Below are 72,089 nucleotides of genomic sequence, written 5' to 3' on the forward strand. Positions count from 1 at the left end.
ACGCCAACAACCTGACAGAGGTGGAACCCATGCAATGAAAGAGCGTTTGCTCAAGACCTCATTTCCAAAGGAGGCTGAGAGAGGAGCACTGCCTGCTCCAGTACACACGCACTGGTTTCTAGGGACCCGGTGGGCTCCGAGTCACTGCTCCCTCGTGCTGCCTGGGGAGTCCCGGAGGAGATGTGATTGCCAAGGACTGAAACTCTTGAGACACGGAACGAATGCAAGACAGGAGGCGCTCCATGGAAACGGGAAGCACCACGCCCCACGGATAGGAACAACAAAACCCACAAGTCTGCCTTGGACAAGGAGCTTTTCCATCCACCTTCCTCGCCAGAGTGCGAAGAAGACGTTCCCACCCAACATGTCCCAAAAGGATGACTTTGGACGCCATCCACAACACCCAGTTCTCTTCAGCACGCATCTCCAAGGAGGAAAGAGTCTGCACCACCCTCTAAAACACAGAAGCGCCACTTATTCCTGCCTCCCTGGCTCCGAGTTCATTGCTGGAATGCACACGGCCTTCAGAAACGAAGAGCTCAACAGGGAGTTGCACTTGCCCTAATCCAGACTCCTACCCCCTAGTCCCATTGACTCCCACGATGATAGAGGACCCCCCTTTCACCACAAGCGGGGTGAGATCTCCCCCTCCCCATCAGAGGGTGCAACTCTGCCACCAGGGGCAGGGCAGGGCGGGGCGCGGTGAGGCTTCGCAGGGCAGGAGAGCAGGTGTGGAGGGGGGAGGCAGGAGGCCTGTGTTCACCTGCTGCTTCCACTCTCAATCCCTTCAACACCATCCCCTGCTGGCCTCCAGCAACTCAGGCCCACCACCCTGACTCTCCCTGGAATGTTTCTCTGGAATCTCAGGTCCCTTGTACTTCATTTTCCCAGGCAGGAATGATTCCTCCTGGTCATGGCTGCCACTTCCCTGGCCCTGCCTTGACACTTTCCCACAACCGCAGGTCCACGCTTTCCTTCCTTCCTTCATTAGTTCGTTCTTTCCTTCGTAGGATCCCACCTCTACCCGCCAACCACCAACCCAGTCAGACCTCCATGGGCACTCAGGGTGCCCCCCTTCTCGACCTGAGACACTCCCCACCGCCTGGGCCTAATCCCCTACTCGATCTGGGGCCCTCCTCCTCCAGGGAACCGGGGTCCAACCCAGAAAGCCCACTCCTGAGGCCTCCAGACCGCAGCCGCAAAAGAGCCCAAGAAGAAACCCGGAGCACCAGGGAGGTGGGGGGGTGCTCATGGAAGGGGAAGACAGAGAGGGGCAGGGGGGAAGGCCACGTGCGACCTCGTCACTAGGGTCCCTACCTTGGCAGCACCGCGACTGAGGCAGGTCCTGGAGGGAGGCTGTGGGTCTCAGCTGCTCCACCTTTAGGCTTCTCCCAGATGGTCTTTCCGGGGCGCCGGGGGGGCATCGCATCGTGCTCTGCTCCAGCCAGTGCTGGCACTCCACCAGCGCGGCCAAAGACAGAGGCGCCTGGGAAGCGCGTCCCGCGCCCTGATCTCTGGCTCCAGGAGCAGCAGGAGCAGCAGGGCCGCCACCCTCCGAGGCTGGAGGCTTATGGCTCCCAGTCTTCTCCACGCGGGCTCCGCCCACGCTCCCGCGAGCGCCCCGTGAGCACTACCGCTACCCCTACCGCCAATGCCATGGCTACCGAGTCGCAGGCGCCAGGCAGCAGCATGTCCCCGGTCGGGGGCTGAGGTGGGCGTCAGTCCCTGGCTGGCCCAGACACTTGGGGGCTTGGGGCGGCAGGCGGTCTGGGAGCCAACTCACAGCACCGCCGCAGCCTCAGCTGTGTCCCTCACCGGGCTCTGGCCCTGGCCCACGCGCATGCGCGCACTCGTGCGCGCGCTCCCGCACATCTGCTTGGGCCCAGGATCCAGGCCGCCCCATCCCCCCACCCCCACCCCCACCCCCACCCCCCCGCAGGGGGCACAGCTCCTGGGCGCCAAGGTCTGCACCACCGCACCTCCCTGTGCCCACCAGATGCTCTGACCGACTGCCCGCCAGCCTGACAGCCGGGAGCCAGGCAGAGGGCTCCAGAGACCAGGCCAGTGGGACAGGGACTGGCAGGTGTCTCCTCCCAAGGTGGACACCTCCCTGTCACCCCTCAAGAGACCCAGGAAGCTTTTGCAAAGCTGGTTTCCCAGGGAGGTGGCTGTACATGAACCCAGTGCTCCTCAAATAATAATACTCAAATACTCAATAATGCTAAAGTAACACCGTCAAGTTAATTACAAAGCGAATGAATGGCTGTGACCGGGGCCAGCACCTGCCCTGGGGAACGTTCTGTTAATATTTGTTCATGTTTCCTTACTATGGAGAGAGAGGGAGTGAGATGGCAGGAGGGCCACCTGATACATATCTGCACCTTCCCTTTACCCACCTCCTCATTTCCCAACTCAAACCACATTCTTTCCCCTGAGGCTAACATCTATATCCAACTCTGTTTCCATTTTCCCCTCCATCTGCTAAGCTTTTCTGCACCAAGGTCCTCTAGGTTAAGGTCTAAGAGGTTTACACTCCACAAAGAGGCAGTTAAAATACATGAGCTAGGAGGTACTCAAAATGGTTTGCCCAGGTCTGGCACTTAACTCTTACCTGAGGGAACAGTCAGCATCCTGTTCTCAGACATCAATCACCTGAGCCTCTTCATGTATGGTGGGTATTCAAATGGCAAAGGAAGAGAGGAGGGAAACAAGCAGAGATCATGTGGTACTTTCAGGAACCTGCCGCATCCAGGTTAGTCGCTGACTAGACTGCCAAGTCTTCATCCCCTCAGAGCCACTGTGCATCTGTTAAGAAATCAACACGCCAGAGGGCCTGCTTAGAGCCAAGTTCACAATCTGTTGATCCAGCCAACACAAAGAGTTAAGGTTCAAGTGGGGGACTTTCCCATGGCCTCCCACAACACTAAGGCACTTCTCCTTTTACAAGTGAATCAACTGTATTCAATGAGAGCTTCAGTAATTTCCTCAAAGACTCCCAGCCAAGGCACACAAAGTGGAGATTCTACAACACATGGTCATGTCATCATCTGCTAACATCCATATGTTCATTTCCCCTCAAAATCCATATGTTGGAATCCTGATGCCTGATGTGATGGTATTAGCGGGTGGGCCTCTGGAAGTTGATTAGACCATAAGGTCCTCACGAATGGGATTAGTGCTCTTGTAAAAGAGACGCCACAGACACCCCTTGCTCCTTCTACCAAGTGAGGACACAGCCCTAAGGTGTTTGGCTATGAATCAAGAAGATGGCCCTCATAGGACTCAACCATGCTGGGGCCTTGATCTTAGACTTCCTGGCCCTCAGAGCCATAAGAAAGAAATTTCTGTGTTCGATTTTGTTAGAGCAGGCCGAGCGGACTGAGACACCACCCAAACAGATGTTGACAAGTTTAACTAGATGAGATAAAGAATGCTAATGTGAAATAGAATTACAATAAATACATTGACCTCAATTTCAGGGTTTTTTTTTTAACGTTTTATTTTTGAGAGAGACAGACAGATGGACAGAGCACGAACAGGGGAGGGGCAGAGAGAGAGGGAGACACAGAATCTGAAGCATGCTCCAGGCCCAGCACAGTACCCAACTCGGTTGCTCCAACACACAAACCGCAAGATCACCACCTGAGCCAAGGTCAAACACTCAACGGACTGAACCACCTAGGTACCCCATTTACAGTTTGAAAAATATATACATTACATTACACATCTCCACAACTGTTGTGAGGATTTGTGGGTTACCAGGAGCCCTTGTCAAAAGATTTTAATGCCACTGAAAACTCAATGTGACTCTCTTGGCTTATCTTATCTGCATATGACAAGGTCCACAGGAGGGTTCTGATAGAGCCAGTCAGATCACGCCTATAGAACAGAGTGTCCTGAATGTTCAAGTAAGACATAATGGGAAGACATAGGAGGCAAGCCAAAGGCTTCATGACAAAATATACTTACCACTGAACTCATTCTTTCTTAGTAGTGTACCAACAACCCAGCCCACTTAACAGAAAGCAGCTCTAGAATCAATCTTTGGCAACAGGATCATAGGAGAGTACACCACAAATACCACACAAATGGACAGCAAAATGATCTCGCAGATCTCACGAAGATGCACTACCCCATGAAGCCTATGAAAGGGACAAAGATTCTGGCAGTTCAGCCATAATAATGACCCAATCCATGCTGAAAGGAGAATGGTAGCAAGAAAAAAGACCGAGAGAAGCTAAAAGAGGGCAATGAAGCTAGAGGGTTCGTTACTAGAGCAATTAATTATGTAAATATATATACATATACATACGTATATGTATATGTATATATATGGAAAAGTAAGACAGTACCTAGAGGCGCAATCAAGACATAGGCAAATCAGACCCCAGAAGTGCTCTGCTGATGACCATAAAATTGCCCAGATGCTTCTAGTGTCTTCAGAATAGTTGTTTGGCTTTGTTTTCAAGACATGGCTTTGTTCCCTCCAAAGGCTGATTTGGATTGCACAAATCTCATCCAAGGTGCAGTCGTGGAGGAACTCAAGGGAAGAATGAGGTGTGCCTGGAACCCTGTTCACCTCCTGCTGTCAACTCTCAGCTGGGCCTAAAGGGGAAGGTGGGATGGTATCCTTTGGACCTGCCCTTGCCTCAATCCTGGGATCCTTGTGCACCTCCCCCAAGAGGCTACGAGGGGCACCGTGGTCCTGCTCTCGGAACCCACAGCGTAGAAGCAGGAACCCAGATGTTCAGTGCGTGGAGATTTTGCAGGCAGGTGTCATCCTGAATGCCCAGGGCTTCCTGACTTTTGGTCACCCTTCCCCCAACAGTGGCCTAAAGCCTGTCGTGCCCAGGCCTGTGGGGGAAGGGTCGGGGGGCAGGTGGCCATGAATGCTGAGCTCCCCAGGATCTGATCAAACAGGGAGAAAAATGAGTGCTTCTCTTGCTGGTGCAAAGTTTTCCCTCATCTTCCCCTCACGCTGACACAGCCTTTCCTGTGTTGGCCTGTGTGAAAGACAATTTCAAGGTGGAGCCAGGCAAACCTAGATGAGCAGAGTACCTGTGCCTGCCCAAATGGAGCTGGTGGCCATGTGCAGATACACCTGTGCTGGCACAGACTGTCTTCTCCCTCAGGCCGCGGTGCCGTTGGCCTGTGCATGTTCTTCCCACCTGAGTTTTCGTTTGCGAGATTACCTCCACTAAGCACACTCCACCTATCTGCAAAGGGCTCCTTATCCGCTTGGTGAACTCACACTTCTCGGACTTTGAGGTCCTCTTCTGCTGTGCTGGCTTGCCATCTATGTAAGAGCCTCCAGGCCTTCAAATCTAGAGGCTGCACGGAATCCTTGCTTCTATAAATTATTATGATGGTTTTTGACTATTGCTGGAAGTGTCTCATCTGCTGCTCCCACAAAAGGAAGGTTTGGGCCCGCCGAAAAGCGGAGTGGGACAGGGGCTCTCATGCTCAGCTTCTGTTCCTCCCACAGGAACATCCTCTGTAATTCCATACACCACAACATACCCTGATTCTGGGGATTCTTTCCTTTTCAACTGTGTCTCCCCAAGACTAAGCCCAGCTCTCTCCACAGCAGTCAAATACGTGTCTTGTGGTTCTGGAGAGTCAGAAGCACAGAAATTTCCCAAGAGAAAAGGAAGAGCATGCCATGTGGGGTCAAGGAGTCACCCTGCAGAATCTGGACCTAGATTTCCCAGGTCATTCTAGGTTGATATTTGAGGTCAAAGTGGATGACAAGAAAATCCAAGAAGATCTTCGGTCTAGGTCATTCCTACATGTAAGAAATTGTGCTATGAAATCATCAACCATGTGACAAGTCACAGGTCAGTCACACCTGGCTGGCTCCATTGGTAGAGCATGGGAATCTTGATCTTGGGGTCAGTGAGTTCAAGCCCCACACTGGGCATGGAGCTAACTGAAAAAAAGTAAATTCACAGATCATCCTTCACAGGGGGGAAGTGGATTGTGAGTGCCAGTTCCGGAACATAGACAAAACTGAGTTAGATTCTGGAAATGCCCAGGTAGGATAAGCTGCTGAGGCCGATGCCCGAGTGTCACCCGCCTTAATCAGCTTAGGCTACCTTCACAGAATACCACAGAACACCATGTCTGGGTTTACCAGACATCTGTTTGTCACAATTCTGGAGGCTGGAAATCTAACATCAGAATGGGAAGTTCTCACCAATTCAGGTGTCAGTGAGAGCTCTGTTCCCATCCTCACACAGGGCCCTCTTTGCCCTGTGGTGTCACGTGTCCTTTTCTGGGTGCTTGTGCACGGGTGGGAGGTGGGGAGCTCAAGCTCACTGTTTTGGGGACATTAAACCTATTGGATCAAGGGCCCCATGCCCCTAACTTCATTTAACCTTATATCTTCTGTAAAGGCCTTTCTGCAAAGTCAGTCACATTAGAGTTACATTAGGCATTAGAGTTCAATGTGTGACTTTTTTTTTAATTTTTTTTTTTAATGTTTATTTATTTTTGAGACAGAGAGAGCATGAACAGGGGAGGGGCAGAGAGAGAGGGAGACACAGAATCTGAAACGGGCTCCAGGCTCTGAGCTGTCAGCACAGAGCCCGACGCGGGGCTCGAACTCACGGACCATGAGATCATGACCTGAGCCAAAGTCGGCCGCTCAACCGACTGAGCCACCCAGGCGCCCCAATGTGTGACTTTTTAACAGGACACAGTCAATCCACACACACTCCTCCAGCCCTGTCCCCCCATGAAATCTGCTTGCAGCACACAGCTCTTATCCCTGAGAACCTTCAAGGCACTGGATCCTCAGATTCCTCCCACCACAGGGTTCCTCCTTCTCTCTCCCCAATTCAAATGCCTCAACACTGGCACGTGCACGGTCTTTCTTTCCCTTTTCCCTTTCATTCAGTTATGTTCTGGGAAATGTATACATGGCATACTGAAATAGTTTGAAAAATGACAAGCTCTGCTCATAATTTCTGCAGCAGCAAGCACAGAGCTGAATGTATTGCTTCCTTCAGGAAGGGCAAGCCCTGTCAGTCACTCACGGTCTCTCTGAACTGGCCACACTGCTGATCTTATGTAGAATTTTTGGGAAGTGTGGAGTTCTGGAAACGGTGGATGTCGGGGACATACATGAGTTGGTGTCAGCTGCTGACAGGTTGGCTCTCAAAAGCAGTAGACTGACGGGTGGTAATGTGCTGATTTAAGGAATGAGGAGATTGCATTGATTGACATGCTTTAGAGGTGTGTTCACTGATGGGGGTAGTAGCTATGGTAGACTAGAGCTTCCCACAAATGTCCACATGCTCACCCCATGAGTTTGGGAATACGTTACTTTACACGGTGATAGAGACTTTGTAGCTGTGATAAGATGAAGGAATTTGAGCTGGGGAGATTAGCCTGGAGGGGCCAATGTAATCACAAGGGTCCATGTCAGTGAAAGAGGGAGAGTCAGTGTCAAGATCATGTGATGTGAGAGTAACTGATCAGACATGGCCGGCTTTGGCTTTGGAGATGTCACGGGCTCCAAGAGAAAAAGGTGGGCATCCTCTAAAGGCTGGAAGGGACAACAAACAGATTCTTCCATGGAGTCCAGAGAAAGAAATTCAGTCCTGCTGCCATGTTGACTTTAGTGCCGGGAGACTCACTGTGGACTTTTCGTGTCCAGAGCGTAACAATTAGTTGGTGTGGTTTTAAGCAAGTGAGTTTGTGGGAATCTGTTACAATAGTAGGAGGCTCCTAGAGTGGTGATTGACGGATACAGATGATTGAAAACACGCTCTAATGCCTGTTCGGTACCATGGCTTTAGAATAATTGCTCTATTCCGAGAAATGTGAACTTTAAAAGTTTTCAAGTTTCATTGTAAATAATTTAAATAATACTGAAGGTTGAATCAACCATCCACACTAAGGATTCTATGCCCTGACCCTATGCTCTGGGCAGTATCAATGTCTGAGTTGTATTGTGCACGGGTGTGTGTTTGGGAGAGGGTCGGGGAGCGATTGGCACTGGGTTTAGAATGTTCTCCACAAGGAAGTCTATGAAAAATGTAGGTCTCGTCCCAACTGCAGTATTCTGAATTGAATTCACTGAGCGGTGGAGTCAGGCACTGGGTTCCAGGACAGAAAAGAGAGACAAGGTGGCCAGCTCCCAAGATGCACAGGGCGTGTTGTGGCAATGTGTTGGGAACCATATATTTATGTTACAGCTCTCTGGGTCTGGTTGAAAGAAAACATATATCCAAACAAACCTTCTTTATGGACTTGGTGGATTATATCAACCACGAAACATTTCAGAAAATTTGCACACTCTCACTCCATATATCTGCTTACTCTCATCTAAATTCGATCACATCACCCTATATTCCCAGATACTTTTTCACTTACTGGGAGTGCATGATATGCTCTAGAGACACCACAGTGACTCTACAACAGTACTAGTAGACCTTATAAATGATTTCAGTCCTGTTAACATATGTATGCCGTTGTACATAATGTGCTTCATTTCTGTACATGAATCACAAAGTATCAGAGCGAGAAATTAAGAAAATAATTTTAAAATCACTCCAAAAGAAGAAAATTCTTGACAACAAATCACCCTACAGGCACCTGGGTGTCACAGTCAGTGAAGCATCTGACTTTCGCTCAGGTCGTGACCTCATGATTTGTGTTGTGAGACTTCTGTTGGGCTCTGTGCTGACAGCTCAAAGTCTGGAGCCTGCTTCAGATTCTGTGTCTCCCTTTCTCTCAGCTCTTCTCCACTCATACACGTGCTCTCTCTCTCTCTTTCTGTGTGTGTATGTGTGTGTGTTTCCATGTATCTCTCTGTGTCAAGAATAAATAAACATAAAAAACTTAAAAAGAAAAGAATGAATTTAACCAAGAAGATGAAAGATCTCTTTACTGAAAACCAGAAATCAGTGGAGAAAGAATTTGAACAGACAGAAATAAGCAGAAAGACATTCTATGCTAGTGGATCCCAAGAATTAAGATTGTCAAAATGTCCACACTACTTAAAGCCACCTACACATTCCCTAGGTGCAATCCTTTACAAAGTTGAAGCACTTTCCCAAAAATAGAATAATCCTTCAAGGTGGACAGAAGCACAAAAGGCTCTGAATACCAAAGTCATTAAGAGAACGAGGACCACATCTGGAAGCATCATGCTTTCTGATTTGAAACTAGATCTCAAAGCTACAATAACCCAAGTAGTACATTCTTGGGGTAAAAGCAGACACACAGGTCATTGGAACAGAACTGAAGTCCCAGGAAGAAACCCACACATATGTAACCAATTAATTCACAACAAAAGAACCAAGAATATAACCTGAGGCAAAGGCAGTCTTCCTCAATGGTGGTGCCCAGAATCACTGAGCACAGAAAAACAACAGGCGCGGAAAAACAACTTGACACCTATTTAGCATCACACACAGAAACGAAGTTGAAATGTACTACAGACTTGAGACCTGAAACCATAAATACCTGGATAAGAACTTGGACAGAAGGTGTGGGAAATCGCACAACGATCTCCTGAAGTTGGGAGATTATAGGGCACGCTTGGCAGAGCAGATCACTGCTCTCTGGCCTTCCTGCAAACAGCCAGCAGCAGCTCACTTACCTAGTTGGTGTGTATCTGGGGGGCAGGCGAGACTTGGCTGATCTAGTGCGTGTGTATCTAGGGGTTGGGTTCTGCATGGGCTCACCAAGTCCTTGGACCGTGTTGTCACGTGGAATATTTTATCCTGTCTAGATATGGTTCGCACCATGTCTTCAATACGTTCTTTCTAGCATGTGGCCCGCTGGTGTGTTGCACATCGTTTGTAGGCTTAATGACTACGGGAGCCTGAGAGCAGCTCGCAGAGACGTCCCTTAAACTCCCTCTCACCTCTCTTGACTTGCATGGAGTGTGAAGCAATCCTTTCTGCTGTCCTTGGCTTTGCTGGACAGAGCCAAATGCCAAACCCATGAGAATGTTTGGATCACAGTCTTGACTTGAGTTTTGGGATTTGACACCAGAAGCCAAAGCTACAAAGGAAAACTAAACAAGTGGGACTACATGAAACTAAAAACAAAAAACAAGTTCTGCACAGCAACAATATCTTCCACAGAATGGAAAGGCAACATTGTTAATGGGAGAAAATACTTGCAAACTATATACATGGTCAAGGGTTAAAACACAAAAGATATCAAGAACTCCTACAGAGCGACAATGCAAAACCAAAGAGCAATGATAGAACTGGCAGAGTCCTGAAGAGGCATTCTTCCAATGAAGACATACAGATGGCCACCACATACATGAAGAGAAGTTCCATGTCACTCCACATTAGGGAAATGAAAGTCCAAAGCCAAAGAGATATCACCTGAAACCTGTCTGAATGGTCTTATCAAAAAGACAAGAAAACACAAGCATCGGGTACAATGTGGAAGAAAGGGAATCATTGGGCCCTGTTGGTGGCATTGGAACTTGGTGCAGAGGCAGTCGCAAACAATGTAAAGTTTCCTCACACAATTCAGAGGAGAACATCCATATCATCCAGCAACTTCCCTCAATTACCCCCCTAGGTACTACTCTGAACATGAAATCACTAACTCCCGAAAATACCTTCACACCTGTTATTATGCCACAGTGTTTATAATAGCCTGGAGGGCATTTTGCCAAGTGAAAAAATTCACACAGAGAAAAACACATACAGAATGCTTGCACATATATGGGGAATCTGACTCAAAAACTAAGGAAACAAAAAACAAAAATCCTCAAAACAGAATGAAACAAGCCCATCCATACATAAAGATGATTGCAACGGAGGGGGGGGGGTGCAGGAAGGAGGGAAATAGGTAAAGGTCAAGACACATCATCGAATAAAAAAAGACCATGTCAACAGGGAAAGGGAGAGTAAAGGTGACTCAGTATCTCAAATTCTAGCTTCCTCTATTTCAGAGACATTAGTTCAGTCCATTCCATTCACTAGACCTACGTGAATAGTAACCAATTACAAGGACTTGGCAGTTCTTTACCAGGACTTGAGTTCTTTAATTAGGATTTCGTATCCAACAGGACAGAGTGCTTAGATTACTAGGTAACTTAGATTTTCCATTACATTTATGGTTACTTGAAGTACCATGATGTCACTAAAACTCCTTAGATCTAAGTGGACGCTTTCATTACCCTCAACATATGTACATACCACTAAAAGAGTACAATGAAGTTAAGGTGCATTGTCCATCACACAAAAGTGATTGTTTTTTCCTTGTTGTAGCGAGCGTTTGGTGACAAAAAGGTTCCGGGAATCGAGCTCCTTATCAAATTCCATGCGATGGGTTATGCAGAATATAGTAATCATGGTAATCAAGAAAATAATGATCTTCAAGACAATCATAATCTCCAGAATTGCTGACAGAGACAACTCACCCCCCGGGGACAAAACAGATGCTTAGGAGCCTCAGCTGCTCAAAGTGGCCGACACCACACCATCTTACTGAAAATATAAAGTACCAGTCAGCTTGATATGTAAGTTTGGGAAAGCCTCAGTTCTCAGACTTTTGCTTTTGGTGAGGTCACGGTGCTGCCTGCAGGAAGTTTTCATCCGGTGTAACAGCATTGGGACACACTATTGAAATGAGAATTTCCTATGCAACAAAACTGTTTCTTTGGAAAGAACTGGGACCCTGCCGTGGTCCGGACTAAATACAAGACATGGTACCGCAGACAATTACACACATGCACGAACACAAACGCCAACAACCTGACAGAGGTGGAACCCATGCAATGAAAGAGCGTTTGCTCAAGACCTCATTTCCAAAGGAGGCTGAGAGAGGAGCACTGCCTGCTCCAGTACACACGCACTGGTTTCTAGGGACCCGGTGGGCTCCGAGTCACTGCTCCCTCGTGCTGCCTGGGGAGTCCCGGAGGAGATGTGATTGCCAAGGACTGAAACTCTTGAGACACGGAACGAATGCAAGACAGGAGGCGCTCCATGGAAACGGGAAGCACCACGCCCCACGGATAGGAACAACAAAACCCACAAGTCTGCCTTGGACAAGGAGCTTTTCCATCCACCTTCCTCGCCAGAGTGCGAAGAAGACGTTCCCACCCAACATGTCCCAAAAGGATGACTTTGGACGCCATCCACAACACCCAGTTCTCTTCAGCACGCATCTCCAAGGAGGAAAGAGTCTGCACCACCCTCTAAAACACAGAAGCGCCACTTATTCCTGCCTCCCTGGCTCCGAGTTCATTGCTGGAATGCACACGGCCTTCAGAAACGAAGAGCTCAACAGGGAGTTGCACTTGCCCTAATCCAGACTCCTACCCCCTAGTCCCATTGACTCCCACGATGATAGAGGACCCCCCTTTCACCACAAGCGGGGTGAGATCTCCCCCTCCCCATCAGAGGGTGCAACTCTGCCACCAGGGGCAGGGCAGGGCGGGGCGCGGTGAGGCTTCGCAGGGCAGGAGAGCAGGTGTGGAGGGGGGAGGCAGGAGGCCTGTGTTCACCTGCTGCTTCCACTCTCAATCCCTTCAACACCATCCCCTGCTGGCCTCCAGCAACTCAGGCCCACCACCCTGACTCTCCCTGGAATGTTTCTCTGGAATCTCAGGTCCCTTGTACTTCATTTTCCCAGGCAGGAATGATTCCTCCTGGTCATGGCTGCCACTTCCCTGGCCCTGCCTTGACACTTTCCCACAACCGCAGGTCCACGCTTTCCTTCCTTCCTTCATTAGTTCGTTCTTTCCTTCGTAGGATCCCACCTCTACCCGCCAACCACCAACCCAGTCAGACCTCCATGGGCACTCAGGGTGCCCCCCTTCTCGACCTGAGACACTCCCCACCGCCTGGGCCTAATCCCCTACTCGATCTGGGGCCCTCCTCCTCCAGGGAACCGGGGTCCAACCCAGAAAGCCCACTCCTGAGGCCTCCAGACCGCAGCCGCAAAAGAGCCCAAGAAGAAACCCGGAGCACCAGGGAGGTGGGGGGGTGCTCATGGAAGGGGAAGACAGAGAGGGGCAGGGGGGAAGGCCACGTGCGACCTCGTCACTAGGGTCCCTACCTTGGCAGCACCGCGACTGAGGCAGGTCCTGGAGGGAGGCTGTGGGTCTCAGCTGCTCCACCTTTAGGCTTCTCCCAGATGGTCTTTCCGGGGCGCCGGGGGGGCATCGCATCGTGCTCTGCTCCAGCCAGTGCTGGCACTCCACCAGCGCGGCCAAAGACAGAGGCGCCTGGGAAGCGCGTCCCGCGCCCTGATCTCTGGCTCCAGGAGCAGCAGGAGCAGCAGGGCCGCCACCCTCCGAGGCTGGAGGCTTATGGCTCCCAGTCTTCTCCACGCGGGCTCCGCCCACGCTCCCGCGAGCGCCCCGTGAGCACTACCGCTACCCCTACCGCCAATGCCATGGCTACCGAGTCGCAGGCGCCAGGCAGCAGCATGTCCCCGGTCGGGGGCTGAGGTGGGCGTCAGTCCCTGGCTGGCCCAGACACTTGGGGGCTTGGGGCGGCAGGCGGTCTGGGAGCCAACTCACAGCACCGCCGCAGCCTCAGCTGTGTCCCTCACCGGGCTCTGGCCCTGGCCCACGCGCATGCGCGCACTCGTGCGCGCGCTCCCGCACATCTGCTTGGGCCCAGGATCCAGGCCGCCCCATCCCCCCACCCCCACCCCCACCCCCACCCCCCCGCAGGGGGCACAGCTCCTGGGCGCCAAGGTCTGCACCACCGCACCTCCCTGTGCCCACCAGATGCTCTGACCGACTGCCCGCCAGCCTGACAGCCGGGAGCCAGGCAGAGGGCTCCAGAGACCAGGCCAGTGGGACAGGGACTGGCAGGTGTCTCCTCCCAAGGTGGACACCTCCCTGTCACCCCTCAAGAGACCCAGGAAGCTTTTGCAAAGCTGGTTTCCCAGGGAGGTGGCTGTACATGAACCCAGTGCTCCTCAAATAATAATACTCAAATACTCAATAATGCTAAAGTAACACCGTCAAGTTAATTACAAAGCGAATGAATGGCTGTGACCGGGGCCAGCACCTGCCCTGGGGAACGTTCTGTTAATATTTGTTCATGTTTCCTTACTATGGAGAGAGAGGGAGTGAGATGGCAGGAGGGCCACCTGATACATATCTGCACCTTCCCTTTACCCACCTCCTCATTTCCCAACTCAAACCACATTCTTTCCCCTGAGGCTAACATCTATATCCAACTCTGTTTCCATTTTCCCCTCCATCTGCTAAGCTTTTCTGCACCAAGGTCCTCTAGGTTAAGGTCTAAGAGGTTTACACTCCACAAAGAGGCAGTTAAAATACATGAGCTAGGAGGTACTCAAAATGGTTTGCCCAGGTCTGGCACTTAACTCTTACCTGAGGGAACAGTCAGCATCCTGTTCTCAGACATCAATCACCTGAGCCTCTTCATGTATGGTGGGTATTCAAATGGCAAAGGAAGAGAGGAGGGAAACAAGCAGAGATCATGTGGTACTTTCAGGAACCTGCCGCATCCAGGTTAGTCGCTGACTAGACTGCCAAGTCTTCATCCCCTCAGAGCCACTGTGCATCTGTTAAGAAATCAACACGCCAGAGGGCCTGCTTAGAGCCAAGTTCACAATCTGTTGATCCAGCCAACACAAAGAGTTAAGGTTCAAGTGGGGGACTTTCCCATGGCCTCCCACAACACTAAGGCACTTCTCCTTTTACAAGTGAATCAACTGTATTCAATGAGAGCTTCAGTAATTTCCTCAAAGACTCCCAGCCAAGGCACACAAAGTGGAGATTCTACAACACATGGTCATGTCATCATCTGCTAACATCCATATGTTCATTTCCCCTCAAAATCCATATGTTGGAATCCTGATGCCTGATGTGATGGTATTAGCGGGTGGGCCTCTGGAAGTTGATTAGACCATAAGGTCCTCACGAATGGGATTAGTGCTCTTGTAAAAGAGACGCCACAGACACCCCTTGCTCCTTCTACCAAGTGAGGACACAGCCCTAAGGTGTTTGGCTATGAATCAAGAAGATGGCCCTCATAGGACTCAACCATGCTGGGGCCTTGATCTTAGACTTCCTGGCCCTCAGAGCCATAAGAAAGAAATTTCTGTGTTCGATTTTGTTAGAGCAGGCCGAGCGGACTGAGACACCACCCAAACAGATGTTGACAAGTTTAACTAGATGAGATAAAGAATGCTAATGTGAAATAGAATTACAATAAATACATTGACCTCAATTTCAGGGTTTTTTTTTTAACGTTTTATTTTTGAGAGAGACAGACAGATGGACAGAGCACGAACAGGGGAGGGGCAGAGAGAGAGGGAGACACAGAATCTGAAGCATGCTCCAGGCCCAGCACAGTACCCAACTCGGTTGCTCCAACACACAAACCGCAAGATCACCACCTGAGCCAAGGTCAAACACTCAACGGACTGAACCACCTAGGTACCCCATTTACAGTTTGAAAAATATATACATTACATTACACATCTCCACAACTGTTGTGAGGATTTGTGGGTTACCAGGAGCCCTTGTCAAAAGATTTTAATGCCACTGAAAACTCAATGTGACTCTCTTGGCTTATCTTATCTGCATATGACAAGGTCCACAGGAGGGTTCTGATAGAGCCAGTCAGATCACGCCTATAGAACAGAGTGTCCTGAATGTTCAAGTAAGACATAATGGGAAGACATAGGAGGCAAGCCAAAGGCTTCATGACAAAATATACTTACCACTGAACTCATTCTTTCTTAGTAGTGTACCAACAACCCAGCCCACTTAACAGAAAGCAGCTCTAGAATCAATCTTTGGCAACAGGATCATAGGAGAGTACACCACAAATACCACACAAATGGACAGCAAAATGATCTCGCAGATCTCACGAAGATGCACTACCCCATGAAGCCTATGAAAGGGACAAAGATTCTGGCAGTTCAGCCATAATAATGACCCAATCCATGCTGAAAGGAGAATGGTAGCAAGAAAAAAGACCGAGAGAAGCTAAAAGAGGGCAATGAAGCTAGAGGGTTCGTTACTAGAGCAATTAATTATGTAAATATATATACATATACATACGTATATGTATATGTATATATATGGAAAAGTAAGACAGTACCTAGAGGCGCAATCAAGACATAGGCAAATCAGACCCCAGAAGTGCTCTGCTGATGACCATAAAATTGCCCAGATGCTTCTAGTGTCTTCAGAATAGTTGTTTGGCTTTGTTTTCAAGACATGGCTTTGTTCCCTCCAAAGGCTGATTTGGATTGCACAAATCTCATCCAAGGTGCAGTCGTGGAGGAACTCAAGGGAAGAATGAGGTGTGCCTGGAACCCTGTTCACCTCCTGCTGTCAACTCTCAGCTGGGCCTAAAGGGGAAGGTGGGATGGTATCCTTTGGACCTGCCCTTGCCTCAATCCTGGGATCCTTGTGCACCTCCCCCAAGAGGCTACGAGGGGCACCGTGGTCCTGCTCTCGGAACCCACAGCGTAGAAGCAGGAACCCAGATGTTCAGTGCGTGGAGATTTTGCAGGCAGGTGTCATCCTGAATGCCCAGGGCTTCCTGACTTTTGGTCACCCTTCCCCCAACAGTGGCCTAAAGCCTGTCGTGCCCAGGCCTGTGGGGGAAGGGTCGGGGGGCAGGTGGCCATGAATGCTGAGCTCCCCAGGATCTGATCAAACAGGGAGAAAAATGAGTGCTTCTCTTGCTGGTGCAAAGTTTTCCCTCATCTTCCCCTCACGCTGACACAGCCTTTCCTGTGTTGGCCTGTGTGAAAGACAATTTCAAGGTGGAGCCAGGCAAACCTAGATGAGCAGAGTACCTGTGCCTGCCCAAATGGAGCTGGTGGCCATGTGCAGATACACCTGTGCTGGCACAGACTGTCTTCTCCCTCAGGCCGCGGTGCCGTTGGCCTGTGCATGTTCTTCCCACCTGAGTTTTCGTTTGCGAGATTACCTCCACTAAGCACACTCCACCTATCTGCAAAGGGCTCCTTATCCGCTTGGTGAACTCACACTTCTCGGACTTTGAGGTCCTCTTCTGCTGTGCTGGCTTGCCATCTATGTAAGAGCCTCCAGGCCTTCAAATCTAGAGGCTGCACGGAATCCTTGCTTCTATAAATTATTATGATGGTTTTTGACTATTGCTGGAAGTGTCTCATCTGCTGCTCCCACAAAAGGAAGGTTTGGGCCCGCCGAAAAGCGGAGTGGGACAGGGGCTCTCATGCTCAGCTTCTGTTCCTCCCACAGGAACATCCTCTGTAATTCCATACACCACAACATACCCTGATTCTGGGGATTCTTTCCTTTTCAACTGTGTCTCCCCAAGACTAAGCCCAGCTCTCTCCACAGCAGTCAAATACGTGTCTTGTGGTTCTGGAGAGTCAGAAGCACAGAAATTTCCCAAGAGAAAAGGAAGAGCATGCCATGTGGGGTCAAGGAGTCACCCTGCAGAATCTGGACCTAGATTTCCCAGGTCATTCTAGGTTGATATTTGAGGTCAAAGTGGATGACAAGAAAATCCAAGAAGATCTTCGGTCTAGGTCATTCCTACATGTAAGAAATTGTGCTATGAAATCATCAACCATGTGACAAGTCACAGGTCAGTCACACCTGGCTGGCTCCATTGGTAGAGCATGGGAATCTTGATCTTGGGGTCAGTGAGTTCAAGCCCCACACTGGGCATGGAGCTAACTGAAAAAAAGTAAATTCACAGATCATCCTTCACAGGGGGGAAGTGGATTGTGAGTGCCAGTTCCGGAACATAGACAAAACTGAGTTAGATTCTGGAAATGCCCAGGTAGGATAAGCTGCTGAGGCCGATGCCCGAGTGTCACCCGCCTTAATCAGCTTAGGCTACCTTCACAGAATACCACAGAACACCATGTCTGGGTTTACCAGACATCTGTTTGTCACAATTCTGGAGGCTGGAAATCTAACATCAGAATGGGAAGTTCTCACCAATTCAGGTGTCAGTGAGAGCTCTGTTCCCATCCTCACACAGGGCCCTCTTTGCCCTGTGGTGTCACGTGTCCTTTTCTGGGTGCTTGTGCACGGGTGGGAGGTGGGGAGCTCAAGCTCACTGTTTTGGGGACATTAAACCTATTGGATCAAGGGCCCCATGCCCCTAACTTCATTTAACCTTATATCTTCTGTAAAGGCCTTTCTGCAAAGTCAGTCACATTAGAGTTACATTAGGCATTAGAGTTCAATGTGTGACTTTTTTTTTAAATTTTTTTTTTTAATGTTTATTTATTTTTGAGACAGAGAGAGCATGAACAGGGGAGGGGCAGAGAGAGAGGGAGACACAGAATCTGAAACGGGCTCCAGGCTCTGAGCTGTCAGCACAGAGCCCGACGCGGGGCTCGAACTCACGGACCATGAGATCATGACCTGAGCCAAAGTCGGCCGCTCAACCGACTGAGCCACCCAGGCGCCCCAATGTGTGACTTTTTAACAGGACACAGTCAATCCACACACACTCCTCCAGCCCTGTCCCCCCATGAAATCTGCTTGCAGCACACAGCTCTTATCCCTGAGAACCTTCAAGGCACTGGATCCTCAGATTCCTCCCACCACAGGGTTCCTCCTTCTCTCTCCCCAATTCAAATGCCTCAACACTGGCACGTGCACGGTCTTTCTTTCCCTTTTCCCTTTCATTCAGTTATGTTCTGGGAAATGTATACATGGCATACTGAAATAGTTTGAAAAATGACAAGCTCTGCTCATAATTTCTGCAGCAGCAAGCACAGAGCTGAATGTATTGCTTCCTTCAGGAAGGGCAAGCCCTGTCAGTCACTCACGGTCTCTCTGAACTGGCCACACTGCTGATCTTATGTAGAATTTTTGGGAAGTGTGGAGTTCTGGAAACGGTGGATGTCGGGGACATACATGAGTTGGTGTCAGCTGCTGACAGGTTGGCTCTCAAAAGCAGTAGACTGACGGGTGGTAATGTGCTGATTTAAGGAATGAGGAGATTGCATTGATTGACATGCTTTAGAGGTGTGTTCACTGATGGGGGTAGTAGCTATGGTAGACTAGAGCTTCCCACAAATGTCCACATGCTCACCCCATGAGTTTGGGAATACGTTACTTTACACGGTGATAGAGACTTTGTAGCTGTGATAAGATGAAGGAATTTGAGCTGGGGAGATTAGCCTGGAGGGGCCAATGTAATCACAAGGGTCCATGTCAGTGAAAGAGGGAGAGTCAGTGTCAAGATCATGTGATGTGAGAGTAACTGATCAGACATGGCCGGCTTTGGCTTTGGAGATGTCACGGGCTCCAAGAGAAAAAGGTGGGCATCCTCTAAAGGCTGGAAGGGACAACAAACAGATTCTTCCATGGAGTCCAGAGAAAGAAATTCAGTCCTGCTGCCATGTTGACTTTAGTGCCGGGAGACTCACTGTGGACTTTTCGTGTCCAGAGCGTAACAATTAGTTGGTGTGGTTTTAAGCAAGTGAGTTTGTGGGAATCTGTTACAATAGTAGGAGGCTCCTAGAGTGGTGATTGACGGATACAGATGATTGAAAACACGCTCTAATGCCTGTTCGGTACCATGGCTTTAGAATAATTGCTCTATTCCGAGAAATGTGAACTTTAAAAGTTTTCAAGTTTCATTGTAAATAATTTAAATAATACTGAAGGTTGAATCAACCATCCACACTAAGGATTCTATGCCCTGACCCTATGCTCTGGGCAGTATCAATGTCTGAGTTGTATTGTGCACGGGTGTGTGTTTGGGAGAGGGTCGGGGAGCGATTGGCACTGGGTTTAGAATGTTCTCCACAAGGAAGTCTATGAAAAATGTAGGTCTCGTCCCAACTGCAGTATTCTGAATTGAATTCACTGAGCGGTGGAGTCAGGCACTGGGTTCCAGGACAGAAAAGAGAGACAAGGTGGCCAGCTCCCAAGATGCACAGGGCGTGTTGTGGCAATGTGTTGGGAACCATATATTTATGTTACAGCTCTCTGGGTCTGGTTGAAAGAAAACATATATCCAAACAAACCTTCTTTATGGACTTGGTGGATTATATCAACCACGAAACATTTCAGAAAATTTGCACACTCTCACTCCATATATCTGCTTACTCTCATCTAAATTCGATCACATCACCCTATATTCCCAGATACTTTTTCACTTACTGGGAGTGCATGATATGCTCTAGAGACACCACAGTGACTCTACAACAGTACTAGTAGACCTTATAAATGATTTCAGTCCTGTTAACATATGTATGCCGTTGTACATAATGTGCTTCATTTCTGTACATGAATCACAAAGTATCAGAGCGAGAAATTAAGAAAATAATTTTAAAATCACTCCAAAAGAAGAAAATTCTTGACAACAAATCACCCTACAGGCACCTGGGTGTCACAGTCAGTGAAGCATCTGACTTTCGCTCAGGTCGTGACCTCATGATTTGTGTTGTGAGACTTCTGTTGGGCTCTGTGCTGACAGCTCAAAGTCTGGAGCCTGCTTCAGATTCTGTGTCTCCCTTTCTCTCAGCTCTTCTCCACTCATACACGTGCTCTCTCTCTCTCTTTCTGTGTGTGTATGTGTGTGTGTTTCCATGTATCTCTCTGTGTCAAGAATAAATAAACATAAAAAACTTAAAAAGAAAAGAATGAATTTAACCAAGAAGATGAAAGATCTCTTTACTGAAAACCAGAAATCAGTGGAGAAAGAATTTGAACAGACAGAAATAAGCAGAAAGACATTCTATGCTAGTGGATCCCAAGAATTAAGATTGTCAAAATGTCCACACTACTTAAAGCCACCTACACATTCCCTAGGTGCAATCCTTTACAAAGTTGAAGCACTTTCCCAAAAATAGAATAATCCTTCAAGGTGGACAGAAGCACAAAAGGCTCTGAATACCAAAGTCATTAAGAGAACGAGGACCACATCTGGAAGCATCATGCTTTCTGATTTGAAACTAGATCTCAAAGCTACAATAACCCAAGTAGTACATTCTTGGGGTAAAAGCAGACACACAGGTCATTGGAACAGAACTGAAGTCCCAGGAAGAAACCCACACATATGTAACCAATTAATTCACAACAAAAGAACCAAGAATATAACCTGAGGCAAAGGCAGTCTTCCTCAATGGTGGTGCCCAGAATCACTGAGCACAGAAAAACAACAGGCGCGGAAAAACAACTTGACACCTATTTAGCATCACACACAGAAACGAAGTTGAAATGTACTACAGACTTGAGACCTGAAACCATAAATACCTGGATAAGAACTTGGACAGAAGGTGTGGGAAATCGCACAACGATCTCCTGAAGTTGGGAGATTATAGGGCACGCTTGGCAGAGCAGATCACTGCTCTCTGGCCTTCCTGCAAACAGCCAGCAGCAGCTCACTTACCTAGTTGGTGTGTATCTGGGGGGCAGGCGAGACTTGGCTGATCTAGTGCGTGTGTATCTAGGGGTTGGGTTCTGCATGGGCTCACCAAGTCCTTGGACCGTGTTGTCACGTGGAATATTTTATCCTGTCTAGATATGGTTCGCACCATGTCTTCAATACGTTCTTTCTAGCATGTGGCCCGCTGGTGTGTTGCACATCGTTTGTAGGCTTAATGACTACGGGAGCCTGAGAGCAGCTCGCAGAGACGTCCCTTAAACTCCCTCTCACCTCTCTTGACTTGCATGGAGTGTGAAGCAATCCTTTCTGCTGTCCTTGGCTTTGCTGGACAGAGCCAAATGCCAAACCCATGAGAATGTTTGGATCACAGTCTTGACTTGAGTTTTGGGATTTGACACCAGAAGCCAAAGCTACAAAGGAAAACTAAACAAGTGGGACTACATGAAACTAAAAACAAAAAACAAGTTCTGCACAGCAACAATATCTTCCACAGAATGGAAAGGCAACATTGTTAATGGGAGAAAATACTTGCAAACTATATACATGGTCAAGGGTTAAAACACAAAAGATATCAAGAACTCCTACAGAGCGACAATGCAAAACCAAAGAGCAATGATAGAACTGGCAGAGTCCTGAAGAGGCATTCTTCCAATGAAGACATACAGATGGCCACCACATACATGAAGAGAAGTTCCATGTCACTCCACATTAGGGAAATGAAAGTCCAAAGCCAAAGAGATATCACCTGAAACCTGTCTGAATGGTCTTATCAAAAAGACAAGAAAACACAAGCATCGGGTACAATGTGGAAGAAAGGGAATCATTGGGCCCTGTTGGTGGCATTGGAACTTGGTGCAGAGGCAGTCGCAAACAATGTAAAGTTTCCTCACACAATTCAGAGGAGAACATCCATATCATCCAGCAACTTCCCTCAATTACCCCCCTAGGTACTACTCTGAACATGAAATCACTAACTCCCGAAAATACCTTCACACCTGTTATTATGCCACAGTGTTTATAATAGCCTGGAGGGCATTTTGCCAAGTGAAAAAATTCACACAGAGAAAAACACATACAGAATGCTTGCACATATATGGGGAATCTGACTCAAAAACTAAGGAAACAAAAAACAAAAATCCTCAAAACAGAATGAAACAAGCCCATCCATACATAAAGATGATTGCAACGGAGGGGGGGGGGTGCAGGAAGGAGGGAAATAGGTAAAGGTCAAGACACATCATCGAATAAAAAAAGACCATGTCAACAGGGAAAGGGAGAGTAAAGGTGACTCAGTATCTCAAATTCTAGCTTCCTCTATTTCAGAGACATTAGTTCAGTCCATTCCATTCACTAGACCTACGTGAATAGTAACCAATTACAAGGACTTGGCAGTTCTTTACCAGGACTTGAGTTCTTTAATTAGGATTTCGTATCCAACAGGACAGAGTGCTTAGATTACTAGGTAACTTAGATTTTCCATTACATTTATGGTTACTTGAAGTACCATGATGTCACTAAAACTCCTTAGATCTAAGTGGACGCTTTCATTACCCTCAACATATGTACATACCACTAAAAGAGTACAATGAAGTTAAGGTGCATTGTCCATCACACAAAAGTGATTGTTTTTTCCTTGTTGTAGCGAGCGTTTGGTGACAAAAAGGTTCCGGGAATCGAGCTCCTTATCAAATTCCATGCGATGGGTTATGCAGAATATAGTAATCATGGTAATCAAGAAAATAATGATCTTCAAGACAATCATAATCTCCAGAATTGCTGACAGAGACAACTCACCCCCCGGGGACAAAACAGATGCTTAGGAGCCTCAGCTGCTCAAAGTGGCCGACACCACACCATCTTACTGAAAATATAAAGTACCAGTCAGCTTGATATGTAAGTTTGGGAAAGCCTCAGTTCTCAGACTTTTGCTTTTGGTGAGGTCACGGTGCTGCCTGCAGGAAGTTTTCATCCGGTGTAACAGCATTGGGACACACTATTGAAATGAGAATTTCCTATGCAACAAAACTGTTTCTTTGGAAAGAACTGGGACCCTGCCGTGGTCCGGACTAAATACAAGACATGGTACCGCAGACAATTACACACATGCACGAACACAAACGCCAACAACCTGACAGAGGTGGAACCCATGCAATGAAAGAGCGTTTGCTCAAGACCTCATTTCCAAAGGAGGCTGAGAGAGGAGCACTGCCTGCTCCAGTACACACGCACTGGTTTCTAGGGACCCGGTGGGCTCCGAGTCACTGCTCCCTCGTGCTGCCTGGGGAGTCCCGGAGGAGATGTGATTGCCAAGGACTGAAACTCTTGAGACACGGAACGAATGCAAGACAGGAGGCGCTCCATGGAAACGGGAAGCACCACGCCCCACGGATAGGAACAACAAAACCCACAAGTCTGCCTTGGACAAGGAGCTTTTCCATCCACCTTCCTCGCCAGAGTGCGAAGAAGACGTTCCCACCCAACATGTCCCAAAAGGATGACTTTGGACGCCATCCACAACACCCAGTTCTCTTCAGCACGCATCTCCAAGGAGGAAAGAGTCTGCACCACCCTCTAAAACACAGAAGCGCCACTTATTCCTGCCTCCCTGGCTCCGAGTTCATTGCTGGAATGCACACGGCCTTCAGAAACGAAGAGCTCAACAGGGAGTTGCACTTGCCCTAATCCAGACTCCTACCCCCTAGTCCCATTGACTCCCACGATGATAGAGGACCCCCCTTTCACCACAAGCGGGGTGAGATCTCCCCCTCCCCATCAGAGGGTGCAACTCTGCCACCAGGGGCAGGGCAGGGCGGGGCGCGGTGAGGCTTCGCAGGGCAGGAGAGCAGGTGTGGAGGGGGGAGGCAGGAGGCCTGTGTTCACCTGCTGCTTCCACTCTCAATCCCTTCAACACCATCCCCTGCTGGCCTCCAGCAACTCAGGCCCACCACCCTGACTCTCCCTGGAATGTTTCTCTGGAATCTCAGGTCCCTTGTACTTCATTTTCCCAGGCAGGAATGATTCCTCCTGGTCATGGCTGCCACTTCCCTGGCCCTGCCTTGACACTTTCCCACAACCGCAGGTCCACGCTTTCCTTCCTTCCTTCATTAGTTCGTTCTTTCCTTCGTAGGATCCCACCTCTACCCGCCAACCACCAACCCAGTCAGACCTCCATGGGCACTCAGGGTGCCCCCCTTCTCGACCTGAGACACTCCCCACCGCCTGGGCCTAATCCCCTACTCGATCTGGGGCCCTCCTCCTCCAGGGAACCGGGGTCCAACCCAGAAAGCCCACTCCTGAGGCCTCCAGACCGCAGCCGCAAAAGAGCCCAAGAAGAAACCCGGAGCACCAGGGAGGTGGGGGGGTGCTCATGGAAGGGGAAGACAGAGAGGGGCAGGGGGGAAGGCCACGTGCGACCTCGTCACTAGGGTCCCTACCTTGGCAGCACCGCGACTGAGGCAGGTCCTGGAGGGAGGCTGTGGGTCTCAGCTGCTCCACCTTTAGGCTTCTCCCAGATGGTCTTTCCGGGGCGCCGGGGGGGCATCGCATCGTGCTCTGCTCCAGCCAGTGCTGGCACTCCACCAGCGCGGCCAAAGACAGAGGCGCCTGGGAAGCGCGTCCCGCGCCCTGATCTCTGGCTCCAGGAGCAGCAGGAGCAGCAGGGCCGCCACCCTCCGAGGCTGGAGGCTTATGGCTCCCAGTCTTCTCCACGCGGGCTCCGCCCACGCTCCCGCGAGCGCCCCGTGAGCACTACCGCTACCCCTACCGCCAATGCCATGGCTACCGAGTCGCAGGCGCCAGGCAGCAGCATGTCCCCGGTCGGGGGCTGAGGTGGGCGTCAGTCCCTGGCTGGCCCAGACACTTGGGGGCTTGGGGCGGCAGGCGGTCTGGGAGCCAACTCACAGCACCGCCGCAGCCTCAGCTGTGTCCCTCACCGGGCTCTGGCCCTGGCCCACGCGCATGCGCGCACTCGTGCGCGCGCTCCCGCACATCTGCTTGGGCCCAGGATCCAGGCCGCCCCATCCCCCCACCCCCACCCCCACCCCCACCCCCCCGCAGGGGGCACAGCTCCTGGGCGCCAAGGTCTGCACCACCGCACCTCCCTGTGCCCACCAGATGCTCTGACCGACTGCCCGCCAGCCTGACAGCCGGGAGCCAGGCAGAGGGCTCCAGAGACCAGGCCAGTGGGACAGGGACTGGCAGGTGTCTCCTCCCAAGGTGGACACCTCCCTGTCACCCCTCAAGAGACCCAGGAAGCTTTTGCAAAGCTGGTTTCCCAGGGAGGTGGCTGTACATGAACCCAGTGCTCCTCAAATAATAATACTCAAATACTCAATAATGCTAAAGTAACACCGTCAAGTTAATTACAAAGCGAATGAATGGCTGTGACCGGGGCCAGCACCTGCCCTGGGGAACGTTCTGTTAATATTTGTTCATGTTTCCTTACTATGGAGAGAGAGGGAGTGAGATGGCAGGAGGGCCACCTGATACATATCTGCACCTTCCCTTTACCCACCTCCTCATTTCCCAACTCAAACCACATTCTTTCCCCTGAGGCTAACATCTATATCCAACTCTGTTTCCATTTTCCCCTCCATCTGCTAAGCTTTTCTGCACCAAGGTCCTCTAGGTTAAGGTCTAAGAGGTTTACACTCCACAAAGAGGCAGTTAAAATACATGAGCTAGGAGGTACTCAAAATGGTTTGCCCAGGTCTGGCACTTAACTCTTACCTGAGGGAACAGTCAGCATCCTGTTCTCAGACATCAATCACCTGAGCCTCTTCATGTATGGTGGGTATTCAAATGGCAAAGGAAGAGAGGAGGGAAACAAGCAGAGATCATGTGGTACTTTCAGGAACCTGCCGCATCCAGGTTAGTCGCTGACTAGACTGCCAAGTCTTCATCCCCTCAGAGCCACTGTGCATCTGTTAAGAAATCAACACGCCAGAGGGCCTGCTTAGAGCCAAGTTCACAATCTGTTGATCCAGCCAACACAAAGAGTTAAGGTTCAAGTGGGGGACTTTCCCATGGCCTCCCACAACACTAAGGCACTTCTCCTTTTACAAGTGAATCAACTGTATTCAATGAGAGCTTCAGTAATTTCCTCAAAGACTCCCAGCCAAGGCACACAAAGTGGAGATTCTACAACACATGGTCATGTCATCATCTGCTAACATCCATATGTTCATTTCCCCTCAAAATCCATATGTTGGAATCCTGATGCCTGATGTGATGGTATTAGCGGGTGGGCCTCTGGAAGTTGATTAGACCATAAGGTCCTCACGAATGGGATTAGTGCTCTTGTAAAAGAGACGCCACAGACACCCCTTGCTCCTTCTACCAAGTGAGGACACAGCCCTAAGGTGTTTGGCTATGAATCAAGAAGATGGCCCTCATAGGACTCAACCATGCTGGGGCCTTGATCTTAGACTTCCTGGCCCTCAGAGCCATAAGAAAGAAATTTCTGTGTTCGATTTTGTTAGAGCAGGCCGAGCGGACTGAGACACCACCCAAACAGATGTTGACAAGTTTAACTAGATGAGATAAAGAATGCTAATGTGAAATAGAATTACAATAAATACATTGACCTCAATTTCAGGGTTTTTTTTTTAACGTTTTATTTTTGAGAGAGACAGACAGATGGACAGAGCACGAACAGGGGAGGGGCAGAGAGAGAGGGAGACACAGAATCTGAAGCATGCTCCAGGCCCAGCACAGTACCCAACTCGGTTGCTCCAACACACAAACCGCAAGATCACCACCTGAGCCAAGGTCAAACACTCAACGGACTGAACCACCTAGGTACCCCATTTACAGTTTGAAAAATATATACATTACATTACACATCTCCACAACTGTTGTGAGGATTTGTGGGTTACCAGGAGCCCTTGTCAAAAGATTTTAATGCCACTGAAAACTCAATGTGACTCTCTTGGCTTATCTTATCTGCATATGACAAGGTCCACAGGAGGGTTCTGATAGAGCCAGTCAGATCACGCCTATAGAACAGAGTGTCCTGAATGTTCAAGTAAGACATAATGGGAAGACATAGGAGGCAAGCCAAAGGCTTCATGACAAAATATACTTACCACTGAACTCATTCTTTCTTAGTAGTGTACCAACAACCCAGCCCACTTAACAGAAAGCAGCTCTAGAATCAATCTTTGGCAACAGGATCATAGGAGAGTACACCACAAATACCACACAAATGGACAGCAAAATGATCTCGCAGATCTCACGAAGATGCACTACCCCATGAAGCCTATGAAAGGGACAAAGATTCTGGCAGTTCAGCCATAATAATGACCCAATCCATGCTGAAAGGAGAATGGTAGCAAGAAAAAAGACCGAGAGAAGCTAAAAGAGGGCAATGAAGCTAGAGGGTTCGTTACTAGAGCAATTAATTATGTAAATATATATACATATACATACGTATATGTATATGTATATATATGGAAAAGTAAGACAGTACCTAGAGGCGCAATCAAGACATAGGCAAATCAGACCCCAGAAGTGCTCTGCTGATGACCATAAAATTGCCCAGATGCTTCTAGTGTCTTCAGAATAGTTGTTTGGCTTTGTTTTCAAGACATGGCTTTGTTCCCTCCAAAGGCTGATTTGGATTGCACAAATCTCATCCAAGGTGCAGTCGTGGAGGAACTCAAGGGAAGAATGAGGTGTGCCTGGAACCCTGTTCACCTCCTGCTGTCAACTCTCAGCTGGGCCTAAAGGGGAAGGTGGGATGGTATCCTTTGGACCTGCCCTTGCCTCAATCCTGGGATCCTTGTGCACCTCCCCCAAGAGGCTACGAGGGGCACCGTGGTCCTGCTCTCGGAACCCACAGCGTAGAAGCAGGAACCCAGATGTTCAGTGCGTGGAGATTTTGCAGGCAGGTGTCATCCTGAATGCCCAGGGCTTCCTGACTTTTGGTCACCCTTCCCCCAACAGTGGCCTAAAGCCTGTCGTGCCCAGGCCTGTGGGGGAAGGGTCGGGGGGCAGGTGGCCATGAATGCTGAGCTCCCCAGGATCTGATCAAACAGGGAGAAAAATGAGTGCTTCTCTTGCTGGTGCAAAGTTTTCCCTCATCTTCCCCTCACGCTGACACAGCCTTTCCTGTGTTGGCCTGTGTGAAAGACAATTTCAAGGTGGAGCCAGGCAAACCTAGATGAGCAGAGTACCTGTGCCTGCCCAAATGGAGCTGGTGGCCATGTGCAGATACACCTGTGCTGGCACAGACTGTCTTCTCCCTCAGGCCGCGGTGCCGTTGGCCTGTGCATGTTCTTCCCACCTGAGTTTTCGTTTGCGAGATTACCTCCACTAAGCACACTCCACCTATCTGCAAAGGGCTCCTTATCCGCTTGGTGAACTCACACTTCTCGGACTTTGAGGTCCTCTTCTGCTGTGCTGGCTTGCCATCTATGTAAGAGCCTCCAGGCCTTCAAATCTAGAGGCTGCACGGAATCCTTGCTTCTATAAATTATTATGATGGTTTTTGACTATTGCTGGAAGTGTCTCATCTGCTGCTCCCACAAAAGGAAGGTTTGGGCCCGCCGAAAAGCGGAGTGGGACAGGGGCTCTCATGCTCAGCTTCTGTTCCTCCCACAGGAACATCCTCTGTAATTCCATACACCACAACATACCCTGATTCTGGGGATTCTTTCCTTTTCAACTGTGTCTCCCCAAGACTAAGCCCAGCTCTCTCCACAGCAGTCAAATACGTGTCTTGTGGTTCTGGAGAGTCAGAAGCACAGAAATTTCCCAAGAGAAAAGGAAGAGCATGCCATGTGGGGTCAAGGAGTCACCCTGCAGAATCTGGACCTAGATTTCCCAGGTCATTCTAGGTTGATATTTGAGGTCAAAGTGGATGACAAGAAAATCCAAGAAGATCTTCGGTCTAGGTCATTCCTACATGTAAGAAATTGTGCTATGAAATCATCAACCATGTGACAAGTCACAGGTCAGTCACACCTGGCTGGCTCCATTGGTAGAGCATGGGAATCTTGATCTTGGGGTCAGTGAGTTCAAGCCCCACACTGGGCATGGAGCTAACTGAAAAAAAGTAAATTCACAGATCATCCTTCACAGGGGGGAAGTGGATTGTGAGTGCCAGTTCCGGAACATAGACAAAACTGAGTTAGATTCTGGAAATGCCCAGGTAGGATAAGCTGCTGAGGCCGATGCCCGAGTGTCACCCGCCTTAATCAGCTTAGGCTACCTTCACAGAATACCACAGAACACCATGTCTGGGTTTACCAGACATCTGTTTGTCACAATTCTGGAGGCTGGAAATCTAACATCAGAATGGGAAGTTCTCACCAATTCAGGTGTCAGTGAGAGCTCTGTTCCCATCCTCACACAGGGCCCTCTTTGCCCTGTGGTGTCACGTGTCCTTTTCTGGGTGCTTGTGCACGGGTGGGAGGTGGGGAGCTCAAGCTCACTGTTTTGGGGACATTAAACCTATTGGATCAAGGGCCCCATGCCCCTAACTTCATTTAACCTTATATCTTCTGTAAAGGCCTTTCTGCAAAGTCAGTCACATTAGAGTTACATTAGGCATTAGAGTTCAATGTGTGACTTTTTTTTTTAAATTTTTTTTTTTAATGTTTATTTATTTTTGAGACAGAGAGAGCATGAACAGGGGAGGGGCAGAGAGAGAGGGAGACACAGAATCTGAAACGGGCTCCAGGCTCTGAGCTGTCAGCACAGAGCCCGACGCGGGGCTCGAACTCACGGACCATGAGATCATGACCTGAGCCAAAGTCGGCCGCTCAACCGACTGAGCCACCCAGGCGCCCCAATGTGTGACTTTTTAACAGGACACAGTCAATCCACACACACTCCTCCAGCCCTGTCCCCCCATGAAATCTGCTTGCAGCACACAGCTCTTATCCCTGAGAACCTTCAAGGCACTGGATCCTCAGATTCCTCCCACCACAGGGTTCCTCCTTCTCTCTCCCCAATTCAAATGCCTCAACACTGGCACGTGCACGGTCTTTCTTTCCCTTTTCCCTTTCATTCAGTTATGTTCTGGGAAATGTATACATGGCATACTGAAATAGTTTGAAAAATGACAAGCTCTGCTCATAATTTCTGCAGCAGCAAGCACAGAGCTGAATGTATTGCTTCCTTCAGGAAGGGCAAGCCCTGTCAGTCACTCACGGTCTCTCTGAACTGGCCACACTGCTGATCTTATGTAGAATTTTTGGGAAGTGTGGAGTTCTGGAAACGGTGGATGTCGGGGACATACATGAGTTGGTGTCAGCTGCTGACAGGTTGGCTCTCAAAAGCAGTAGACTGACGGGTGGTAATGTGCTGATTTAAGGAATGAGGAGATTGCATTGATTGACATGCTTTAGAGGTGTGTTCACTGATGGGGGTAGTAGCTATGGTAGACTAGAGCTTCCCACAAATGTCCACATGCTCACCCCATGAGTTTGGGAATACGTTACTTTACACGGTGATAGAGACTTTGTAGCTGTGATAAGATGAAGGAATTTGAGCTGGGGAGATTAGCCTGGAGGGGCCAATGTAATCACAAGGGTCCATGTCAGTGAAAGAGGGAGAGTCAGTGTCAAGATCATGTGATGTGAGAGTAACTGATCAGACATGGCCGGCTTTGGCTTTGGAGATGTCACGGGCTCCAAGAGAAAAAGGTGGGCATCCTCTAAAGGCTGGAAGGGACAACAAACAGATTCTTCCATGGAGTCCAGAGAAAGAAATTCAGTCCTGCTGCCATGTTGACTTTAGTGCCGGGAGACTCACTGTGGACTTTTCGTGTCCAGAGCGTAACAATTAGTTGGTGTGGTTTTAAGCAAGTGAGTTTGTGGGAATCTGTTACAATAGTAGGAGGCTCCTAGAGTGGTGATTGACGGATACAGATGATTGAAAACACGCTCTAATGCCTGTTCGGTACCATGGCTTTAGAATAATTGCTCTATTCCGAGAAATGTGAACTTTAAAAGTTTTCAAGTTTCATTGTAAATAATTTAAATAATACTGAAGGTTGAATCAACCATCCACACTAAGGATTCTATGCCCTGACCCTATGCTCTGGGCAGTATCAATGTCTGAGTTGTATTGTGCACGGGTGTGTGTTTGGGAGAGGGTCGGGGAGCGATTGGCACTGGGTTTAGAATGTTCTCCACAAGGAAGTCTATGAAAAATGTAGGTCTCGTCCCAACTGCAGTATTCTGAATTGAATTCACTGAGCGGTGGAGTCAGGCACTGGGTTCCAGGACAGAAAAGAGAGACAAGGTGGCCAGCTCCCAAGATGCACAGGGCGTGTTGTGGCAATGTGTTGGGAACCATATATTTATGTTACAGCTCTCTGGGTCTGGTTGAAAGAAAACATATATCCAAACAAACCTTCTTTATGGACTTGGTGGATTATATCAACCACGAAACATTTCAGAAAATTTGCACACTCTCACTCCATATATCTGCTTACTCTCATCTAAATTCGATCACATCACCCTATATTCCCAGATACTTTTTCACTTACTGGGAGTGCATGATATGCTCTAGAGACACCACAGTGACTCTACAACAGTACTAGTAGACCTTATAAATGATTTCAGTCCTGTTAACATATGTATGCCGTTGTACATAATGTGCTTCATTTCTGTACATGAATCACAAAGTATCAGAGCGAGAAATTAAGAAAATAATTTTAAAATCACTCCAAAAGAAGAAAATTCTTGACAACAAATCACCCTACAGGCACCTGGGTGTCACAGTCAGTGAAGCATCTGACTTTCGCTCAGGTCGTGACCTCATGATTTGTGTTGTGAGACTTCTGTTGGGCTCTGTGCTGACAGCTCAAAGTCTGGAGCCTGCTTCAGATTCTGTGTCTCCCTTTCTCTCAGCTCTTCTCCACTCATACACGTGCTCTCTCTCTCTCTTTCTGTGTGTGTATGTGTGTGTGTTTCCATGTATCTCTCTGTGTCAAGAATAAATAAACATAAAAAACTTAAAAAGAAAAGAATGAATTTAACCAAGAAGATGAAAGATCTCTTTACTGAAAACCAGAAATCAGTGGAGAAAGAATTTGAACAGACAGAAATAAGCAGAAAGACATTCTATGCTAGTGGATCCCAAGAATTAAGATTGTCAAAATGTCCACACTACTTAAAGCCACCTACACATTCCCTAGGTGCAATCCTTTACAAAGTTGAAGCACTTTCCCAAAAATAGAATAATCCTTCAAGGTGGACAGAAGCACAAAAGGCTCTGAATACCAAAGTCATTAAGAGAACGAGGACCACATCTGGAAGCATCATGCTTTCTGATTTGAAACTAGATCTCAAAGCTACAATAACCCAAGTAGTACATTCTTGGGGTAAAAGCAGACACACAGGTCATTGGAACAGAACTGAAGTCCCAGGAAGAAACCCACACATATGTAACCAATTAATTCACAACAAAAGAACCAAGAATATAACCTGAGGCAAAGGCAGTCTTCCTCAATGGTGGTGCCCAGAATCACTGAGCACAGAAAAACAACAGGCGCGGAAAAACAACTTGACACCTATTTAGCATCACACACAGAAACGAAGTTGAAATGTACTACAGACTTGAGACCTGAAACCATAAATACCTGGATAAGAACTTGGACAGAAGGTGTGGGAAATCGCACAACGATCTCCTGAAGTTGGGAGATTATAGGGCACGCTTGGCAGAGCAGATCACTGCTCTCTGGCCTTCCTGCAAACAGCCAGCAGCAGCTCACTTACCTAGTTGGTGTGTATCTGGGGGGCAGGCGAGACTTGGCTGATCTAGTGCGTGTGTATCTAGGGGTTGGGTTCTGCATGGGCTCACCAAGTCCTTGGACCGTGTTGTCACGTGGAATATTTTATCCTGTCTAGATATGGTTCGCACCATGTCTTCAATACGTTCTTTCTAGCATGTGGCCCGCTGGTGTGTTGCACATCGTTTGTAGGCTTAATGACTACGGGAGCCTGAGAGCAGCTCGCAGAGACGTCCCTTAAACTCCCTCTCACCTCTCTTGACTTGCATGGAGTGTGAAGCAATCCTTTCTGCTGTCCTTGGCTTTGCTGGACAGAGCCAAATGCCAAACCCATGAGAATGTTTGGATCACAGTCTTGACTTGAGTTTTGGGATTTGACACCAGAAGCCAAAGCTACAAAGGAAAACTAAACAAGTGGGACTACATGAAACTAAAAACAAAAAACAAGTTCTGCACAGCAACAATATCTTCCACAGAATGGAAAGGCAACATTGTTAATGGGAGAAAATACTTGCAAACTATATACATGGTCAAGGGTTAAAACACAAAAGATATCAAGAACTCCTACAGAGCGACAATGCAAAACCAAAGAGCAATGATAGAACTGGCAGAGTCCTGAAGAGGCATTCTTCCAATGAAGACATACAGATGGCCACCACATACATGAAGAGAAGTTCCATGTCACTCCACATTAGGGAAATGAAAGTCCAAAGCCAAAGAGATATCACCTGAAACCTGTCTGAATGGTCTTATCAAAAAGACAAGAAAACACAAGCATCGGGTACAATGTGGAAGAAAGGGAATCATTGGGCCCTGTTGGTGGCATTGGAACTTGGTGCAGAGGCAGTCGCAAACAATGTAAAGTTTCCTCACACAATTCAGAGGAGAACATCCATATCATCCAGCAACTTCCCTCAATTACCCCCCTAGGTACTACTCTGAACATGAAATCACTAACTCCCGAAAATACCTTCACACCTGTTATTATGCCACAGTGTTTATAATAGCCTGGAGGGCATTTTGCCAAGTGAAAAAATTCACACAGAGAAAAACACATACAGAATGCTTGCACATATATGGGGAATCTGACTCAAAAACTAAGGAAACAAAAAACAAAAATCCTCAAAACAGAATGAAACAAGCCCATCCATACATAAAGATGATTGCAACGGAGGGGGGGGGGTGCAGGAAGGAGGGAAATAGGTAAAGGTCAAGACACATCATCGAATAAAAAAAGACCATGTCAACAGGGAAAGGGAGAGTAAAGGTGACTCAGTATCTCAAATTCTAGCTTCCTCTATTTCAGAGACATTAGTTCAGTCCATTCCATTCACTAGACCTACGTGAATAGTAACCAATTACAAGGACTTGGCAGTTCTTTACCAGGACTTGAGTTCTTTAATTAGGATTTCGTATCCAACAGGACAGAGTGCTTAGATTACTAGGTAACTTAGATTTTCCATTACATTTATGGTTACTTGAAGTACCATGATGTCACTAAAACTCCTTAGATCTAAGTGGACGCTTTCATTACCCTCAACATATGTACATACCACTAAAAGAGTACAATGAAGTTAAGGTGCATTGTCCATCACACAAAAGTGATTGTTTTTTCCTTGTTGTAGCGAGCGTTTGGTGACAAAAAGGTTCCGGGAATCGAGCTCCTTATCAAATTCCATGCGATGGGTTATGCAGAATATAGTAATCATGGTAATCAAGAAAATAATGATCTTCAAGACAATCATAATCTCCAGAATTGCTGACAGAGACAACTCACCCCCCGGGGACAAAACAGATGCTTAGGAGCCTCAGCTGCTCAAAGTGGCCGACACCACACCATCTTACTGAAAATATAAAGTACCAGTCAGCTTGATATGTAAGTTTGGGAAAGCCTCAGTTCTCAGACTTTTGCTTTTGGTGAGGTCACGGTGCTGCCTGCAGGAAGTTTTCATCCGGTGTAACAGCATTGGGACACACTATTGAAATGAGAATTTCCTATGCAACAAAACTGTTTCTTTGGAAAGAACTGGGACCCTGCCGTGGTCCGGACTAAATACAAGACATGGTACCGCAGACAATTACACACATGCACGAACACAAACGCCAACAACCTGACAGAGGTGGAACCCATGCAATGAAAGAGCGTTTGCTCAAGACCTCATTTCCAAAGGAGGCTGAGAGAGGAGCACTGCCTGCTCCAGTACACACGCACTGGTTTCTAGGGACCCGGTGGGCTCCGAGTCACTGCTCCCTCGTGCTGCCTGGGGAGTCCCGGAGGAGATGTGATTGCCAAGGACTGAAACTCTTGAGACACGGAACGAATGCAAGACAGGAGGCGCTCCATGGAAACGGGAAGCACCACGCCCCACGGATAGGAACAACAAAACCCACAAGTCTGCCTTGGACAAGGAGCTTTTCCATCCACCTTCCTCGCCAGAGTGCGAAGAAGACGTTCCCACCCAACATGTCCCAAAAGGATGACTTTGGACGCCATCCACAACACCCAGTTCTCTTCAGCACGCATCTCCAAGGAGGAAAGAGTCTGCACCACCCTCTAAAACACAGAAGCGCCACTTATTCCTGCCTCCCTGGCTCCGAGTTCATTGCTGGAATGCACACGGCCTTCAGAAACGAAGAGCTCAACAGGGAGTTGCACTTGCCCTAATCCAGACTCCTACCCCCTAGTCCCATTGACTCCCACGATGATAGAGGACCCCCCTTTCACCACAAGCGGGGTGAGATCTCCCCCTCCCCATCAGAGGGTGCAACTCTGCCACCAGGGGCAGGGCAGGGCGGGGCGCGGTGAGGCTTCGCAGGGCAGGAGAGCAGGTGTGGAGGGGGGAGGCAGGAGGCCTGTGTTCACCTGCTGCTTCCACTCTCAATCCCTTCAACACCATCCCCTGCTGGCCTCCAGCAACTCAGGCCCACCACCCTGACTCTCCCTGGAATGTTTCTCTGGAATCTCAGGTCCCTTGTACTTCATTTTCCCAGGCAGGAATGATTCCTCCTGGTCATGGCTGCCACTTCCCTGGCCCTGCCTTGACACTTTCCCACAACCGCAGGTCCACGCTTTCCTTCCTTCCTTCATTAGTTCGTTCTTTCCTTCGTAGGATCCCACCTCTACCCGCCAACCACCAACCCAGTCAGACCTCCATGGGCACTCAGGGTGCCCCCCTTCTCGACCTGAGACACTCCCCACCGCCTGGGCCTAATCCCCTACTCGATCTGGGGCCCTCCTCCTCCAGGGAACCGGGGTCCAACCCAGAAAGCCCACTCCTGAGGCCTCCAGACCGCAGCCGCAAAAGAGCCCAAGAAGAAACCCGGAGCACCAGGGAGGTGGGGGGGTGCTCATGGAAGGGGAAGACAGAGAGGGGCAGGGGGGAAGGCCACGTGCGACCTCGTCACTAGGGTCCCTACCTTGGCAGCACCGCGACTGAGGCAGGTCCTGGAGGGAGGCTGTGGGTCTCAGCTGCTCCACCTTTAGGCTTCTCCCAGATGGTCTTTCCGGGGCGCCGGGGGGGCATCGCATCGTGCTCTGCTCCAGCCAGTGCTGGCACTCCACCAGCGCGGCCAAAGACAGAGGCGCCTGGGAAGCGCGTCCCGCGCCCTGATCTCTGGCTCCAGGAGCAGCAGGAGCAGCAGGGCCGCCACCCTCCGAGGCTGGAGGCTTATGGCTCCCAGTCTTCTCCACGCGGGCTCCGCCCACGCTCCCGCGAGCGCCCCGTGAGCACTACCGCTACCCCTACCGCCAATGCCATGGCTACCGAGTCGCAGGCGCCAGGCAGCAGCATGTCCCCGGTCGGGGGCTGAGGTGGGCGTCAGTCCCTGGCTGGCCCAGACACTTGGGGGCTTGGGGCGGCAGGCGGTCTGGGAGCCAACTCACAGCACCGCCGCAGCCTCAGCTGTGTCCCTCACCGGGCTCTGGCCCTGGCCCACGCGCATGCGCGCACTCGTGCGCGCGCTCCCGCACATCTGCTTGGGCCCAGGATCCAGGCCGCCCCATCCCCCCACCCCCACCCCCACCCCCACCCCCCCGCAGGGGGCACAGCTCCTGGGCGCCAAGGTCTGCACCACCGCACCTCCCTGTGCCCACCAGATGCTCTGACCGACTGCCCGCCAGCCTGACAGCCGGGAGCCAGGCAGAGGGCTCCAGAGACCAGGCCAGTGGGACAGGGACTGGCAGGTGTCTCCTCCCAAGGTGGACACCTCCCTGTCACCCCTCAAGAGACCCAGGAAGCTTTTGCAAAGCTGGTTTCCCAGGGAGGTGGCTGTACATGAACCCAGTGCTCCTCAAATAATAATACTCAAATACTCAATAATGCTAAAGTAACACCGTCAAGTTAATTACAAAGCGAATGAATGGCTGTGACCGGGGCCAGCACCTGCCCTGGGGAACGTTCTGTTAATATTTGTTCATGTTTCCTTACTATGGAGAGAGAGGGAGTGAGATGGCAGGAGGGCCACCTGATACATATCTGCACCTTCCCTTTACCCACCTCCTCATTTCCCAACTCAAACCACATTCTTTCCCCTGAGGCTAACATCTATATCCAACTCTGTTTCCATTTTCCCCTCCATCTGCTAAGCTTTTCTGCACCAAGGTCCTCTAGGTTAAGGTCTAAGAGGTTTACACTCCACAAAGAGGCAGTTAAAATACATGAGCTAGGAGGTACTCAAAATGGTTTGCCCAGGTCTGGCACTTAACTCTTACCTGAGGGAACAGTCAGCATCCTGTTCTCAGACATCAATCACCTGAGCCTCTTCATGTATGGTGGGTATTCAAATGGCAAAGGAAGAGAGGAGGGAAACAAGCAGAGATCATGTGGTACTTTCAGGAACCTGCCGCATCCAGGTTAGTCGCTGACTAGACTGCCAAGTCTTCATCCCCTCAGAGCCACTGTGCATCTGTTAAGAAATCAACACGCCAGAGGGCCTGCTTAGAGCCAAGTTCACAATCTGTTGATCCAGCCAACACAAAGAGTTAAGGTTCAAGTGGGGGACTTTCCCATGGCCTCCCACAACACTAAGGCACTTCTCCTTTTACAAGTGAATCAACTGTATTCAATGAGAGCTTCAGTAATTTCCTCAAAGACTCCCAGCCAAGGCACACAAAGTGGAGATTCTACAACACATGGTCATGTCATCATCTGCTAACATCCATATGTTCATTTCCCCTCAAAATCCATATGTTGGAATCCTGATGCCTGATGTGATGGTATTAGCGGGTGGGCCTCTGGAAGTTGATTAGACCATAAGGTCCTCACGAATGGGATTAGTGCTCTTGTAAAAGAGACGCCACAGACACCCCTTGCTCCTTCTACCAAGTGAGGACACAGCCCTAAGGTGTTTGGCTATGAATCAAGAAGATGGCCCTCATAGGACTCAACCATGCTGGGGCCTTGATCTTAGACTTCCTGGCCCTCAGAGCCATAAGAAAGAAATTTCTGTGTTCGATTTTGTTAGAGCAGGCCGAGCGGACTGAGACACCACCCAAACAGATGTTGACAAGTTTAACTAGATGAGATAAAGAATGCTAATGTGAAATAGAATTACAATAAATACATTGACCTCAATTTCAGGGTTTTTTTTTTAACGTTTTATTTTTGAGAGAGACAGACAGATGGACAGAGCACGAACAGGGGAGGGGCAGAGAGAGAGGGAGACACAGAATCTGAAGCATGCTCCAGGCCCAGCACAGTACCCAACTCGGTTGCTCCAACACACAAACCGCAAGATCACCACCTGAGCCAAGGTCAAACACTCAACGGACTGAACCACCTAGGTACCCCATTTACAGTTTGAAAAATATATACATTACATTACACATCTCCACAACTGTTGTGAGGATTTGTGGGTTACCAGGAGCCCTTGTCAAAAGATTTTAATGCCACTGAAAACTCAATGTGACTCTCTTGGCTTATCTTATCTGCATATGACAAGGTCCACAGGAGGGTTCTGATAGAGCCAGTCAGATCACGCCTATAGAACAGAGTGTCCTGAATGTTCAAGTAAGACATAATGGGAAGACATAGGAGGCAAGCCAAAGGCTTCATGACAAAATATACTTACCACTGAACTCATTCTTTCTTAGTAGTGTACCAACAACCCAGCCCACTTAACAGAAAGCAGCTCTAGAATCAATCTTTGGCAACAGGATCATAGGAGAGTACACCACAAATACCACACAAATGGACAGCAAAATGATCTCGCAGATCTCACGAAGATGCACTACCCCATGAAGCCTATGAAAGGGACAAAGATTCTGGCAGTTCAGCCATAATAATGACCCAATCCATGCTGAAAGGAGAATGGTAGCAAGAAAAAAGACCGAGAGAAGCTAAAAGAGGGCAATGAAGCTAGAGGGTTCGTTACTAGAGCAATTAATTATGTAAATATATATACATATACATACGTATATGTATATGTATATATATGGAAAAGTAAGACAGTACCTAGAGGCGCAATCAAGACATAGGCAAATCAGACCCCAGAAGTGCTCTGCTGATGACCATAAAATTGCCCAGATGCTTCTAGTGTCTTCAGAATAGTTGTTTGGCTTTGTTTTCAAGACATGGCTTTGTTCCCTCCAAAGGCTGATTTGGATTGCACAAATCTCATCCAAGGTGCAGTCGTGGAGGAACTCAAGGGAAGAATGAGGTGTGCCTGGAACCCTGTTCACCTCCTGCTGTCAACTCTCAGCTGGGCCTAAAGGGGAAGGTGGGATGGTATCCTTTGGACCTGCCCTTGCCTCAATCCTGGGATCCTTGTGCACCTCCCCCAAGAGGCTACGAGGGGCACCGTGGTCCTGCTCTCGGAACCCACAGCGTAGAAGCAGGAACCCAGATGTTCAGTGCGTGGAGATTTTGCAGGCAGGTGTCATCCTGAATGCCCAGGGCTTCCTGACTTTTGGTCACCCTTCCCCCAACAGTGGCCTAAAGCCTGTCGTGCCCAGGCCTGTGGGGGAAGGGTCGGGGGGCAGGTGGCCATGAATGCTGAGCTCCCCAGGATCTGATCAAACAGGGAGAAAAATGAGTGCTTCTCTTGCTGGTGCAAAGTTTTCCCTCATCTTCCCCTCACGCTGACACAGCCTTTCCTGTGTTGGCCTGTGTGAAAGACAATTTCAAGGTGGAGCCAGGCAAACCTAGATGAGCAGAGTACCTGTGCCTGCCCAAATGGAGCTGGTGGCCATGTGCAGATACACCTGTGCTGGCACAGACTGTCTTCTCCCTCAGGCCGCGGTGCCGTTGGCCTGTGCATGTTCTTCCCACCTGAGTTTTCGTTTGCGAGATTACCTCCACTAAGCACACTCCACCTATCTGCAAAGGGCTCCTTATCCGCTTGGTGAACTCACACTTCTCGGACTTTGAGGTCCTCTTCTGCTGTGCTGGCTTGCCATCTATGTAAGAGCCTCCAGGCCTTCAAATCTAGAGGCTGCACGGAATCCTTGCTTCTATAAATTATTATGATGGTTTTTGACTATTGCTGGAAGTGTCTCATCTGCTGCTCCCACAAAAGGAAGGTTTGGGCCCGCCGAAAAGCGGAGTGGGACAGGGGCTCTCATGCTCAGCTTCTGTTCCTCCCACAGGAACATCCTCTGTAATTCCATACACCACAACATACCCTGATTCTGGGGATTCTTTCCTTTTCAACTGTGTCTCCCCAAGACTAAGCCCAGCTCTCTCCACAGCAGTCAAATACGTGTCTTGTGGTTCTGGAGAGTCAGAAGCACAGAAATTTCCCAAGAGAAAAGGAAGAGCATGCCATGTGGGGTCAAGGAGTCACCCTGCAGAATCTGGACCTAGATTTCCCAGGTCATTCTAGGTTGATATTTGAGGTCAAAGTGGATGACAAGAAAATCCAAGAAGATCTTCGGTCTAGGTCATTCCTACATGTAAGAAATTGTGCTATGAAATCATCAACCATGTGACAAGTCACAGGTCAGTCACACCTGGCTGGCTCCATTGGTAGAGCATGGGAATCTTGATCTTGGGGTCAGTGAGTTCAAGCCCCACACTGGGCATGGAGCTAACTGAAAAAAAGTAAATTCACAGATCATCCTTCACAGGGGGGAAGTGGATTGTGAGTGCCAGTTCCGGAACATAGACAAAACTGAGTTAGATTCTGGAAATGCCCAGGTAGGATAAGCTGCTGAGGCCGATGCCCGAGTGTCACCCGCCTTAATCAGCTTAGGCTACCTTCACAGAATACCACAGAACACCATGTCTGGGTTTACCAGACATCTGTTTGTCACAATTCTGGAGGCTGGAAATCTAACATCAGAATGGGAAGTTCTCACCAATTCAGGTGTCAGTGAGAGCTCTGTTCCCATCCTCACACAGGGCCCTCTTTGCCCTGTGGTGTCACGTGTCCTTTTCTGGGTGCTTGTGCACGGGTGGGAGGTGGGGAGCTCAAGCTCACTGTTTTGGGGACATTAAACCTATTGGATCAAGGGCCCCATGCCCCTAACTTCATTTAACCTTATATCTTCTGTAAAGGCCTTTCTGCAAAGTCAGTCACATTAGAGTTACATTAGGCATTAGAGTTCAATGTGTGACTTTTTTTTTAAATTTTTTTTTTTAATGTTTATTTATTTTTGAGACAGAGAGAGCATGAACAGGGGAGGGGCAGAGAGAGAGGGAGACACAGAATCTGAAACGGGCTCCAGGCTCTGAGCTGTCAGCACAGAGCCCGACGCGGGGCTCGAACTCACGGACCATGAGATCATGACCTGAGCCAAAGTCGGCCGCTCAACCGACTGAGCCACCCAGGCGCCCCAATGTGTGACTTTTTAACAGGACACAGTCAATCCACACACACTCCTCCAGCCCTGTCCCCCCATGAAATCTGCTTGCAGCACACAGCTCTTATCCCTGAGAACCTTCAAGGCACTGGATCCTCAGATTCCTCCCACCACAGGGTTCCTCCTTCTCTCTCCCCAATTCAAATGCCTCAACACTGGCACGTGCACGGTCTTTCTTTCCCTTTTCCCTTTCATTCAGTTATGTTCTGGGAAATGTATACATGGCATACTGAAATAGTTTGAAAAATGACAAGCTCTGCTCATAATTTCTGCAGCAGCAAGCACAGAGCTGAATGTATTGCTTCCTTCAGGAAGGGCAAGCCCTGTCAGTCACTCACGGTCTCTCTGAACTGGCCACACTGCTGATCTTATGTAGAATTTTTGGGAAGTGTGGAGTTCTGGAAACGGTGGATGTCGGGGACATACATGAGTTGGTGTCAGCTGCTGACAGGTTGGCTCTCAAAAGCAGTAGACTGACGGGTGGTAATGTGCTGATTTAAGGAATGAGGAGATTGCATTGATTGACATGCTTTAGAGGTGTGTTCACTGATGGGGGTAGTAGCTATGGTAGACTAGAGCTTCCCACAAATGTCCACATGCTCACCCCATGAGTTTGGGAATACGTTACTTTACACGGTGATAGAGACTTTGTAGCTGTGATAAGATGAAGGAATTTGAGCTGGGGAGATTAGCCTGGAGGGGCCAATGTAATCACAAGGGTCCATGTCAGTGAAAGAGGGAGAGTCAGTGTCAAGATCATGTGATGTGAGAGTAACTGATCAGACATGGCCGGCTTTGGCTTTGGAGATGTCACGGGCTCCAAGAGAAAAAGGTGGGCATCCTCTAAAGGCTGGAAGGGACAACAAACAGATTCTTCCATGGAGTCCAGAGAAAGAAATTCAGTCCTGCTGCCATGTTGACTTTAGTGCCGGGAGACTCACTGTGGACTTTTCGTGTCCAGAGCGTAACAATTAGTTGGTGTGGTTTTAAGCAAGTGAGTTTGTGGGAATCTGTTACAATAGTAGGAGGCTCCTAGAGTGGTGATTGACGGATACAGATGATTGAAAACACGCTCTAATGCCTGTTCGGTACCATGGCTTTAGAATAATTGCTCTATTCCGAGAAATGTGAACTTTAAAAGTTTTCAAGTTTCATTGTAAATAATTTAAATAATACTGAAGGTTGAATCAACCATCCACACTAAGGATTCTATGCCCTGACCCTATGCTCTGGGCAGTATCAATGTCTGAGTTGTATTGTGCACGGGTGTGTGTTTGGGAGAGGGTCGGGGAGCGATTGGCACTGGGTTTAGAATGTTCTCCACAAGGAAGTCTATGAAAAATGTAGGTCTCGTCCCAACTGCAGTATTCTGAATTGAATTCACTGAGCGGTGGAGTCAGGCACTGGGTTCCAGGACAGAAAAGAGAGACAAGGTGGCCAGCTCCCAAGATGCACAGGGCGTGTTGTGGCAATGTGTTGGGAACCATATATTTATGTTACAGCTCTCTGGGTCTGGTTGAAAGAAAACATATATCCAAACAAACCTTCTTTATGGACTTGGTGGATTATATCAACCACGAAACATTTCAGAAAATTTGCACACTCTCACTCCATATATCTGCTTACTCTCATCTAAATTCGATCACATCACCCTATATTCCCAGATACTTTTTCACTTACTGGGAGTGCATGATATGCTCTAGAGACACCACAGTGACTCTACAACAGTACTAGTAGACCTTATAAATGATTTCAGTCCTGTTAACATATGTATGCCGTTGTACATAATGTGCTTCATTTCTGTACATGAATCACAAAGTATCAGAGCGAGAAATTAAGAAAATAATTTTAAAATCACTCCAAAAGAAGAAAATTCTTGACAACAAATCACCCTACAGGCACCTGGGTGTCACAGTCAGTGAAGCATCTGACTTTCGCTCAGGTCGTGACCTCATGATTTGTGTTGTGAGACTTCTGTTGGGCTCTGTGCTGACAGCTCAAAGTCTGGAGCCTGCTTCAGATTCTGTGTCTCCCTTTCTCTCAGCTCTTCTCCACTCATACACGTGCTCTCTCTCTCTCTTTCTGTGTGTGTATGTGTGTGTGTTTCCATGTATCTCTCTGTGTCAAGAATAAATAAACATAAAAAACTTAAAAAGAAAAGAATGAATTTAACCAAGAAGATGAAAGATCTCTTTACTGAAAACCAGAAATCAGTGGAGAAAGAATTTGAACAGACAGAAATAAGCAGAAAGACATTCTATGCTAGTGGATCCCAAGAATTAAGATTGTCAAAATGTCCACACTACTTAAAGCCACCTACACATTCCCTAGGTGCAATCCTTTACAAAGTTGAAGCACTTTCCCAAAAATAGAATAATCCTTCAAGGTGGACAGAAGCACAAAAGGCTCTGAATACCAAAGTCATTAAGAGAACGAGGACCACATCTGGAAGCATCATGCTTTCTGATTTGAAACTAGATCTCAAAGCTACAATAACCCAAGTAGTACATTCTTGGGGTAAAAGCAGACACACAGGTCATTGGAACAGAACTGAAGTCCCAGGAAGAAACCCACACATATGTAACCAATTAATTCACAACAAAAGAACCAAGAATATAACCTGAGGCAAAGGCAGTCTTCCTCAATGGTGGTGCCCAGAATCACTGAGCACAGAAAAACAACAGGCGCGGAAAAACAACTTGACACCTATTTAGCATCACACACAGAAACGAAGTTGAAATGTACTACAGACTTGAGACCTGAAACCATAAATACCTGGATAAGAACTTGGACAGAAGGTGTGGGAAATCGCACAACGATCTCCTGAAGTTGGGAGATTATAGGGCACGCTTGGCAGAGCAGATCACTGCTCTCTGGCCTTCCTGCAAACAGCCAGCAGCAGCTCACTTACCTAGTTGGTGTGTATCTGGGGGGCAGGCGAGACTTGGCTGATCTAGTGCGTGTGTATCTAGGGGTTGGGTTCTGCATGGGCTCACCAAGTCCTTGGACCGTGTTGTCACGTGGAATATTTTATCCTGTCTAGATATGGTTCGCACCATGTCTTCAATACGTTCTTTCTAGCATGTGGCCCGCTGGTGTGTTGCACATCGTTTGTAGGCTTAATGACTACGGGAGCCTGAGAGCAGCTCGCAGAGACGTCCCTTAAACTCCCTCTCACCTCTCTTGACTTGCATGGAGTGTGAAGCAATCCTTTCTGCTGTCCTTGGCTTTGCTGGACAGAGCCAAATGCCAAACCCATGAGAATGTTTGGATCACAGTCTTGACTTGAGTTTTGGGATTTGACACCAGAAGCCAAAGCTACAAAGGAAAACTAAACAAGTGGGACTACATGAAACTAAAAACAAAAAACAAGTTCTGCACAGCAACAATATCTTCCACAGAATGGAAAGGCAACATTGTTAATGGGAGAAAATACTTGCAAACTATATACATGGTCAAGGGTTAAAACACAAAAGATATCAAGAACTCCTACAGAGCGACAATGCAAAACCAAAGAGCAATGATAGAACTGGCAGAGTCCTGAAGAGGCATTCTTCCAATGAAGACATACAGATGGCCACCACATACATGAAGAGAAGTTCCATGTCACTCCACATTAGGGAAATGAAAGTCCAAAGCCAAAGAGATATCACCTGAAACCTGTCTGAATGGTCTTATCAAAAAGACAAGAAAACACAAGCATCGGGTACAATGTGGAAGAAAGGGAATCATTGGGCCCTGTTGGTGGCATTGGAACTTGGTGCAGAGGCAGTCGCAAACAATGTAAAGTTTCCTCACACAATTCAGAGGAGAACATCCATATCATCCAGCAACTTCCCTCAATTACCCCCCTAGGTACTACTCTGAACATGAAATCACTAACTCCCGAAAATACCTTCACACCTGTTATTATGCCACAGTGTTTATAATAGCCTGGAGGGCATTTTGCCAAGTGAAAAAATTCACACAGAGAAAAACACATACAGAATGCTTGCACATATATGGGGAATCTGACTCAAAAACTAAGGAAACAAAAAACAAAAATCCTCAAAACAGAATGAAACAAGCCCATCCATACATAAAGATGATTGCAACGGAGGGGGGGGGGTGCAGGAAGGAGGGAAATAGGTAAAGGTCAAGACACATCATCGAATAAAAAAAGACCATGTCAACAGGGAAAGGGAGAGTAAAGGTGACTCAGTATCTCAAATTCTAGCTTCCTCTATTTCAGAGACATTAGTTCAGTCCATTCCATTCACTAGACCTACGTGAATAGTAACCAATTACAAGGACTTGGCAGTTCTTTACCAGGACTTGAGTTCTTTAATTAGGATTTCGTATCCAACAGGACAGATTGCTTAGATTACTAGGTAACTTAGATTTTCCATTACATTTATGGTTACTTGAAGTACCATGATGTCACTAAAACTCCTTAGATCTAAGTGGACGCTTTCATTACCCTCAACATATGTACATACCACTAAAAGAGTACAATGAAGTTAAGGTGCATTGTCCATCACACAAAAGTGATTGTTTTTTCCTTGTTGTAGCGAGCGTTTGGTGACAAAAAGGTTCCGGGAATCGAGCTCCTTATCAAATTCCATGCGATGGGTTATGCAGAATATAGTAATCATGGTAATCAAGAAAATAATGATCTTCAAGACAATCATAATCTCCAGAATTGCTGACAGAGACAACTCACCCCCCGGGGACAAAACAGATGCTTAGGAGCCTCAGCTGCTCAAAGTGGCCGACACCACACCATCTTACTGAAAATATAAAGTACCAGTCAGCTTGATATGTAAGTTTGGGAAAGCCTCAGTTCTCAGACTTTTGCTTTTGGTGAGGTCACGGTGCTGCCTGCAGGAAGTTTTCATCCGGTGTAACAGCATTGGGACACACTATTGAAATGAGAATTTCCTATGCAACAAAACTGTTTCTTTGGAAAGAACTGGGACCCTGCCGTGGTCCGGACTAAATACAAGACATGGTACCGCAGACAATTACACACATGCACGAACACAAACGCCAACAACCTGACAGAGGTGGAACCCATGCAATGAAAGAGCGTTTGCTCAAGACCTCATTTCCAAAGGAGGCTGAGAGAGGAGCACTGCCTGCTCCAGTACACACGCACTGGTTTCTAGGGACCCGGTGGGCTCCGAGTCACTGCTCCCTCGTGCTGCCTGGGGAGTCCCGGAGGAGATGTGATTGCCAAGGACTGAAACTCTTGAGACACGGAACGAATGCAAGACAGGAGGCGCTCCATGGAAACGGGAAGCACCACGCCCCACGGATAGGAACAACAAAACCCACAAGTCTGCCTTGGACAAGGAGCTTTTCCATCCACCTTCCTCGCCAGAGTGCGAAGAAGACGTTCCCACCCAACATGTCCCAAAAGGATGACTTTGGACGCCATCCACAACACCCAGTTCTCTTCAGCACGCATCTCCAAGGAGGAAAGAGTCTGCACCACCCTCTAAAACACAGAAGCGCCACTTATTCCTGCCTCCCTGGCTCCGAGTTCATTGCTGGAATGCACACGGCCTTCAGAAACGAAGAGCTCAACAGGGAGTTGCACTTGCCCTAATCCAGACTCCTACCCCCTAGTCCCATTGACTCCCACGATGATAGAGGACCCCCCTTTCACCACAAGCGGGGTGAGATCTCCCCCTCCCCATCAGAGGGTGCAACTCTGCCACCAGGGGCAGGGCAGGGCGGGGCGCGGTGAGGCTTCGCAGGGCAGGAGAGCAGGTGTGGAGGGGGGAGGCAGGAGGCCTGTGTTCACCTGCTGCTTCCACTCTCAATCCCTTCAACACCATCCCCTGCTGGCCTCCAGCAACTCAGGCCCACCACCCTGACTCTCCCTGGAATGTTTCTCTGGAATCTCAGGTCCCTTGTACTTCATTTTCCCAGGCAGGAATGATTCCTCCTGGTCATGGCTGCCACTTCCCTGGCCCTGCCTTGACACTTTCCCACAACCGCAGGTCCACGCTTTCCTTCCTTCCTTCATTAGTTCGTTCTTTCCTTCGTAGGATCCCACCTCTACCCGCCAACCACCAACCCAGTCAGACCTCCATGGGCACTCAGGGTGCCCCCCTTCTCGACCTGAGACACTCCCCACCGCCTGGGCCTAATCCCCTACTCGATCTGGGGCCCTCCTCCTCCAGGGAACCGGGGTCCAACCCAGAAAGCCCACTCCTGAGGCCTCCAGACCGCAGCCGCAAAAGAGCCCAAGAAGAAACCCGGAGCACCAGGGAGGTGGGGGGGTGCTCATGGAAGGGGAAGACAGAGAGGGGCAGGGGGGAAGGCCACGTGCGACCTCGTCACTAGGGTCCCTACCTTGGCAGCACCGCGACTGAGGCAGGTCCTGGAGGGAGGCTGTGGGTCTCAGCTGCTCCACCTTTAGGCTTCTCCCAGATGGTCTTTCCGGGGCGCCGGGGGGGCATCGCATCGTGCTCTGCTCCAGCCAGTGCTGGCACTCCACCAGCGCGGCCAAAGACAGAGGCGCCTGGGAAGCGCGTCCCGCGCCCTGATCTCTGGCTCCAGGAGCAGCAGGAGCAGCAGGGCCGCCACCCTCCGAGGCTGGAGGCTTATGGCTCCCAGTCTTCTCCACGCGGGCTCCGCCCACGCTCCCGCGAGCGCCCCGTGAGCACTACCGCTACCCCTACCGCCAATGCCATGGCTACCGAGTCGCAGGCGCCAGGCAGCAGCATGTCCCCGGTCGGGGGCTGAGGTGGGCGTCAGTCCCTGGCTGGCCCAGACACTTGGGGGCTTGGGGCGGCAGGCGGTCTGGGAGCCAACTCACAGCACCGCCGCAGCCTCAGCTGTGTCCCTCACCGGGCTCTGGCCCTGGCCCACGCGCATGCGCGCACTCGTGCGCGCGCTCCCGCACATCTGCTTGGGCCCAGGATCCAGGCCGCCCCATCCCCCCACCCCCACCCCCACCCCCACCCCCCCGCAGGGGGCACAGCTCCTGGGCGCCAAGGTCTGCACCACCGCACCTCCCTGTGCCCACCAGATGCTCTGACCGACTGCCCGCCAGCCTGACAGCCGGGAGCCAGGCAGAGGGCTCCAGAGACCAGGCCAGTGGGACAGGGACTGGCAGGTGTCTCCTCCCAAGGTGGACACCTCCCTGTCACCCCTCAAGAGACCCAGGAAGCTTTTGCAAAGCTGGTTTCCCAGGGAGGTGGCTGTACATGAACCCAGTGCTCCTCAAATAATAATACTCAAATACTCAATAATGCTAAAGTAACACCGTCAAGTTAATTACAAAGCGAATGAATGGCTGTGACCGGGGCCAGCACCTGCCCTGGGGAACGTTCTGTTAATATTTGTTCATGTTTCCTTACTATGGAGAGAGAGGGAGTGAGATGGCAGGAGGGCCACCTGATACATATCTGCACCTTCCCTTTACCCACCTCCTCATTTCCCAACTCAAACCACATTCTTTCCCCTGAGGCTAACATCTATATCCAACTCTGTTTCCATTTTCCCCTCCATCTGCTAAGCTTTTCTGCACCAAGGTCCTCTAGGTTAAGGTCTAAGAGGTTTACACTCCACAAAGAGGCAGTTAAAATACATGAGCTAGGAGGTACTCAAAATGGTTTGCCCAGGTCTGGCACTTAACTCTTACCTGAGGGAACAGTCAGCATCCTGTTCTCAGACATCAATCACCTGAGCCTCTTCATGTATGGTGGGTATTCAAATGGCAAAGGAAGAGAGGAGGGAAACAAGCAGAGATCATGTGGTACTTTCAGGAACCTGCCGCATCCAGGTTAGTCGCTGACTAGACTGCCAAGTCTTCATCCCCTCAGAGCCACTGTGCATCTGTTAAGAAATCAACACGCCAGAGGGCCTGCTTAGAGCCAAGTTCACAATCTGTTGATCCAGCCAACACAAAGAGTTAAGGTTCAAGTGGGGGACTTTCCCATGGCCTCCCACAACACTAAGGCACTTCTCCTTTTACAAGTGAATCAACTGTATTCAATGAGAGCTTCAGTAATTTCCTCAAAGACTCCCAGCCAAGGCACACAAAGTGGAGATTCTACAACACATGGTCATGTCATCATCTGCTAACATCCATATGTTCATTTCCCCTCAAAATCCATATGTTGGAATCCTGATGCCTGATGTGATGGTATTAGCGGGTGGGCCTCTGGAAGTTGATTAGACCATAAGGTCCTCACGAATGGGATTAGTGCTCTTGTAAAAGAGACGCCACAGACACCCCTTGCTCCTTCTACCAAGTGAGGACACAGCCCTAAGGTGTTTGGCTATGAATCAAGAAGATGGCCCTCATAGGACTCAACCATGCTGGGGCCTTGATCTTAGACTTCCTGGCCCTCAGAGCCATAAGAAAGAAATTTCTGTGTTCGATTTTGTTAGAGCAGGCCGAGCGGACTGAGACACCACCCAAACAGATGTTGACAAGTTTAACTAGATGAGATAAAGAATGCTAATGTGAAATAGAATTACAATAAATACATTGACCTCAATTTCAGGGTTTTTTTTTTAACGTTTTATTTTTGAGAGAGACAGACAGATGGACAGAGCACGAACAGGGGAGGGGCAGAGAGAGAGGGAGACACAGAATCTGAAGCATGCTCCAGGCCCAGCACAGTACCCAACTCGGTTGCTCCAACACACAAACCGCAAGATCACCACCTGAGCCAAGGTCAAACACTCAACGGACTGAACCACCTAGGTACCCCATTTACAGTTTGAAAAATATATACATTACATTACACATCTCCACAACTGTTGTGAGGATTTGTGGGTTACCAGGAGCCCTTGTCAAAAGATTTTAATGCCACTGAAAACTCAATGTGACTCTCTTGGCTTATCTTATCTGCATATGACAAGGTCCACAGGAGGGTTCTGATAGAGCCAGTCAGATCACGCCTATAGAACAGAGTGTCCTGAATGTTCAAGTAAGACATAATGGGAAGACATAGGAGGCAAGCCAAAGGCTTCATGACAAAATATACTTACCACTGAACTCATTCTTTCTTAGTAGTGTACCAACAACCCAGCCCACTTAACAGAAAGCAGCTCTAGAATCAATCTTTGGCAACAGGATCATAGGAGAGTACACCACAAATACCACACAAATGGACAGCAAAATGATCTCGCAGATCTCACGAAGATGCACTACCCCATGAAGCCTATGAAAGGGACAAAGATTCTGGCAGTTCAGCCATAATAATGACCCAATCCATGCTGAAAGGAGAATGGTAGCAAGAAAAAAGACCGAGAGAAGCTAAAAGAGGGCAATGAAGCTAGAGGGTTCGTTACTAGAGCAATTAATTATGTAAATATATATACATATACATACGTATATGTATATGTATATATATGGAAAAGTAAGACAGTACCTAGAGGCGCAATCAAGACATAGGCAAATCAGACCCCAGAAGTGCTCTGCTGATGACCATAAAATTGCCCAGATGCTTCTAGTGTCTTCAGAATAGTTGTTTGGCTTTGTTTTCAAGACATGGCTTTGTTCCCTCCAAAGGCTGATTTGGATTGCACAAATCTCATCCAAGGTGCAGTCGTGGAGGAACTCAAGGGAAGAATGAGGTGTGCCTGGAACCCTGTTCACCTCCTGCTGTCAACTCTCAGCTGGGCCTAAAGGGGAAGGTGGGATGGTATCCTTTGGACCTGCCCTTGCCTCAATCCTGGGATCCTTGTGCACCTCCCCCAAGAGGCTACGAGGGGCACCGTGGTCCTGCTCTCGGAACCCACAGCGTAGAAGCAGGAACCCAGATGTTCAGTGCGTGGAGATTTTGCAGGCAGGTGTCATCCTGAATGCCCAGGGCTTCCTGACTTTTGGTCACCCTTCCCCCAACAGTGGCCTAAAGCCTGTCGTGCCCAGGCCTGTGGGGGAAGGGTCGGGGGGCAGGTGGCCATGAATGCTGAGCTCCCCAGGATCTGATCAAACAGGGAGAAAAATGAGTGCTTCTCTTGCTGGTGCAAAGTTTTCCCTCATCTTCCCCTCACGCTGACACAGCCTTTCCTGTGTTGGCCTGTGTGAAAGACAATTTCAAGGTGGAGCCAGGCAAACCTAGATGAGCAGAGTACCTGTGCCTGCCCAAATGGAGCTGGTGGCCATGTGCAGATACACCTGTGCTGGCACAGACTGTCTTCTCCCTCAGGCCGCGGTGCCGTTGGCCTGTGCATGTTCTTCCCACCTGAGTTTTCGTTTGCGAGATTACCTCCACTAAGCACACTCCACCTATCTGCAAAGGGCTCCTTATCCGCTTGGTGAACTCACACTTCTCGGACTTTGAGGTCCTCTTCTGCTGTGCTGGCTTGCCATCTATGTAAGAGCCTCCAGGCCTTCAAATCTAGAGGCTGCACGGAATCCTTGCTTCTATAAATTATTATGATGGTTTTTGACTATTGCTGGAAGTGTCTCATCTGCTGCTCCCACAAAAGGAAGGTTTGGGCCCGCCGAAAAGCGGAGTGGGACAGGGGCTCTCATGCTCAGCTTCTGTTCCTCCCACAGGAACATCCTCTGTAATTCCATACACCACAACATACCCTGATTCTGGGGATTCTTTCCTTTTCAACTGTGTCTCCCCAAGACTAAGCCCAGCTCTCTCCACAGCAGTCAAATACGTGTCTTGTGGTTCTGGAGAGTCAGAAGCACAGAAATTTCCCAAGAGAAAAGGAAGAGCATGCCATGTGGGGTCAAGGAGTCACCCTGCAGAATCTGGACCTAGATTTCCCAGGTCATTCTAGGTTGATATTTGAGGTCAAAGTGGATGACAAGAAAATCCAAGAAGATCTTCGGTCTAGGTCATTCCTACATGTAAGAAATTGTGCTATGAAATCATCAACCATGTGACAAGTCACAGGTCAGTCACACCTGGCTGGCTCCATTGGTAGAGCATGGGAATCTTGATCTTGGGGTCAGTGAGTTCAAGCCCCACACTGGGCATGGAGCTAACTGAAAAAAAGTAAATTCACAGATCATCCTTCACAGGGGGGAAGTGGATTGTGAGTGCCAGTTCCGGAACATAGACAAAACTGAGTTAGATTCTGGAAATGCCCAGGTAGGATAAGCTGCTGAGGCCGATGCCCGAGTGTCACCCGCCTTAATCAGCTTAGGCTACCTTCACAGAATACCACAGAACACCATGTCTGGGTTTACCAGACATCTGTTTGTCACAATTCTGGAGGCTGGAAATCTAACATCAGAATGGGAAGTTCTCACCAATTCAGGTGTCAGTGAGAGCTCTGTTCCCATCCTCACACAGGGCCCTCTTTGCCCTGTGGTGTCACGTGTCCTTTTCTGGGTGCTTGTGCACGGGTGGGAGGTGGGGAGCTCAAGCTCACTGTTTTGGGGACATTAAACCTATTGGATCAAGGGCCCCATGCCCCTAACTTCATTTAACCTTATATCTTCTGTAAAGGCCTTTCTGCAAAGTCAGTCACATTAGAGTTACATTAGGCATTAGAGTTCAATGTGTGACTTTTTTTTTTAATTTTTTTTTTTAATGTTTATTTATTTTTGAGACAGAGAGAGCATGAACAGGGGAGGGGCAGAGAGAGAGGGAGACACAGAATCTGAAACGGGCTCCAGGCTCTGAGCTGTCAGCACAGAGCCCGACGCGGGGCTCGAACTCACGGACCATGAGATCATGACCTGAGCCAAAGTCGGCCGCTCAACCGACTGAGCCACCCAGGCGCCCCAATGTGTGACTTTTTAACAGGACACAGTCAATCCACACACACTCCTCCAGCCCTGTCCCCCCATGAAATCTGCTTGCAGCACACAGCTCTTATCCCTGAGAACCTTCAAGGCACTGGATCCTCAGATTCCTCCCACCACAGGGTTCCTCCTTCTCTCTCCCCAATTCAAATGCCTCAACACTGGCACGTGCACGGTCTTTCTTTCCCTTTTCCCTTTCATTCAGTTATGTTCTGGGAAATGTATACATGGCATACTGAAATAGTTTGAAAAATGACAAGCTCTGCTCATCATTTCTGCAGCAGCAAGCACAGAGCTGAATGTATTGCTTCCTTCAGGAAGGGCAAGCCCTGTCAGTCACTCACGGTCTCTCTGAACTGGCCACACTGCTGATCTTATGTAGAATTTTTGGGAAGTGTGGAGTTCTGGAAACGGTGGATGTCGGGGACATACATGAGTTGGTGTCAGCTGCTGACAGGTTGGCTCTCAAAAGCAGTAGACTGACGGGTGGTAATGTGCTGATTTAAGGAATGAGGAGATTGCATTGATTGACATGCTTTAGAGGTGTGTTCACTGATGGGGGTAGTAGCTATGGTAGACTAGAGCTTCCCACAAATGTCCACATGCTCACCCCATGAGTTTGGGAATACGTTACTTTACACGGTGATAGAGACTTTGTAGCTGTGATAAGATGAAGGAATTTGAGCTGGGGAGATTAGCCTGGAGGGGCCAATGTAATCACAAGGGTCCATGTCAGTGAAAGAGGGAGAGTCAGTGTCAAGATCATGTGATGTGAGAGTAACTGATCAGACATGGCCGGCTTTGGCTTTGGAGATGTCACGGGCTCCAAGAGAAAAAGGTGGGCATCCTCTAAAGGCTGGAAGGGACAACAAACAGATTCTTCCATGGAGTCCAGAGAAAGAAATTCAGTCCTGCTGCCATGTTGACTTTAGTGCCGGGAGACTCACTGTGGACTTTTCGTGTCCAGAGCGTAACAATTAGTTGGTGTGGTTTTAAGCAAGTGAGTTTGTGGGAATCTGTTACAATAGTAGGAGGCTCCTAGAGTGGTGATTGACGGATACAGATGATTGAAAACACGCTCTAATGCCTGTTCGGTACCATGGCTTTAGAATAATTGCTCTATTCCGAGAAATGTGAACTTTAAAAGTTTTCAAGTTTCATTGTAAATAATTTAAATAATACTGAAGGTTGAATCAACCATCCACACTAAGGATTCTATGCCCTGACCCTATGCTCTGGGCAGTATCAATGTCTGAGTTGTATTGTGCACGGGTGTGTGTTTGGGAGAGGGTCGGGGAGCGATTGGCACTGGGTTTAGAATGTTCTCCACAAGGAAGTCTATGAAAAATGTAGGTCTCGTCCCAACTGCAGTATTCTGAATTGAATTCACTGAGCGGTGGAGTCAGGCACTGGGTTCCAGGACAGAAAAGAGAGACAAGGTGGCCAGCTCCCAAGATGCACAGGGCGTGTTGTGGCAATGTGTTGGGAACCATATATTTATGTTACAGCTCTCTGGGTCTGGTTGAAAGAAAACATATATCCAAACAAACCTTCTTTATGGACTTGGTGGATTATATCAACCACGAAACATTTCAGAAAATTTGCACACTCTCACTCCATATATCTGCTTACTCTCATCTAAATTCGATCACATCACCCTATATTCCCAGATACTTTTTCACTTACTGGGAGTGCATGATATGCTCTAGAGACACCACAGTGACTCTACAACAGTACTAGTAGACCTTATAAATGATTTCAGTCCTGTTAACATATGTATGCCGTTGTACATAATGTGCTTCATTTCTGTACATGAATCACAAAGTATCAGAGCGAGAAATTAAGAAAATAATTTTAAAATCACTCCAAAAGAAGAAAATTCTTGACAACAAATCACCCTACAGGCACCTGGGTGTCACAGTCAGTGAAGCATCTGACTTTCGCTCAGGTCGTGACCTCATGATTTGTGTTGTGAGACTTCTGTTGGGCTCTGTGCTGACAGCTCAAAGTCTGGAGCCTGCTTCAGATTCTGTGTCTCCCTTTCTCTCAGCTCTTCTCCACTCATACACGTGCTCTCTCTCTCTCTTTCTGTGTGTGTATGTGTGTGTGTTTCCATGTATCTCTCTGTGTCAAGAATAAATAAACATAAAAAACTTAAAAAGAAAAGAATGAATTTAACCAAGAAGATGAAAGATCTCTTTACTGAAAACCAGAAATCAGTGGAGAAAGAATTTGAACAGACAGAAATAAGCAGAAAGACATTCTATGCTAGTGGATCCCAAGAATTAAGATTGTCAAAATGTCCACACTACTTAAAGCCACCTACACATTCCCTAGGTGCAATCCTTTACAAAGTTGAAGCACTTTCCCAAAAATAGAATAATCCTTCAAGGTGGACAGAAGCACAAAAGGCTCTGAATACCAAAGTCATTAAGAGAACGAGGACCACATCTGGAAGCATCATGCTTTCTGATTTGAAACTAGATCTCAAAGCTACAATAACCCAAGTAGTACATTCTTGGGGTAAAAGCAGACACACAGGTCATTGGAACAGAACTGAAGTCCCAGGAAGAAACCCACACATATGTAACCAATTAATTCACAACAAAAGAACCAAGAATATAACCTGAGGCAAAGGCAGTCTTCCTCAATGGTGGTGCCCAGAATCACTGAGCACAGAAAAACAACAGGCGCGGAAAAACAACTTGACACCTATTTAGCATCACACACAGAAACGAAGTTGAAATGTACTACAGACTTGAGACCTGAAACCATAAATACCTGGATAAGAACTTGGACAGAAGGTGTGGGAAATCGCACAACGATCTCCTGAAGTTGGGAGATTATAGGGCACGCTTGGCAGAGCAGATCACTGCTCTCTGGCCTTCCTGCAAACAGCCAGCAGCAGCTCACTTACCTAGTTGGTGTGTATCTGGGGGGCAGGCGAGACTTGGCTGATCTAGTGCGTGTGTATCTAGGGGTTGGGTTCTGCATGGGCTCACCAAGTCCTTGGACCGTGTTGTCACGTGGAATATTTTATCCTGTCTAGATATGGTTCGCACCATGTCTTCAATACGTTCTTTCTAGCATGTGGCCCGCTGGTGTGTTGCACATCGTTTGTAGGCTTAATGACTACGGGAGCCTGAGAGCAGCTCGCAGAGACGTCCCTTAAACTCCCTCTCACCTCTCTTGACTTGCATGGAGTGTGAAGCAATCCTTTCTGCTGTCCTTGGCTTTGCTGGACAGAGCCAAATGCCAAACCCATGAGAATGTTTGGATCACAGTCTTGACTTGAGTTTTGGGATTTGACACCAGAAGCCAAAGCTACAAAGGAAAACTAAACAAGTGGGACTACATGAAACTAAAAACAAAAAACAAGTTCTGCACAGCAACAATATCTTCCACAGAATGGAAAGGCAACATTGTTAATGGGAGAAAATACTTGCAAACTATATACATGGTCAAGGGTTAAAACACAAAAGATATCAAGAACTCCTACAGAGCGACAATGCAAAACCAAAGAGCAATGATAGAACTGGCAGAGTCCTGAAGAGGCATTCTTCCAATGAAGACATACAGATGGCCACCACATACATGAAGAGAAGTTCCATGTCACTCCACATTAGGGAAATGAAAGTCCAAAGCCAAAGAGATATCACCTGAAACCTGTCTGAATGGTCTTATCAAAAAGACAAGAAAACACAAGCATCGGGTACAATGTGGAAGAAAGGGAATCATTGGGCCCTGTTGGTGGCATTGGAACTTGGTGCAGAGGCAGTCGCAAACAATGTAAAGTTTCCTCACACAATTCAGAGGAGAACATCCATATCATCCAGCAACTTCCCTCAATTACCCCCCTAGGTACTACTCTGAACATGAAATCACTAACTCCCGAAAATACCTTCACACCTGTTATTATGCCACAGTGTTTATAATAGCCTGGAGGGCATTTTGCCAAGTGAAAAAATTCACACAGAGAAAAACACATACAGAATGCTTGCACATATATGGGGAATCTGACTCAAAAACTAAGGAAACAAAAAACAAAAATCCTCAAAACAGAATGAAACAAGCCCATCCATACATAAAGATGATTGCAACGGAGGGGGGGGGGGTGCAGGAAGGAGGGAAATAGGTAAAGGTCAAGACACATCATCGAATAAAAAAAGACCATGTCAACAGGGAAAGGGAGAGTAAAGGTGACTCAGTATCTCAAATTCTAGCTTCCTCTATTTCAGAGACATTAGTTCAGTCCATTCCATTCACTAGACCTACGTGAATAGTAACCAATTACAAGGACTTGGCAGTTCTTTACCAGGACTTGAGTTCTTTAATTAGGATTTCGTATCCAACAGGACAGATTGCTTAGATTACTAGGTAACTTAGATTTTCCATTACATTTATGGTTACTTGAAGTACCATGATGTCACTAAAACTCCTTAGATCTAAGTGGACGCTTTCATTACCCTCAACATATGTACATACCACTAAAAGAGTACAATGAAGTTAAGGTGCATTGTCCATCACACAAAAGTGATTGTTTTTTCCTTGTTGTAGCGAGCGTTTGGTGACAAAAAGGTTCCGGGAATCGAGCTCCTTATCAAATTCCATGCGATGGGTTATGCAGAATATAGTAATCATGGTAATCAAGAAAATAATGATCTTCAAGACAATCATAATCTCCAGAATTGCTGACAGAGACAACTCACCCCCCGGGGACAAAACAGATGCTTAGGAGCCTCAGCTGCTCAAAGTGGCCGACACCACACCATCTTACTGAAAATATAAAGTACCAGTCAGCTTGATATGTAAGTTTGGGAAAGCCTCAGTTCTCAGACTTTTGCTTTTGGTGAGGTCACGGTGCTGCCTGCAGGAAGTTTTCATCCGGTGTAACAGCATTGGGACACACTATTGAAATGAGAATTTCCTATGCAACAAAACTGTTTCTTTGGAAAGAACTGGGACCCTGCCGTGGTCCGGACTAAATACAAGACATGGTACCGCAGACAATTACACACATGCACGAACACAAACGCCAACAACCTGACAGAGGTGGAACCCATGCAATGAAAGAGCGTTTGCTCAAGACCTCATTTCCAAAGGAGGCTGAGAGAGGAGCACTGCCTGCTCCAGTACACACGCACTGGTTTCTAGGGACCCGGTGGGCTCCGAGTCACTGCTCCCTCGTGCTGCCTGGGGAGTCCCGGAGGAGATGTGATTGCCAAGGACTGAAACTCTTGAGACACGGAACGAATGCAAGACAGGAGGCGCTCCATGGAAACGGGAAGCACCACGCCCCACGGATAGGAACAACAAAACCCACAAGTCTGCCTTGGACAAGGAGCTTTTCCATCCACCTTCCTCGCCAGAGTGCGAAGAAGACGTTCCCACCCAACATGTCCCAAAAGGATGACTTTGGACGCCATCCACAACACCCAGTTCTCTTCAGCACGCATCTCCAAGGAGGAAAGAGTCTGCACCACCCTCTAAAACACAGAAGCGCCACTTATTCCTGCCTCCCTGGCTCCGAGTTCATTGCTGGAATGCACACGGCCTTCAGAAACGAAGAGCTCAACAGGGAGTTGCACTTGCCCTAATCCAGACTCCTACCCCCTAGTCCCATTGACTCCCACGATGATAGAGGACCCCCCTTTCACCACAAGCGGGGTGAGATCTCCCCCTCCCCATCAGAGGGTGCAACTCTGCCACCAGGGGCAGGGCAGGGCGGGGCGCGGTGAGGCTTCGCAGGGCAGGAGAGCAGGTGTGGAGGGGGGAGGCAGGAGGCCTGTGTTCACCTGCTGCTTCCACTCTCAATCCCTTCAACACCATCCCCTGCTGGCCTCCAGCAACTCAGGCCCACCACCCTGACTCTCCCTGGAATGTTTCTCTGGAATCTCAGGTCCCTTGTACTTCATTTTCCCAGGCAGGAATGATTCCTCCTGCTCATGGCTGCCACTTCCCTGGCCCTGCCTTGACACTTTCCCACAACCGCAGGTCCACGCTTTCCTTCCTTCCTTCATTAGTTCGTTCTTTCCTTCGTAGGATCCCACCTCTACCCGCCAACCACCAACCCAGTCAGACCTCCATGGGCACTCAGGGTGCCCCCCTTCTCGACCTGAGACACTCCCCACCGCCTGGGCCTAATCCCCTACTCGATCTGGGGCCCTCCTCCTCCAGGGAACCGGGGTCCAACCCAGAAAGCCCACTCCTGAGGCCTCCAGACCGCAGCCGCAAAAGAGCCCAAGAAGAAACCCGGAGCACCAGGGAGGTGGGGGGGTGCTCATGGAAGGGGAAGACAGAGAGGGGCAGGGGGGAAGGCCACGTGCGACCTCGTCACTAGGGTCCCTACCTTGGCAGCACCGCGACTGAGGCAGGTCCTGGAGGGAGGCTGTGGGTCTCAGCTGCTCCACCTTTAGGCTTCTCCCAGATGGTCTTTCCGGGGCGCCGGGGGGGCATCGCATCGTGCTCTGCTCCAGCCAGTGCTGGCACTCCACCAGCGCGGCCAAAGACAGAGGCGCCTGGGAAGCGCGTCCCGCGCCCTGATCTCTGGCTCCAGGAGCAGCAGGAGCAGCAGGGCCGCCACCCTCCGAGGCTGGAGGCTCGTGGCTCCCAGTCTTCTCCACGCGGGCTCCGCCCACGCTCCCGCGAGCGCCCCGTGAGCACTACCGCTACCCCTACCGCCAATGCCATGGCTACCGAGTCGCAGGCGCCAGGCAGCAGCATGTCCCCGGTCGGGGGCTGAGGTGGGCGTCAGTCCCTGGCTGGCCCAGACACTTGGGGGCTTGGGGCGGCAGGCGGTCTGGGAGCCAACTCACAGCACCGCCGCAGCCTCAGCTGTGTCCCTCACCGGGCTCTGGCCCTGGCCCACGCGCATGCGCGCACTCGTGCGCGCGCTCCCGCACATCTGCTTGGGCCCAGGATCCAGGCCGCCCCATCCCCCCACCCCCACCCCCACCCCCACCCCCCCGCAGGGGGCACAGCTCCTGGGCGCCAAGGTCTGCACCACCGCACCTCCCTGTGCCCACCAGATGCTCTGACCGACTGCCCGCCAGCCTGACAGCCGGGAGCCAGGCAGAGGGCTCCAGAGACCAGGCCAGTGGGACAGGGACTGGCAGGTGTCTCCTCCCAAGGTGGACACCTCCCTGTCACCCCTCAAGAGACCCAGGAAGCTTTTGCAAAGCTGGTTTCCCAGGGAGGTGGCTGTACATGAACCCAGTGCTCCTCAAATAATAATACTCAAATACTCAATAATGCTAAAGTAACACCGTCAAGTTAATTACAAAGCGAATGAATGGCTGTGACCGGGGCCAGCACCTGCCCTGGGGAACGTTCTGTTAATATTTGTTCATGTTTCTTTACTATGGAGAGAGAGGGAGTGAGATGGCAGGAGGGCCACCTGATACATATCTGCACCTTCCCTTTACCCACCTCCTCATTTCCCAACTCAAACCACATTCTTTCCCCTGAGGCTAACATCTATATCCAACTCTGTTTCCATTTTCCCCTCCATCTGCTAAGCTTTTCTGCACCAAGGTCCTCTAGGTTAAGGTCTAAGAGGTTTACACTCCACAAAGAGGCAGTTAAAATACATGAGCTAGGAGGTACTCAAAATGGTTTGCCCAGGTCTGGCACTTAACTCTTACCTGAGGGAACAGTCAGCATCCTGTTCTCAGACATCAATCACCTGAGCCTCTTCATGTATGGTGGCCTCTTCAAATGGCAAAGGAAGAGAGGAGGGAAACAAGCAGAGATCATGTGGTACTTTCAGGAACCTGCCGCATCCAGGTTAGTCGCTGACTAGACTGCCAAGTCTTCATCCCCTCAGAGCCACTGTGCATCTGTTAAGAAATCAACACGCCAGAGGGCCTGCTTAGAGCCAAGTTCACAATCTGTTGATCCAGCCAACACAAAGAGTTAAGGTTCAAGTGGGGGACTTTCCCATGGCCTCCCACAACACTAAGGCACTTCTCCTTTTACAAGTGAATCAACTGTATTCAATGAGAGCTTCAGTAATTTCCTCAAAGACTCCCAGCCAAGGCACACAAAGTGGAGATTCTACAACACATGGTCATGTCATCATCTGCTAACATCCATATGTTCATTTCCCCTCAAAATCCATATGTTGGAATCCTGATGCCTGATGTGATGGTATTAGCGGGTGGGCCTCTGGAAGTTGATTAGACCATAAGGTCCTCACGAATGGGATTAGTGCTCTTGTAAAAGAGACGCCACAGACACCCCTTGCTCCTTCTACCAAGTGAGGACACAGCCCTAAGGTGTTTGGCTATGAATCAAGAAGATGGCCCTCATAGGACTCAACCATGCTGGGGCCTTGATCTTAGACTTCCTGGCCCTCAGAGCCATAAGAAAGAAATTTCTGTGTTCGATTTTGTTAGAGCAGGCCGAGCGGACTGAGACACCACCCAAACAGATGTTGACAAGTTTAACTAGATGAGATAAAGAATGCTAATGTGAAATAGAATTACAATAAATACATTGACCTCAATTTCAGGGTTTTTTTTTTAACGTTTTATTTTTGAGAGAGACAGACAGATGGACAGAGCACGAACAGGGGAGGGGCAGAGAGAGAGGGAGACACAGAATCTGAAGCATGCTCCAGGCCCAGCACAGTACCCAACTCGGTTGCTCCAACACACAAACCGCAAGATCACCACCTGAGCCAAGGTCAAACACTCAACGGACTGAACCACCTAGGTACCCCATTTACAGTTTGAAAAATATATACATTACATTACACATCTCCACAACTGTTGTGAGGATTTGTGGGTTACCAGGAGCCCTTGTCAAAAGATTTTAATGCCACTGAAAACTCAATGTGACTCTCTTGGCTTATCTTATCTGCATATGACAAGGTCCACAGGAGGGTTCTGATAGAGCCAGTCAGATCACGCCTATAGAACAGAGTGTCCTGAATGTTCAAGTAAGACATAATGGGAAGACATAGGAGGCAAGCCAAAGGCTTCATGACAAAATATACTTACCACTGAACTCATTCTTTCTTAGTAGTGTACCAACAACCCAGCCCACTTAACAGAAAGCAGCTCTAGAATCAATCTTTGGCAACAGGATCATAGGAGAGTACACCACAAATACCACACAAATGGACAGCAAAATGATCTCGCAGATCTCACGAAGATGCACTACCCCATGAAGCCTATGAAAGGGACAAAGATTCTGGCAGTTCAGCCATAATAATGACCCAATCCATGCTGAAAGGAGAATGGTAGCAAGAAAAAAGACCGAGAGAAGCTAAAAGAGGGCAATGAAGCTAGAGGGTTCGTTACTAGAGCAATTAATTATGTAAATATATATACATATACATACGTATATGTATATGTATATATATGGAAAAGTAAGACAGTACCTAGAGGCGCAATCAAGACATAGGCAAATCAGACCCCAGAAGTGCTCTGCTGATGACCATAAAATTGCCCAGATGCTTCTAGTGTCTTCAGAATAGTTGTTTGGCTTTGTTTTCAAGACATGGCTTTGTTCCCTCCAAAGGCTGATTTGGATTGCACAAATCTCATCCAAGGTGCAGTCGTGGAGGAACTCAAGGGAAGAATGAGGTGTGCCTGGAACCCTGTTCACCTCCTGCTGTCAACTCTCAGCTGGGCCTAAAGGGGAAGGTGGGATGGTATCCTTTGGACCTGCCCTTGCCTCAATCCTGGGATCCTTGTGCACCTCCCCCAAGAGGCTACGAGGGGCACCGTGGTCCTGCTCTCGGAACCCACAGCGTAGAAGCAGGAACCCAGATGTTCAGTGCGTGGAGATTTTGCAGGCAGGTGTCATCCTGAATGCCCAGGGCTTCCTGACTTTTGGTCACCCTTCCCCCAACAGTGGCCTAAAGCCTGTCGTGCCCAGGCCTGTGGGGGAAGGGTCGGGGGGCAGGTGGCCATGAATGCTGAGCTCCCCAGGATCTGATCAAACAGGGAGAAAAATGAGTGCTTCTCTTGCTGGTGCAAAGTTTTCCCTCATCTTCCCCTCACGCTGACACAGCCTTTCCTGTGTTGGCCTGTGTGAAAGACAATTTCAAGGTGGAGCCAGGCAAACCTAGATGAGCAGAGTACCTGTGCCTGCCCAAATGGAGCTGGTGGCCATGTGCAGATACACCTGTGCTGGCACAGACTGTCTTCTCCCTCAGGCCGCGGTGCCGTTGGCCTGTGCATGTTCTTCCCACCTGAGTTTTCGTTTGCGAGATTACCTCCACTAAGCACACTCCACCTATCTGCAAAGGGCTCCTTATCCGCTTGGTGAACTCACACTTCTCGGACTTTGAGGTCCTCTTCTGCTGTGCTGGCTTGCCATCTATGTAAGAGCCTCCAGGCCTTCAAATCTAGAGGCTGCACGGAATCCTTGCTTCTATAAATTATTATGATGGTTTTTGACTATTGCTGGAAGTGTCTCATCTGCTGCTCCCACAAAAGGAAGGTTTGGGCCCGCCGAAAAGCGGAGTGGGACAGGGGCTCTCATGCTCAGCTTCTGTTCCTCCCACAGGAACATCCTCTGTAATTCCATACACCACAACATACCCTGATTCTGGGGATTCTTTCCTTTTCAACTGTGTCTCCCCAAGACTAAGCCCAGCTCTCTCCACAGCAGTCAAATACGTGTCTTGTGGTTCTGGAGAGTCAGAAGCACAGAAATTTCCCAAGAGAAAAGGAAGAGCATGCCATGTGGGGTCAAGGAGTCACCCTGCAGAATCTGGACCTAGATTTCCCAGGTCATTCTAGGTTGATATTTGAGGTCAAAGTGGATGACAAGAAAATCCAAGAAGATCTTCGGTCTAGGTCATTCCTACATGTAAGAAATTGTGCTATGAAATCATCAACCATGTGACAAGTCACAGGTCAGTCACACCTGGCTGGCTCCATTGGTAGAGCATGGGAATCTTGATCTTGGGGTCAGTGAGTTCAAGCCCCACACTGGGCATGGAGCTAACTGAAAAAAAGTAAATTCACAGATCATCCTTCACAGGGGGGAAGTGGATTGTGAGTGCCAGTTCCGGAACATAGACAAAACTGAGTTAGATTCTGGAAATGCCCAGGTAGGATAAGCTGCTGAGGCCGATGCCCGAGTGTCACCCGCCTTAATCAGCTTAGGCTACCTTCACAGAATACCACAGAACACCATGTCTGGGTTTACCAGACATCTGTTTGTCACAATTCTGGAGGCTGGAAATCTAACATCAGAATGGGAAGTTCTCACCAATTCAGGTGTCAGTGAGAGCTCTGTTCCCATCCTCACACAGGGCCCTCTTTGCCCTGTGGTGTCACGTGTCCTTTTCTGGGTGCTTGTGCACGGGTGGGAGGTGGGGAGCTCAAGCTCACTGTTTTGGGGACATTAAACCTATTGGATCAAGGGCCCCATGCCCCTAACTTCATTTAACCTTATATCTTCTGTAAAGGCCTTTCTGCAAAGTCAGTCACATTAGAGTTACATTAGGCATTAGAGTTCAATGTGTGACTTTTTTTTTAAATTTTTTTTTTAATGTTTATTTATTTTTGAGACAGAGAGAGCATGAACAGGGGAGGGGCAGAGAGAGAGGGAGACACAGAATCTGAAACGGGCTCCAGGCTCTGAGCTGTCAGCACAGAGCCCGACGCGGGGCTCGAACTCACGGACCATGAGATCATGACCTGAGCCAAAGTCGGCCGCTCAACCGACTGAGCCACCCAGGCGCCCCAATGTGTGACTTTTTAACAGGACACAGTCAATCCACACACACTCCTCCAGCCCTGTCCCCCCATGAAATCTGCTTGCAGCACACAGCTCTTATCCCTGAGAACCTTCAAGGCACTGGATCCTCAGATTCCTCCCACCACAGGGTTCCTCCTTCTCTCTCCCCAATTCAAATGCCTCAACACTGGCACGTGCACGGTCTTTCTTTCCCTTTTCCCTTTCATTCAGTTATGTTCTGGGAAATGTATACATGGCATACTGAAATAGTTTGAAAAATGACAAGCTCTGCTCATCATTTCTGCAGCAGCAAGCACAGAGCTGAATGTATTGCTTCCTTCAGGAAGGGCAAGCCCTGTCAGTCACTCACGGTCTCTCTGAACTGGCCACACTGCTGATCTTATGTAGAATTTTTGGGAAGTGTGGAGTTCTGGAAACGGTGGATGTCGGGGACATACATGAGTTGGTGTCAGCTGCTGACAGGTTGGCTCTCAAAAGCAGTAGACTGACGGGTGGTAATGTGCTGATTTAAGGAATGAGGAGATTGCATTGATTGACATGCTTTAGAGGTGTGTTCACTGATGGGGGTAGTAGCTATGGTAGACTAGAGCTTCCCACAAATGTCCACATGCTCACCCCATGAGTTTGGGAATACGTTACTTTACACGGTGATAGAGACTTTGTAGCTGTGATAAGATGAAGGAATTTGAGCTGGGGAGATTAGCCTGGAGGGGCCAATGTAATCACAAGGGTCCATGTCAGTGAAAGAGGGAGAGTCAGTGTCAAGATCATGTGATGTGAGAGTAACTGATCAGACATGGCCGGCTTTGGCTTTGGAGATGTCACGGGCTCCAAGAGAAAAAGGTGGGCATCCTCTAAAGGCTGGAAGGGACAACAAACAGATTCTTCCATGGAGTCCAGAGAAAGAAATTCAGTCCTGCTGCCATGTTGACTTTAGTGCCGGGAGACTCACTGTGGACTTTTCGTGTCCAGAGCGTAACAATTAGTTGGTGTGGTTTTAAGCAAGTGAGTTTGTGGGAATCTGTTACAATAGTAGGAGGCTCCTAGAGTGGTGATTGACGGATACAGATGATTGAAAACACGCTCTAATGCCTGTTCGGTACCATGGCTTTAGAATAATTGCTCTATTCCGAGAAATGTGAACTTTAAAAGTTTTCAAGTTTCATTGTAAATAATTTAAATAATACTGAAGGTTGAATCAACCATCCACACTAAGGATTCTATGCCCTGACCCTATGCTCTGGGCAGTATCAATGTCTGAGTTGTATTGTGCACGGGTGTGTGTTTGGGAGAGGGTCGGGGAGCGATTGGCACTGGGTTTAGAATGTTCTCCACAAGGCTGTCTCCATGGTGTTGGGCATTGGAGGATCTTTTGTCATATCCTGTCCATTCAGTGTCTGAAATCCCTTTGCATGTATGAGGAATTTCCCACATTTTGAAACCTGAATGTTCACATACCAGGTTTCTTAGTTTCCCTAAGAGCTAAGATGCCAGCCAGTCCCAATCAGAGACGTTTACTACAGGTTTTAACATGAGTTGTGAGACTCAGGGAGCAAGCACTGGAGATATTCCTTCTGGACTCTGCAAGAAAATCAACTCAAGCCCAGAAAAGGCTATCAGTTTTTCCCCATTGAGGATGATATTCGCTGTGGGTCTTTCACACATGGTCTTTGGGATGTTGAGGGATGTTTCTTCAGTTCCTAATTTATTGAGGGTTTCGATTTGAGAAAGAATGCTGTCTTTTGTTAATTCCTTCTTCTCCATCGATTGAGAGGATCATATGTCTTGCCCTCCTCAAAAGGAGTCACGATTCCCTGTTGACAAATCTCCCATGATCTAGGGGGAAATCGCGAGGGAACTAAGGTCAACTCTTGCAAGAAATTTGGCCACATCTCCAGGAAGTCAGCAGAAACAGGAACTCCCAGCCTTGCCTAATGCACACAGGGTATGCTGGCAGGTCTGGGACATTCCTGGATTGAGGACCGCTAAGAACAACGGTGGTTGCACCAAAGCTCAAAGATGCCACCAGCACTTCCACATCAGGTGCCTGGCTCATACCCCCAGCCTTTCAGTGTCCTAGGTGCAGGAGGGTGAGATGCAGACCAAGACATAGGAAGGGATGAACCAGACAGCCCATTTTCCACACACAAATACAGGAGACACAAACCAGAATGCAGGAGGAGTATGGAGAGACAACGCACATAGGAACTGGCCATGAGCACACGAACCAAGTCCCTGAGAACTTTCCCAGGCTTTGGACATTTCAGGGCAGTCTGTGTCGTCCTGCCCCTGAATTCACAGCCACTCTTCCCTGGTGACCACTAGCGCTTGATGAAGGGAAAATCTCCTGAGATCTAAGGTCATATCTCAGAAGACGTGTGTCCAAAGCTCACCAGATCTTGAGTCACATCTCACAGGAAATTGGCAGCAGGAGGAACTTCCTGGTCTTGGCTGTACCTGCAAGGCACACAGCCAGGGCTGGGCCATTTCTGCATGGGGACCGCTGCGACATCCAGGGGTGTACAAAAGCCAACAGACACCAGAAGCAATTCACATGAATGGCCTCGCTCGTACTTTCTGCCACTCCCAGCCTTAAGGTAAACTACAGCTAAACACGGACCAATGAAGTAAGAACAAATGGACCGGAGGCCCATTTGTCACACCGAACTACAGGACAGAGAAACCTGACGGCAGGAGGGGAAGGGAGAAACAACGTGCACAGAAAGTGGCTTCTGTGATCACACTAAGAGGCTACCTGAGAGCTGTCCCAGACATTGGACATTTGAGCATAGTCTGTGTCTATCCTGAGTCTGTAAAACGAAGCCACAGTCCCCTGGTCACAAGTATCTTGTGATCTAGGGACAATTCTCGTGAGATATAAGGCCAGATCATGCGAGATCTAACTGCACCTCTCAGGAGATCTTGGGACAAATCTCACAGGAACTCAGCAGGAGTGGGAACTCACTCACCTAGTCTGGTTTGTGCAGGACAGGGACATTTATGGATTGGGGACACCTAGGAACTCCTGGACTTCCACAAATGTCTCCAGGCACCACCACCAAAGTGTCCCGAGGTGTCTCACCAGTACTCCCCAAGCCTCTCAGCATTCTAGGAGCAGTGGCGGTAACACGGACTACTGAAATAGGAAAGAATGACTGTGAGAAGAAAACCTTGGGAAAAAAAAAAAAGATAAAAGGGGCCAGCCTGATGACTGAGGCTGGATACTCCCCATGCTTTCTAATAGCTTCTGTGATCTTTTTTGCCTCCTGCCTCCACCAACTACCCGTAGAGCACACCACTGATAAGTACCCCCTCCCATTTTTCTTTTGTCTCTCAAGCCCCTGACATCACCGCCGGAAAAGGAGGCAAAGGCCGAGGTGCGGGGGCTCAGCCTTTGGAGGGAACTCCACTGGGCCGGCAACGTTGCCCCATAAACAGTGTTTTCTCATTGCCTGAATGAGTGTGGCTTGGCTCTTCCTGGGTGCCGAGTATGTGCTGTAACAGCTGGACTGCATATTGTTCATGCTAAGTGAGAGGTGATGCAAACAGGAGGTCAGGAGGTGCAGAGAGAAACAAAGTGCACAGGAGCCGCCTCTTCTGAACACACAGGCAGCCTGCCATTGCACCTCCCAGGGTGCAGGAACTTGAGGGCATTCTGTGTCTCTCTTGCCGCCAGAGAACACAGCCACCTTGTCCCTGTTGACAAGTCTCCCGTGATCTCGGGGCAGATCTCATGAGATCCATGGCCAAATTTGGCAAGATCTTTTCCAACCTCCTGGGAACTTGGCAGGAGCGGGAACTAGGTAGCCTAACCTCTTTTGTGCAGGATAAAGAAGTCGACTTGTGCTCTGCCTGGGTTGGGGACACCTTGGAAAACCTGTGGTCCCACAGTAGACCCTGCCATGTCACCAGCATCAAGACACGAGGGGTCGTGTTCGTATTTCCTGTCTGTCTCAGCACCCTAGATGTGGTGGGTGAAACACCTGGCCACAGAAACGGGGGCTGCTGGACCAGACTGACCCATTACTCCCAGTAAACTAGAGGCACAAGACACAGCAGAGGAGGAGGAGTGGGGTGAAGCACAGTGCCCAGAAATGGACTCATGTGAACACAGAAAAAGTATCCCTGAGCGCTGTCCTAGGCCATGGACACTTAGCGCAGTCTGTGTCTGTCGTGACTCTAAAAGATGCAGCCACCTCTGCTCGGTTGACAAATCTTGTGAGATCCCCAGGCCAAATCTCATGAGATGTCAGGCCAAATATAGCCAGAAGGGGGCAGGCACGACAACTCCTTAGTGTAGTCACCTTTGTGCAGTGTAAATAGGCAGGGTTGGGACACTCCTGCTTTGTGGACTGCTACCAACACCCAGGGTCCCACAAACAACCCAAGGCCACCACCCAAACGATATGAGGTCCCTGGCTCATCCTTTCCAACTCATCCAGCGTTCCAAGAGCAGCCGGGGTAACAACCACCACTAAAATAGGGAAGACTTGGCCTGGTGGCCCTTGCTTTCTGTGAAGCTAGAGGGGATTGAAACAGGAGGTGAGGAGGTGCGGGGGGAAAGGAAAGTGCACAGCACCTGGCTCCCCCGGACACACAATAAGCCCTCGTTGATTCTCCCAGGCTGTGGAACCTTGAGGGCACTCTGTGTTTCTTCTAATCTCAGAGCAAACGGCCAACTCTGTCCTGTTGACAGATGTCATGAGTTTGAGGGGCAAATCTCATGAGATCTTAGGTCAATTCTGTCGAGATCTCAGGCCACATCTCACAGGAAGTTGCGGCAGCCAGAACTTCCTCTCCTAGCCCGGTTTGTGCAGGGGAATTAGGGAGGGCTGTAATATTCCTGGACCGTGGACACCTAGGAAAACATGGAGGCCCACAATAGCTCCCTCCATGTCACCAGCACCCAGACACAAGGGGGCTCCTTCCAACTTCCTCTCTCAGCATTCTCACTACTGAGAGATCATGACCTCACCAGAAAGAAAGAGTGGGGTGCTGAAGTGTAAGTGAACACAGATATGTAGAATTCTTTCCATTTAACTGGCTAACTGGTCTGCAGTTTCAATATTTACACTATACTTGCAGTCATGTGGTTTATGAGAGTTTTCGTACTTGAAAACAATCAACCTTAAGAGGCACTTCATTGATTTCTCAACCACCAGTCGTTTAATTCCTACTGGCATAGATCTTAATGTAATTTCTTTAAATGTTTTTTAATGGTTATGTATTTTTGAGACAGAGGGAGACAAAGCGTGAGTGGGGGAGGGGCAGAGAGAGAGGGAGACACAGAATCGGAAACAGGCTGTCAGCACAGAGCCCGATGCGGGGCTCGAACTCACGAACCGTGAGATCATGATCTGAGATGAAGGCGGACGCTCAACCCACTGAGCCACCCTGGCGCCCCGATACTGTCATATATCTTAATACTATATGTCTGTAAGCTCACAAATTATGATTTTTAACCTATTGTTTTACTAATTCTTCTATTTAAAAGTCAATGATCCTTCACTTCTTAAAGATATTCAGAGATAGTGATAAAACGTCATATTCATGGGACGCCTGGGTGGCGCAGTCTTTAAGCGTCCGACTTCAGCCAGGTCACAATCTCGCGGTCCGTGAGTTCGAGCCCCGTGTCGGGCTCTGGGCTGATGGCTCGGAGCCTGGAGCCTGTTTCCGATTCTGTGTCTCCCTCTCTCTCTGCCCCTCCCCCGTTCATGCTCTGTCTCTCTCTGTCCCAAAAATAAATAAAAACGTTGAAAAAAAAATTAAAAAAAAAATAAAACAAGGAATGAGTGAAAAGGTGGATATTTTAGGCACTCTAGACCAGGCTGATAACATGCTCCCAGGTGCATTTCCTTGTTCTCTTTCCTCTTTATCGCCCCTTGTGCTGCTGGTTGTGCAAGTACCTGATATCCTCGGGAGGGAGAAGGGTAAAATGGAGGAACTCTGGGTTCCTCAATGACCACATGAAGGACTTTAGTCTCCAATCTAAACACACACCCAGCACCGTCATGCGAGGAAATCTATGGGGACATGCTTTTGAAATGTGGCACGTTCTCTTGTAATTCAGCATAACCTAATATATGTACAAAATGTTAACCTGCAAGATAACTTAGAAATCATTCTAGTTCCATTAAAATTGGTTCTTTCAGTCAGTAGGGCATGAGACTCTTGATCTTGGAGTGTGATTTCACACCCAAAATTATGACTATACTGGAGTGAACAAATATACGATAAAATAAGTATTGAAAAATGACCCAGGTAAATTAGGCTACGATGACTGAGCTGCTAAATGGTGGGATGGATCCCCTTACCTCTTCAGTCAGCCACTGGGAATGAGCATCTGAGCATTCACATAGTGCCAGTGCTGGTAAGGCAGCCACATCTTCCCTCTAGGAGTTCAAGGTCTAGCCAGGAAGATGGAAAGAACACGAAACAAAAATGGGAATGACATGAGCACTGACTCCATAGAAAAAAAATCCAGGTGTGACAACTGGGTCCTGAGCTCCACCAGGGGAGGGTCTGACAAGGCTGTGCTGAGGAAACGTTAATATAGCCTGCAGCAGTGCAAGAACGAGTCATCCCTGCACAAGTCCGAGTAAACGTAGCCTGGCAAATTGGTGTTCAGTTGGGGATCCTAGTCCCATCCTTGTGACTGTGGAATAGGTTTGGTAACAGGGCCCCTGGGAAGTTGGTGTCAAAACCATTCAGGCATTCAGATGCCTAGGGAAATGGAAGAGCCCAGGTTGGAACATTTGCACTTCGACTAGGCCA

The 72,089-nt window shown here is 48.8% G+C and overlaps 1 long non-coding RNA gene across 2 annotated transcripts; it reads right to left on the reverse strand.

Annotated features, from left to right (window-relative positions):
• Window positions 1-2,046: 2,046 nt before the first annotated feature.
• Window positions 2,047-60,533, reverse strand: LOC123383821. 2 transcript variants are annotated; one of them, XR_006594068.1, is made up of 6 exons: window positions 59,944-60,533; window positions 49,512-49,705; window positions 37,787-37,980; window positions 26,061-26,254; window positions 14,336-14,529; window positions 2,047-2,805 (listed from the first exon to the last, which is right to left on the reverse strand). It is a non-coding gene; the product is annotated as an uncharacterized LOC123383821 (long non-coding RNA). The 2 variants fall into 2 exon arrangements; XR_006594069.1 differs by lacking the exons at window positions 49,512-49,705; window positions 59,944-60,533 and adding an exon at window positions 48,218-48,807.
• Window positions 60,534-72,089: the final 11,556 nt, after the last annotated feature.

Source organism: Felis catus, chromosome A2, assembly GCF_018350175.1.
Source record: "Felis catus isolate Fca126 chromosome A2, F.catus_Fca126_mat1.0, whole genome shotgun sequence".
NCBI classification, from domain to species: domain Eukaryota; kingdom Metazoa; phylum Chordata; class Mammalia; order Carnivora; family Felidae; genus Felis; species Felis catus.